This window comes from Nicotiana tomentosiformis, chromosome 12 (genome assembly GCF_000390325.3).
Source record: "Nicotiana tomentosiformis chromosome 12, ASM39032v3, whole genome shotgun sequence".
Taxonomy (NCBI): Eukaryota; Viridiplantae; Streptophyta; class Magnoliopsida; order Solanales; family Solanaceae; genus Nicotiana; species Nicotiana tomentosiformis.
In genome coordinates, this window is record NC_090823.1 from 93,448,999 (window position 1) to 93,509,946 (window position 60,948).

Genomic DNA, 60,948 nt, shown 5'->3' on the forward strand with positions numbered 1-60,948 from the left:
GAAGGGATATCCTTAACATACCTGATCATAATCTGTCTGATAACCACATTTCCTCTCGTCGCCCTTCATTCTACAATAATGATAATAATGCTATCGTTAAGCTACGAAAGATGCAACTATCGTACAACGAACAACAAGCTTATTTTTATATTAAAATGGGCAGCATCCCGCCTGTTTTCCTTACTTTACCAAGTCCATCAATCAAAATCACCCCATAAAACCTTCACCTATATACTTTCAGCACCACAACACAAATCAAGATACACAACAACAAGTGCATAAATATCACCAACGAAACTACTTTTTAACACGACCAACGACATGCTTGGATTAAATCTCTTTTTGAACCTTTTAACCCCAAATTCATTCATGTATTAACTTAACAACATAGCCATCATGATATTAATTACAATGTGAGGGTTTCTAACCTCCTATTCATCTCCTAATTCATCCTCAAAAAGCCCAACAATCTAACAACAACAACAAATACAACTTTCCATTATTATGTTGTCCTTTCTCTTCATACTCAAAGTACCAACAACAACTTCAACATGTACACAATATTTTATAATAACAACATCATAAGAGAGTCATTTTTCAACCTTATATCCATCATAATATACCACAAAATAGCCCACACACCCTAATCACTTCATACATAAAACGACAACCAAAGTAGTGTAAAACAACTTAAAATAACGTAATGATGAACGACTAGCCCACAATTCCTTCATTTTGTGGTGTTTCTCCACACCATTTATACTCCAAAACTCCATTAAATAGTAAAAAAAAATATACATCCCAAAGGCAACACAAAACAGCCCACAAAACAGTCCACTACAAGTCAAATAACTCGAACTCACGGCTTCCAATCACCATCCCGTGAGTTCTAACTATTGAGAAATGAATTTATCAACCTTCCTTGATATTTAAACACTTAAATACAGAATTTACAGGTTGTCTTAACTATGAAGTACCTTCCAAAACTCAAACCACAAAGAAAAAGAGAGGCGATATAGCGATACTTACATCGTAGGGATCGTTTTAATGTTATTGCTTCTTGATTCCGTGCCCGGGATGATAATATTATTTGAAGATCTTATAGAGAGATTAAGAGTAAAGTTAGGGGTGTTATTTGGGAGAGCTCTCTGGAAAATTGGAGAAAGAGACGAGATGGGATGCAAATATTCCAATTGTTTTAAAAGTCATAAAGGTAATACTTGGCACCCTTTGATTGGCCGTTCTTCCAACGCATATAACCTTTTATCCGGTGTCGTATGAATGAACGGTTAAGTGCGTTGGAAACTACATTCCAAGACCTTCAAATTGATATATAATATGTCCTAAAAATACCTTATATAGCACACGAAATATATTTCTCAAAAACTCTGTTACATGGCAAATCCTTAGTCGGTGTTTCCGCAACTTTAATACGATTTTTCTCAAACTTCATATTTTCTATCCAAACATCATATATAGCCATTTTATGACTTTAAAATTATTTAAATCATGATTAACAAATCTCATATTCATTACGTCACCTTGGGACGCACAGGGTGTAACAGTATTTCAGTGAGAGCTTGAGTGGGGCATCCTTGGAATTGTATACTCGTCAAGATGTGAGTAAGTGGTATGCCTGGAATGACATGGCTCGAGATTTTGTTCGACATTTTCAGTACAATATAGACATTATCCCAGACTATTCCTCCATATCTAAGATTAAAAAGAAACCCGAGGAAAGTTTTAGGGAGTTTGGGCTCAGATGGAGGGAACAAGCTGCTCAGGTCAGTCCCCCATTTGATGAAGAAAAAAAAGTTAAGATTTTCCTACAAGCTCAGGGACCCACCTACTTCAGTCATTTGATCCCGGCTTTAGGTCAACCTTTCAATGATGTGGTAAAAATGGGGGAGATGGTAGAAGAAGGAATCAAGTTAGGCAAAGTCATGAGCTATGGTGTATTGAAAGATAATATAGAAGACATTCAGAATATCTCCATAAGTTTGGGTAGAAGGAAGAGAAATAGAAAAGATGTTGCTGAGCCTCGCCAACGACAAGATACAGTGGGCGTTCTTGCTCAACGCTTTCAGCCTCAACATCGACCCCATGAATATCCTCGTACTCCAGATAATCCTCCCCAATGATACTTCTCTCCACAAAATCCCCAAAGTCATACCTCACCCTCCCAATACTCTATCCACAATGCACCGCCATATGCTCCACATCCACAACACCCGCACCGGCCGGCACCACCTCCACAAATGTCTTACCCACCTCTACAAGCATATCAACCACCTACCTGCAAGAGGTTCCAACCGAGGCCGGAGTACAAAATGAAAAGGTAGCAACAAAAGGAAAAGTCTTTCACTCCTATCGGAGAATCATATGCCAGTTTGTTCCAAAAGTTGAGGCAATTGGACATGTTAAAGCCGATTCAGATAAAAATGCCGAACCCCCTTCCAAAGAATTTTGATTATTCTCAAAGGTGCGCATATTTCTCTAATGCCCCGGGGCACAACATAGAAAAGTGTTGGAATTTGAAAAGAGCAATCCAGAAGCTTATTGATGCAGGTGACATTATCGTGCAAAATCCAGACGCAGTGGATACTACCCAAAGTCCTTTGTATGTTCATAATGAGATGAATATGGTGGGTATAATTTGTGTTGAAAAGGAATATGAGAACTCTTCTAAGCTCCTTGGAGGGCCACTTGCCGCAAAGTTTTCAGTGCTATCAATCTCGGTTCCAGAAATTGATCTTAAGAATGAGTCAGCAAAAGGGACCCAAAAGCTATTTGTTGAGGTCAATGTGATTGAAATTGATAACGGTCTTGGTAATATTGATGTGGAACTCAGTGGCTAAGATGTCGAGTTTGGTAATTGGAAAGACGTTCCTTTCTTGGCTAGCCAGGGAGGAGTCTTGGTGGTTTATTTTGTTGTCATTTCTGTTTGTCCGGATTATTTAAGGGTTGTAATCCGGATATTGTCTTGTGACTCAAACCCTTCTATCCTTTTATTTTGCCTTGTTCATTTAGTCGTAGTAACTCGTTTGGTGTTATCTAGGTTTGTTCCTGGGTTGTAACCTCAGTTTATTTTTCTTGTTTTGTTGTTCAAACCCTTTCACCGTCGGTCTAATGCAATCTCCTGTTTTCTATTATTCCAGTCAATTTTTGTTTAGCTCTCTTTTCCTTTTATAATTCTTTTCATGGTGACTCTAGTGACATGACATGCACGTGGAATTCTCAGCCTAGTCTTAAAAGTTAGTCTAATCATGAAATAATGAAATAAGGTTTGATGATAACAGGGACATTTGAGGGAAATAAGTAAAGATTTGGACATTTTGAGATCATTTAAAGCCCGAATTATGTGAAACTGGGGCAGATAGTTTGGAAAGTTAATAGGATGACAAGAATTTGTTACAAGAGAGTGCGTCCCAGACAATATGAAGCAAGCAACTTTGAGTTCGGGTATCTATTGTGAAGAAGAAATCACCCAACCAGAGTTCTGTACTTGACAAGGCACTAAAGAAAAGTGAAAGGCATATCTGTGATATCAATGCCGATGTTGCAAAAGAAATATTATGTATGATCTTCATTTTTCATCCTCAAGTTGCATGTGTTGTACTTGGCATTTTCAGAGGTTGGGAGGCCCTCTTTCAGCTACTCAAACACTTTATACCCTTCGGTACCCTTTTGAGCCCGTGTTGATTCTTTTGAGCTCCCTTTTTTGGAATCAAGTTAGAGTCATTTAAAAAAAAAACATGCCCCATTAGGTTTGTTTTAAAACTTCATTCCAAAAGAAAATTTCAAAAAGAAAAAGAAAATAACAGCAACAAAGAGTAGTCTTTTGAACTACGTTCGACTTGATTCTTGTCACCACAAGATACGTAGGCAGCCTTACGGTTTGGTCACACCAAATAAAACATTTCATAATCCCACGAAGTCAAGAATGGGGCAGTTGTTGTTTTTAGTAATTCCATCTAAAAAAAAAAGAAAAAAAGAAAAGAATCAAATTCTCTTGTTCTAGAAACTGGGGCAAAGTTTTTAATGGATTCCAAAAGTTGTAAATAAATTAACCCTTTTGTCTTAGTTTTAATTTGAGCCTTCATGCCTTTCTTTCTTTATAACCTTGTCCAAAAGCTACATTACAATCCAAAAAAGACCTCCAAGATAATCTTTGAGAGTGTCGAGCAAGACATTCCAGGAGCATATGATGTTATTTTTACCATGGTTAATGCCTTGTCATCTGCAGAATGAGAGGAAATAAGAAGAAAAGAACAAAATGAGAGAGTCATATCGGTGAAAACCTTCACATGCACCATAAGGCGATTGTGAGTTGATAGAAATAACAAAATGAGAGAGGCTTGATGGTAAAAACCCTTCGAGCACTACAAGTCGAATAAGGATCGTGAATCAGATAGGATAATCAGAGCATTGAAGCCCAGTTTCACGGCTTAGAGGTACAACAAGAGTTGAAGATCAGACTTGCGTGACAGATCAGGCCACGTAATCCAAAATGTATGTCATGGTCATTAGAGTTGGTATCCACATTTTATAAGCTTCTACTTGGTAATTTTCTTGTTAGATGTCATCTTTTTTCCATTGTCCCCTTTCTCTATTTTTCTTGCTTTGTTTAAGTCCTCTTGAGTCTGTTGTGTCAGAACAAGTGAGAAATGACTTCAACATTTGCTACCAGTTTTCCAATTGCACAAAGGGGAGTTTGGCTAGCACATCAAAGTGGCATAAGTCAGGAAAAATCAGCATGTGCACTGAGTTGGCGACAATTGATGTGCTTTGGGATTCATGTAAAATGTAAAGGTTCGGTAAATGTCAATTCATGAACACAATGCAAGAGACAGAAGGTATTAGTTCTGAACAGACCAGAGGTGTTTTCTGTGGCAAGGGTTGACAGATAAAGTAGTTAGTCAATAACAATCAAGGTCTTCCAAGTTGAAATCAAAGTTATCATGGCAAGTGTAGGAGCAATCGCCCTCAAGATCAAGGCCACAAACCAACCACCATATTTTAAACTCACAAGTTTTCTTTGTTTGAAACAGGGACGAAGACTATGTCCAAATCAAATCTTGGAAGCTTGAAACTTTCGGGTGTCGTGCCCAGATTTTGTCAGCACAAAGGCTGTTTGAGAAGGTTTTTACCTTTTAGACATCTTCCATAGTTGAAAAAAACCGTACCTCCTAGGCAGTCTCCCTAGTTGGAAGAGCCTTTAGCTTTCTTTAAGTTCAAGAGTCCCGCTTGGAAAATAGGGCCAGTCTTTAATTCTTTAAGTTGTTAATCTTAGTTTTCCTTTAGTTTAGGGGTCCCGCCTGGAAAATAGGGTCAGTTTTCTGTTCTTAGTTGTTAATCTTTAGCACTCCTTAAGTTTAGGGGTCCCGCCTCGAAAATAGGGTCAACTTTTATTCTAAGTCAAGCTCAGTTTATAGTTTTTCTCGGGCTCAATCTCACATCTAGGAGACGCACTTCCTAGTTTGAGTTATTCAGTTTCTAGGAGATGCACTTCCTAGTTCAAGTTTCATCCTTAGGAGACGCACTTCCTAGTTGGGATAATTCAAGTTTCACCCCTAGGAAACACACTTCTTAGTTTGGGTCATTCAGGTTTTATTTTTAGCAGACGCATTTGCTAGTGAATATTTTCTTGGTTTTACTCACAGTAGACGCACATCCTAGTTGAGTCTCTAGTTTTAGTCTCATCATTGCATCCTTCATCGATAGCATAAGTGATTTACATCTTTGCTAACAACTCACAAATCTTCCTAGTGCAAACTGGGGTAGAAAATTTTGTTTGTTTTGTTGTTTTAATTGCAGGCACCCACCTGGAGATCGAGGGTCAATATTTCAGAAATCGGTTTTAAGCTCAAATCGGAGAAGCATCTGGAGCCCGCCAGAAGAACATGGTCAACTTTCAATTTTCAAGTTCAAGTTAGAGAGGCGTCAGGAGCCCGCCTGAAGAACAAGGTCAACTTTCAATTTTCAAGTTCAAGTTAGAGAGGCATCAGGAGCCCACCTAAAGAACATGGTCAACTTTCAATTTTCAAGTTCAAGTTAGAGAGGCATCAGGAGCCCACCTGAAGAACAGGGTCAACTTTCAATTTTCAAGTTCAAGTTAGAGAGGCATCAGGAGCCATCTGAAGAACTGGGTTAACTTTCAATTTTCAAGTTCAAGTTAGAGAGGCATCAGGAACCCGTCTAAAGAACAAGGTCAACTTTTAATTTTCAAGTTCAAGTTAGAGAAGCATCAGGAGCCTGCCTAAAGAACATGGCTAATTTTCAGTTTACAAGTTCAAGTCAGAGAGGCATCAGGAGCACGCCTGAAGAACAGGGTAAACTTTCAGTTTTCAAGTTCAAGTCAGAGGCAGTAGGATCCCTCCTGAAGAATAGGGTTAACCTCCAGTCTTTTCAATTCAAATCAGAAGTAGCACGAGCCGCCTGAAGAACAAGGTTTGCAAGCTCAAGTCTACTCCAAGTTCAAGTTTATTTCAAGTGCAAGCAGCAGGATGCCAGCCTGAAGAACATGGTCAACTCTCTAGTTTTCTTCAAATTCAAGTCAGCAGGATGCCCACCTGAAGAATATGGTGAATTTTCAGTTTCAAGTTCAAGGATCAAGTGGAGATTCAAGACAAGAAATAGATAGGATCTTGTATTTTTATTTTATTTTTGCTGTAATTTTTGCTTTCAATTTATGATGTAATGGGAGGGACCGCAGACCGGAACCTCAACGGAATCTCACTCGACTCTCTCATCCTCTCCACACACTCCATCACTTCATTCACTTCTGAACTACACGTGGCATGATTCCTTTATAACCAAGGATATGTAGGCAGCTCAGATACCAGAGCTCGGTCACAATCTTTTATCCATCTTTATTTTATTTTTGAATAAGTGTCGGGTCAGAAATTAATTACTTCGTTTACTTGATTCTTTGCTCGAAAACACTTCGTGTTTCCGAGTAAAGAGGGGCAGCTGTAAGCACGTGATTTTTGACCCGTGCAACTTTTAAAAGTAGTATTTTAAAAATATTTACTTATTTTTATTTTTATAGGATTTCCATCAACTTTTAATTTTTATTTTAAAACATAAGTTTAAAAACACAAAAATAGTTTATTCTTATTAACTAAGATTAATTAGTTTATTTTGGTAGTATTTTTATTTTTATTTTTATTCAATGAGAAAGAATTGAATTTGGGCCAATTGGGAGCTCATTTTCGAATTTTAGTGGCCTAGCAATACAAAGGCCCATTCTTCCATTATCCTTTTAGCCCAAACCCTTTTCTCACCCATCAAACCCCTTCCTTAATCATAGCCTTTCATTTAATCTAATCCTATGGCCATACTCCTTTACCCTACCACATAAAAGCCAATTCTTTCACGAAAAAAACCTAATCCCTACACTCCCTAGATCAGCCGCAAGAAGCAAAAAGGAAAAAACTAGAGAAAGGAGACTGCTCCTTCTTCTTCTTCAAAATCACAGTAGACATCTCTTTTGGAAAAATCAGCAAAAAAATCCTCTAATCTCATCATCGTTGGCCTCTAAAATTCTCTTGGTGATATCAACGTCAATTGTTGGTCCGTATGCCCAATTACAAACCATAAAATATACCAGATTTAAAGTTGTCATAATAGCAAGAAGCTAGTAGTAATTCTCATAATGATTCTTGTTGATATTTCTTGAAATCCAACTTTCTTTCCCTTCTCCTTTAGTAAGTTTATCCGCAACGCTGAAAATCACGCTTGCTAAAAGTTTTTCCCAGCCGACAGGATAGAGTCATTGCTGGGACGTAGTATTTGGATATGCGAGGTTGTCCGTTCGAGGTCTTATTCGAGGTTCACGGTTCCGATCTCGTAACCTTGGTATTGATGTGTTTTAAATAGACGTGGCTAGTGGCTATTGATTTTTTATGTGAAGTTTCATTATAAATTGAAGAAAGTGTCATTGAGGTGCATTCTTAATCCTTCCCCTATTATTTTTGCCCCTTTTAATTCATATGTAATTTCTGTCGTGAGATTTGGATGAATGATGATGATGTCACGATCCAATTTCCCCTCTGTTGGGTATCATGATGGCACCTAGTCTTAGGGACTAGGTAAGCCTAACATTTACTGAGTAACAACAATAAAAAAGGAGTCTAACAGTCTCGATATAGAAATCTTTACAAAATTTACAATTTCCCAAAACCGGTAGTACAAGTCATAAACTCTACAGAGTTTACTATCACTTCTAAATATAATTGTTCGGAAGTAAGTAAAAACAGTGTAAATACAAAATAGGAAGGTGACTCCGAAGCCCGCAAACGCAGCGGCAGGTTTACCTTGAGTCTCCTCAGCAAGGATCCGCATAGCTACTAACAATCGATACCTGGATCTGCACAATAATGTGCAAAAAAGTAGTATGAGCACACCACGGCGGTGCCCAGTAAGTATCAAGATACCTTGACGAGGACTAGTCAAGACATCCACTGGTCTAATAAATTGAACAAGTATAAGTATAGGGATGACCGAACATGACATATATCTAAGGACCCCGCGATATGGCTAACGACATAACAATTGCAATAAGGAAGGAAAAATAGCAAATAACATCGGAACACCAGAATAAGACACAGAAGAATGAACGGAAACACAACCCAAATCCGAAAATCACAATATAGCAAAGGCAAGTAGTAACTCAGCAACTGCAATAATTTTCACATCATGTCTCAGCCAACAAACCCCAATAAATTAGTGAAATCCTTCAAGGGTAAACTTTCACCCGTAAGTTTTTAAATTGAGGTCTTTAGAATATAATCCTTTCCAATAAGAAATTTATTTTTTAAACATTCTCCCTTCAAATAAATATCTTTCAAATATAGTTCTTTCAAGATAAAAATCTTTCAAATATAAACCTTTTCAGTAATATCCTTCGAGTATAAGTCACTCTGTGACACCTAAGTATGGAAGATTAGCATCTCCGAACACAGATATAACCATAGGGGAATCTATCGGGATACCGTCCCGTAATCCCGAATTAATTATGCAGTACGAGGGGATCTCCCGGAATACGTCTGTAGTCCAAAAATAAATATGCAGTGCTGGGGGATCTCTCAAAATACGTCCGTAGTCCCAAAGTAAGTATGCAAGACAGGGGGATCTCCCGGAATACGTCCGTAGTCCCAATTTAAATATGCAGTGCTGGGGGATCTACCGGAATACGTCTGTAGTCCCAAATTAAATATGCAGTGCTGGGGGATCTCCCAGAATACGTCCGTAGTCCCAAAGTAAATATGCAAGATAAGGGGATCTCCCGGAATACGTTTGTAGTCCCAATTTAAATATGCAGCGCAAACAACAGAGATAACAACTATAACACGACAGAAGCCTCATATATCACCACAACAAGTACAAAAGCAACAATGACAGAGATGTAAGGTACGGCGAATAAATCAACTCAAGAACTTAAATCACAAGAACGGTAGAACTCGTTCACAAGAAACAACCACAGTAAAGATGCTAGACACAAGGAGAACAACTTAACAAGGGAAAACAAAACAAAATATAGCAACGATTCCACAATATTCAAGTCAACAATAAGAAGCCAACACGAGTTAAATAGTTCCAAATAATGCCAAGTCAACTAAGATATAGGTTATCTAAACTCCTTTTGAGGTTGAGCAATTACGAGGAATATTCAACAATTCAAGTAAGGATAAGCAGCGGAAGATAATCATAACTCCAATTAAGACTAAATAATTATAGGATGAGAAAATAATGATTTCAATTAAAGATAAGCAGTTATGAAAAATATAGCACGACGATAGAAGAGGTAAAATCTTTGGTTAAGTCGAATAAGGGTCAAATAGACAGTAAGAGTGAATCCTAAAGTAATTATCTTTAATCAAAGCATGTAAAGGTGAAACTAGCAAATAGGAATTCAAGCGTATCAAGAACAACAGCATACACGGTGAATATAAGGACATAAGAACCCTAAAAGGCCAACTTTTCACAAATAAGTCCGAGCACGCACCCGCCACCTCGCGTACACAGACTACAATCAGCATAGATGACTCATATCCTAAGGGATAGTTCCCCCACACAAGGTTAGGCAAGATACTTACCTTTTTGAAGTTATGCCAATATTTCATAATCGCCTTCCTGCTTGAATTGACCTCCAAACGCCTTGAATCTAGCCACAAATAATTAGATTCAGTCAATAAAATTTATTGGAATTAATTCCATAAAAAAATACTAATTTTCCAATAAAAATACGAAATTAGCTCAAAAATTATCTGTGGGGCCCACATCTCAAAACCCGGCAAAAGTTACAAAATCCGAAAGCCCATTCAACCATGAGTCTAACCATACAAAATTTTCCAAAATACGACCTCAACTCGACCTCCAAATCTTCAAATCTTATTTTCAAATGCCTAAGTTCAAACCCCCGATTTACACCTCAAAAACAAGTAATCTAGTCGGATTATTCGATGATAATTTAATATTATGGAGTAGAAATGATCACAAGTGACTTACCTGAAGTTTACCTTGAATTCTCTCACAAAATCGCCCCAAAACCCATGCTTGAAGGTCCAAAAGTGGCAAAACTCTGAACCCCCTCTGTTTTTAACATTCTGTCCAGGATTTTCGCACCCGCGGTGATTTCATCGCGCCTGCGGTCTTCGCACCCACGGTGATTTTATCGCGTCTGCGGTCTTCACACCCGCAATGATTTCTTCGCGCCTGCGATTTTCTCACCCACGATGATTTCTTCGCGCCTGCGGTCTTTGCACCCGCAGCAAAAATTTTTGCACCCGCTGTGCCTGGCTAGTCCATGCATTTTCCGCTTCCACGACTAATTCCTCGCATCTGTGAGATCGCACCTGTGGCCCTTTTTCGTGCAGGTGCGATCACACCAGCAGCCCAACTACTTCAGCTCCTCCTCATAATCCAAATTTGATCCGTTAAGCATCCGAAACTCACCCGAGGCCCTCGGGACCCCGTACGAATATACCAACACGTTTCATAACATAACACGGACCTACTCGAGGTGTCAAATCATATCAAACAACATCAAAATGACGAATTGCACCTCAAATCAAAATCTATGAACTTTGAACTTTCAAATTCTATATCTTGTGCCGAAACATATCAAATCAATCCGGAATGACTTCAAATTTTGCACACAAGTCATAAATGACATAACGAAGCTATTCAAATTTCTAGAATCATATTTTGACCCCGATATCGAAAAGTCAACCCCCCGGTCAAACTTTCCAAAATTCAACTTTCATCATTTGAAGCTTACTTCCACTACGGACCTCCAAATAATTTTCCGGACACGCTCCTAAGTCGAAAATCACCATACAGAGCTATTGACAGCATCAAAATTCCATTACGGAGTCGTTTACTCAAAAGTCAATTCTCCGGTCAACTCTTTCCATTTAAGCTTCCAAACAAGGATTGTTCTTTTAATTAAATTTCGAATCTTCAGTAAATCAAACTCGAACACACCCGTATGTCATAAATACATGTTGCGAAGGTACTAGAGACCTTAAGTCCCTGAACGGAGCGTTATTTCTTAAAATGACAAGTCGGGTCATTACATTCTCCACCTCTTAAACAAACGTTCGTCCTCGAACATTCTAAAAATTATTCTGAGGTTACCAAATTGATGATTTTTACTTTTACACATATACTCACAGTTGATTCCACGCTACCGCATTTGAGATAAGCCTGACAACATCATCTCTTTTGAGTTTATTTCTTTTATCCATATTTGTAAATTTTAAGATCAATTTCTTATACTCCAAACATTTTAAAAGGTATGATTTTCACAACAATGCACAGTATTAGTCTCAACTGGCTATAGTAACTCGTGCCTATGCACACATCAACTTTCTTGATAGTGTTGAAGTACTTCAATTTATTTTTTTTCCTGGGGTATTTTATTCTTCCCCGCTTAGGATCATTCACACACACACAACATAACTTATCTCTTCTTTCGTATGTTTCAATCCCCCAAATTTTACTAACTCCCAAATTTTTCAGAAAATTTCGGCAGAGTCCCCCCTGTAATTGGGCCTAACCACCTGCCAGAGTAACACCAAAATAACTCCTACAACACATCCACAACCCAAAAAATACCACAAGGTATATATCAATAACATAAATCTCAGCATTGCATTAGCATAATGATATCAGGACATGAAGCACATCATATGTATGCTCATCACCACATCTCTGGTCTTAAAAGTTGTTCATAATTAATTCCTGCATCATCAATTAATATCATATTAACCACCACCTCGTTTTGAATTTTCACAACACTGATAACAGAATGATAGGCATGAAGACCTCATGATTACTTACTCGGATTAATGAGTCACATTTAACGTCACCTGGGCACTCATCTCATAGGGTAAAACTCAATGTTTACAACACGAAAATAGCTGAATATGAATAGAAAATATACAAAAATTATCAAATAAGCTTAACAGGCATGACTCCCTATTAAAATTATTGCACAAGTTAAATTTCGCAAAGGGAGAATTTTAAACTCATAAATATTTCACCACAAGGACCTCGTCCTTAACTCCGAATCACAAGTATTTTGCACATTGTGCCAACTGAAATTTCAATTTCCTTTCTTTCTTCCTTTCAATAAATTTTCGTAAACATTTTTTTTCATAACACATAACGAACCCTCATACCGGTAGGGCATATAATTCATAAAATTGGAATCGATTATTCCGAGATTCATTAAACCCACTGTAATGAATAATAAAAATTACTTTTGGACTTATAGCTCTCAATGGTGCACAACAATAAAAATGACAGACACGAGCTCACATCTTCAAATCTCCCAACAGGGATAAACATATAAGTGGGTCACAAAATTACGAAGCTCACCCATAAGCGGAGCATAATAGGAGGACTCACCTCAATATTCAGAACCGAATCAAATTAAGGGAAAATATCCTTTTATAACAAAATCAGGATCGTACCTGTAACGACACCATCTGGTGTATCGGCCTCAGCCAAATCATAGTGATTATATCAACGGGTCGGGCCTCCACCTCTTAGGCGCCCACTACCTGCCCGTCCTCCACCTCTAGCTGACTGTGCACGTGGAGTATTAACTGGAATAAACCTTGTAGCTGGAGTGCTCTAATGAAATCCGTCTTTTCCAAGTCTGGGACATTCCTCTTGATGTGTCTGGCACAATCACACTGATAACAACCCCTCTGAGGTCGCGACTGCTCGTACTGAGTCTATGCCAGATAATTTGAAATAATCATTATAGGAATATCGTGAATGTTGTACGTTGTAAGAACTTACTGGAGCACTCCGAGTAAACTGATGTGCGGACTAAGCTGGCCGACTGCTCGAGCCTCCGCTATAATGGGTCCTAGATGAAGAGTAAAATCCACTGAATCCCCCAGATGTTCGAGATCTTTTAGCCTCCTTAGACTCACTTTCCTCGCCTAAAACACCCTCAATCTTCCTTGCAATCTCCACTACTTATTGAAATGGATCATCAATTTGCAACTCTCGAGCCATGCATATTTTAATATTATAATCGAGCCCCTCAATGAATCTGCGAACCCGCTCTCTTATTGTAGGAACCAAGATAGGTGCATGACGGGCTAACTCACTGAACCTGATAGCATATTCTGACATTGTCATAGTACCCTGACGCAACCGTTCAAACTCTATGTGCCACGCATCTCTGAGAGTCTGGGGACCAAACTCTTTCAAGAACATTTCCAAAAATTGAGCCCAAGTTGGTGGTGTTGCATCGGCTGGTCTACATTCTTCATATATTTTTCACCATCGATATGTTGCGCCTCATAATTAAAATGTAGTAAAGGCAACTCCGCTCACCTCTACAATACCCACGGTACGGAGAGTACAGTGACAATTTTCTAGAAATCCTTGGGTATCCTCTGTAGTTGTGCCACTGAAAGTAGGTGGACTATACCTCTTAACCTTTCAAGTCTCTTTTGTTCTTCTTCTGATGCCTCGGGCCTGACCTCAGGCTGAACCGGAATAACAGGTTGTACCGGTACTATACCCTGAACCTGAACAATGTCAACCTACTTCTCTAGAGTTACTCTAGCTACGGCACGTGCTCCTCGTCGGCCTCTGCCTCTGCCCTTAGCGACATCCGCTCCAGGGGTAACGTTATCAGCAACTACAACTCGCGTCCTCACCATCTGTGAGAGAATGGAATGATAAAAGTTCAAACTTCGAGACCAATGAACTCGCATGATGGAATGAAAGAAATGAGATTATCCTAATAGTTTTGTAGCCTCTCGAAGATAAGTACAGACGTCTCCGTACGGATCCGCAGGACTCTAATAAAATCGCTTATGACTCGTAGCACCTATGAACCTAGAGCTCTGATACCAACTTGTCACGACCCAATTTCCCCTCTGTTGGGCATCGTGATGGCACCTAGTCTTAGGGACTAGGTAAGCCTAACATCTACTGAGTAACAACAATACCAAAGGAGCCTAACAGTCTCGATATAGAAATCTTTACAAAATTTATAATTTTCCAAAATCGGTAGTACAAGTCATAAGCTCTACAGAGTTTACTATCACTTCTAAATACAATTGTTCGAAAGTACATAAAAACAGTGTAAATACAAAATAGGAAGGTGACTCTGAATCCCGCGAACGCAGCGGCAGGTTTACCTTGAGTCTCCTCAGCAAGGATCCGCACAGCTACTAACGATCGATACCTAGATCTGCACAATAATGTGCAAAAAAGTAGCATGAGCACACCACGGCGGTGCCCAGTAAGTATCAAGACACCTTGACGAGGATAAGACACAGAAGAATGAACGGAAACACAACCCAAATCCGAAAATCACAATATAGTAAAGGCAAGTAGTAACTCAGCAACTACAATAATTTTCACATCAGGTCTCAGCCAACAAACCCCAATAAATTAGTGAAATCCTTAAATTGTAAACTTTCACCCGTAAGGTTTTAAATTGAGGTCTTTAGAATATAATCCTTTTCAATAAGAAATTTATTTTTTAAATATTCTCCCTTCAAATAAATATCTTTCAAATATAGTTCTTTCAAGATAAAAACCTTTCAGATATAAACTTTTCCAGTAATATTCTTCGACTATAAGTCACCCTGTGACACCTAACCATGGAAGATTAGCAGCTCCGAACACAGATATAACCACAGGGGAATCTATCGGGATACCGTCCCGTAATCCCGAATTAATTATTCAGTACGAGGGGATCTCCGGGAATACGTCTGTAGTCCAAAAATAAATATGCAGTGCTGGGGGATCTCCCAAAATACGTCTGTAGTCCCAAAGTAAATATGCAAAACAGGGAGATCTCCCGAAATACGTTCTTAGTCCCAATTTAAATATGCAGTGCTGGGGGATCTCCCAGAATACGTCTGTAGTCCCAAAGTAAATATGCAAGACAGGGGGATCTCCCAGAATACGTTTGTAGCCCCAATTTAAATATGCAGCGCAAACAACAGAGATAACAACTATAACACGACAGAAATCTCGTACATTACCACAACAAGTACAAAAGCAACAATGACAAAGATGCAAGGTAAGGCGAGCAAATCAACTCAAGAACTTAAATCACAAGAACGGTAGAACTCGTTCACAAGGAATAACCACAGTAAAGAATACTAGGCACAAGGAGAACTACTTAACAAGGGAAAACAAAACCAAAATGTAGCAACGATTCCACAATATTCAAGTCAACAATAAGAAGCCAACACGAGTCAAATAGTTCCAAATAATGGCAAGTCAACTAAGATATAGGTTATCTAAACTCCTTTTGAGGTTGAGCAATTACGAGGAATATTCAACAATTCAAGTAAGGATAAGCAGCGGAAGATAATCATAACTCCAATTAAGACTAAATAATTATAGGATTAGAAAATAATGATTTCAATTAAAGATAAGCAGTTATGAAAAATATAGCACGACGATAGAAGAGGTAAAATCTTTGGTTAAGTTGAATAAGGGTCAAATAGACAGTAAGAGTGAATCCTAAAGCAATTATCTCTAATCAAAGCATGTAAAGGTTAAACTAGCAAATAGGAATTATGGCATATCAAGAACAACATCATATACGGTGAATATAAGGACATAAGAACCCTAAAAGGCCAACTTTCCACAAATAAGTCCGAGCACGCACTCGCCACCTCATGTACACAGACTACAATCAGCATAGATGACTCAAGTCCTAAGGGGTAGTTCCCCCACACAAGGTTTGGCAAGATACTTACCTTTTTGAAGTTATGCCAATATTTCATAATCGCCTTCCTGCTTGAATTGACCTCTAAACGCCTCGAATCTAGCCACAAATAATTCTGTTCAGTTAATAAAATTTATTGGAATTAATTCCATAAGAAAATATTAATTTTTCAACAAAAATATGAAATTAGCTCAAAAATCGTCTGTGGGGCCCACATCTCGGAACCTGGCAAAAGTTACAAAATCCGAAAGCCCATTCAACCACGAGTCTAACCATATAAATTTTACCAAAATACGACCTCAACTCGACCTCCAAATCTTCAAATCTTATTTTTAAATGCCTAAGTTCAAACCCTTGATTTACACCTCAAAAACATGTAATCTAGTCGGATTATTCGATGATAATTTAATATTATGGAGTAGAAATGATCACAAGTGACTTACCTCAAGTTTCCCTTGAATTCTCTCTCAAAATCGCCCCAAAACCCGTGCTTGAAGGTCCAAAAATGGCAAAACTCGGAACCCCCTTTGTTTTTAACATTCTGTCCAGGATTTTCACACCCGCGGTGAATTTTTCGCACCCGCAGTGATTTCATCGCGCCTGCGGTCTTCGCACCCGCGGTGATTTCTTCGTGCCTGCGGTCTTCGCACCCGCGATGATTTCTTCGCGCCTGCGGTTTTCGCACCCGCGATGATTTCTTCGCGCCTGCGGTCTTCGCACCCGCGATGATTTCTTCGCGCCTGCGGTCTTCGTACCCGCGGCAAAATTTTTTACACCCGCAGTGCCTGGCCAGCCCATGCATTTTCCGCTTTCGCGACTAATTCCTCGCATCCGCGAGCTCGCACCTGCGGCCCTTTTTCGCGCATTTGCGATCACACCAGCAGCCCAGCTGCTTCAGCTCCTCCTCCAAATCCAAATTCGATCTGTTAAGCATCCAAAACTCACCCGAGGCCCTCGGGACCCCGTCCGAACATACCAACACATTCCATAACATAACACGGACCTATTCGAGGCATCAAATCATATCAAACAACATCAAAACGATGAATCGCACCTCAAATCAAAATCTATGAACTTTGAACTTTCAAATTCTATATCTTGTGCCGAAACATATCAAATCAATCTAGAATGACTGCAAATTTTGTACACAAGTCATAAATGACATAACGAAGCTATTCAAATTTGCAGAATCAGATTTCGATCCCAATATCGAAAAGTCAACCCTCGGGTCAAATTTCTCAAAATTCAACTTTCGCCATTTCAAGCTTACTTCCACTACAGACCTCCAAATAATTTTTCGTACACGCTCCTAAGTCCAAAATTACCATACAGAGCTATTGACAGCATCAAAATTCCATTTCGGAGTTGTTTACTTAAAAGTCAATTCTCCTGTTAACTCTTTCTATTTAAACTTCCAAACAAGGATTGTTTTTTTAATTAAATTCCGAATCTTCAGTAAATCAAACTCGACCACACCCGCGGGTCATAAATACATGTTGCGAAGGTACTCGATGAACGGAGCGTTAATTCTTAAAACGACAAGTCGGCTCATTACAGATGATGTTTGTCTTCTTTATATATATATATATATATATATATATATATATATATATATATATATATATATATATATATATATATATTTGTCCATAATAAGTTTCGTTGCTGACTTTTCCATTATGGTAGCTACTTGGTTTAAATCTACTAATAATTGGTCATAAGGGTAATTTGATAAGTGTGCTATTTTAATTACGTAGTTAGAATGTGCAATGACCTTATGGTTTCATTTCATTATTTTACATCATTGTTTTTCAGATGATTACTAATTTATAGATTATGGTCTAACTTGTTTAATAATTAATACTGCATAATTGCCAAATACTTCCAACAACTTAGATATATCAGTGATCCTACTAATTCTCTTTAATTAAATTTTACACTTCATCCACAATTGACTTCCATAACTCATAGCTTCACAATAATGTCAAAATTTAGGAAGAATAATGAACATCGTAGCTTGCTTTAGACGCGATTAATAAATAATCATGTGACAATGGTACGGTTCCCGTGGCATAGTCTCGATACGTAAATCCCAATTCGGGTGTGCATTTCATGTGACCCGACCATAACTTCGATTAATAATAAAATTAATATATTATAAATCGCGGGTGCGTTTCACGTGGCACGATTTGCAATGTGTCAAAAACAAACGAGTGCGCGATATCGTGACTTGTTCAAACTAATTCCATAAATACTAAAAGCTGTTTAAAAGGTAAAAATGCACAATAGGTCTCAAATATGTATTAAATCAGATAATTAGGCCAAGTATTAATAGTTAAGCGATCGTGCTAAAATCACGAAACTCGGGAGTGCCTCACACCTTCTCACGGATTAACAGAATTCCTTACCTGGTCTTCTGTGTTCGCAGACCATAAATAGAGTCATATTTCTTCGATTTGAGATTTAAAATAAACCGGTGACTTGAGATACCATAAATTATTTCAAGTGGCGACTCTGATTAATTAAATAATTCCACTTCGATTAATGTCACTTAAATTAGAAAAACTCTCATATTCCTTCGGAAAAAAGGAGGTGTGACAATATTGCTCAATAAATAATAAATACAAGTACAACCAATTAATCTAGTCCTTCAAACATACATCTTTCGCCTATATACTTCTCAAATAATAATTTTCATGATATAATACTTTCCAATAAATACATTTCAAATATACTCCCTTCAAATAAATATTTTTCAAATATAATTCTTTCAAATATTATTCTGCAAATAAATCTCTTTCAAATATAATTCTTCAAAAAAAAAAAATTCGAATAAAAGTCACCCTCTGACACCTCATATCAAAATTATAAAATATGGGTCTCAACTCACTTTCATATTTTCACGGCACCTCATGCCAATTTCTCTATCACAGTCGCACGGACAACTCACATGTCAATATCATCATCATTTAACCACGGTACCTCGTGCCCACATTTCATATCACAACTGCACGGACAATTCACGTGCCAATATCATCATTATTTACTCACGGCACCTCGTGCTCACATTTCAATTCATAATCCACCTAGCAATAGCCACAGGCTCCCAATTTCAACATAGATCAGACTATTATTAAGTTTATCGAAACAACAACACAAATTGCACAAGATATAAAAATAAACACAAGGAAAATCACAACATCACACAAAAATTACCAACACAATAACTCCACATCATCACATATCATCCCTGACAATAGCCACCCTTATCTCTCCTATAGCCACCCTTATCACTCCTATAATAGCCACCCTTATCGTTCATATATTAGCCTCCCTTATCGCTCCGTTTAACAACCACCATTATCGCTCCGTCCAAATAATATCCCAACACACATAATCACAGTGAAATGCCACCCTTATACCCACATAATATCAGCAGTGTAATGCCACCCTTATCCGCCGCATAACAGTAACCTAAATCACACAACAATTTACAAGGATAATACCACGATAACACAAAACAACAATTCATATTATAAATTGCCCATAGGCCACAACCAATTCCAAAGATGCAACAAAATCAATTAATTTCACAGCAAATAGCCCAAGGCTCCACATGATGTATATAAACCTCGAAAATAACAACAATGAAGGAAATATTAACTCAGCATGACACAACACCTTCTTTAGTCCAAATTTTTGAAAAATATATTAGTACCTCAATTTAAACTTATTTAATAAATTATTTGCATACGGGAAAATCCATAATATAATTATTTTCAGGAAATATCAAAAACAACACGAAATTCTCATAAAATTCCAAGTCGCAATCACACCAAATTATCATATAAATACAAACTCAAAACAAAGAATGAGTCATGACAAATCAAGGATTTACTAAATTTCCATAATTTTCCAATTTAATACATATGGGTGTCTACAAATTTTTAACCGATATAGTTTGAACATATAAACCAAGTACGTACTCGTCACCTCACGTACATGGTTTTTCAATCATACAATTTCCACATAAGACTCAATGCCTTGGAGAAATTCCCCCACACAAGGTTAGGCAAGATACTTACCTTTTTTAAGTTAGGCCGATATTCTAAAATTGCCATCTTGCTTGAATTGACCTCCGTACAGCTCAAATCTATCCAAATTAATTGAATTCAGTCAATACTAATTATAGAAATTAATTCCATATGAAAATACTAATTTTCTAACAAAATCCTAAATTTAACTCAAAAATCGCTTGTGGGGCCCACGTCTTGGAATCCGACGAAACTCAGAAAATCTGATAACCCATTCAATTATGAGTCCACCCATACCAATTTTATCAAATTCCGATAACAACTCGACCTCCAAATCTAAAATTTTCGTTCTTGAAAAGTTTTGCAAAAATCTTAATTTCTTCCATTTAAATATAAAATAAATGATGAATATAACCATGGCTTTATGAAATATAATCACTTTTGGATATAGGACACTTATCCAAGTCGAAGTCGTGAAGAAATCCTCAAAATCACCTAAGAACCGTGCTCCAAAAATCCAAAAACGAAATAAAGGAAATGACAATTTTTTATCCTTAAGTTTCTGTCCATCCGTCACTAAAAGTCCGTTTTTCGTCACTAAAATTCCACACCAGAACTTGCTTGCACCAGCAGTTATTTGTTTCACTAAAAAGGCTCTAACTCTATCCTACGAACTCGGAATTCGACGATTCTTGTTCCTATGAGTCACAAATAATAATACGAACTTAGTCGTTCAATCGAAACTCAATTTGTAGCTCATTTGCTCATGTGATACCAATTTCGCTCATTAAATAATTAACTGATATTTTATGCTAAAACCCAATCGCGACTTGATAAAATTAGACCAAACTTTCCAGATCACTCCTATAATTCATTATCAAAATCTCGGAAGTCTCGAAATCGAATTTCGATCTATAGAACTAAAAATGTAACTTTAGATCATTACATGCTTATGCTGAAAATATCAAACTCTTCCAAAACTTTTTCCCGACAGCCTATAGTGTATCAATCATAACTTCTTGTACTCAACTCCAACTGCTAAACGGTTTAAATTTCTGCAAACTAGATACAAAAGACTACAACTTTTATGTTTTTTTCATTGCCCAACTCCTTATAGATTGCGAGATATAAGCTCCCAAAGTCACCCTTGTGTAGCAGAAATTTCTGGCAATGCACACTGCTGTAGCCAAAATCTGCAGTACCAGCTTCAGTCAATTAATCATTTTTTTTTTACAAATGTCCGAATGATGAATGGTTTATTATTCTGGAAATTAGAATAAAAGGGCTACAACTTTCATGTTTTTATCATTTCCATATTCCTTATAGATTTTAAGATATAAGTTTCCAAAGTCAGCTCTGCTCATCAGAAATTTCGCACATTGCTGTCAAAAACCAGCAGTTAAAAATGATCTGAAACCACTCTGAAACTCACCCGAGGCCCTCGGGACCTCAACTCAATACACCAACAAATCCTAAAATATCATACGAACTTAGTTAAAACCTCAAATCACATAAAATAACGCTAAAACCACGAATCATACCCTAATTCAAGCTTAAGGAACTTAAGAATTTTCAACTTCTACATTCGATGCCGAAACCTATCAAATCAATTTCGATTGACCTCAAATTTTGCACACAAGTCATAAATGACATAACGGATCTATAAAAATTTTCAGAACTGGTTTTCGACTCCGATATCAAAAAGTCAACTCCCCGGTCAAACTTCCCAAAAATTCAGCTTTCGCCATTTCAAGCAAAATTTCACTACGGACTTCCAAAAAAAAATTCTGACACGCTTTTAAGTTCAAAATCAACATACGGAACTATTGAAATCATCAAAACTCTATTTCGGGGTCGCTTACACGTAATTTACCATCCGATCAATTATTTCAACTTAAGCTTCCAAAACAAAAATTGTTCTATCAATTAAACCCTGAATCATCTGAAAACCAAACTTGACCACCCTCGCAAGTCATAATACACATTTCAAAGCTGCTCGAGACCTTAAGCCACCGAACGGAATGTAAATTCTTAAAACGACAAGTCGGATCGTTACAAAACCTATAGTCCTTGCCCAATTGGGAAACTTTTCTCTTATATGTTTGAGACTATTTGGAATCTATATATAGGGGATGTAGTTAGGAATTCTATAGATTGTATTGTGTTTTTCTTCTCAATAATAGTGAAAAACTCTCTCTGCTTCTGCTCCGAGGATTAGACTTTGTCGAACCTCGTTAAATCCTTGTATTGATTTTTCTTCTCTATTTGCTTTGTATGTGATTATGTGCTAATTAACCCACGATCTTCCCGCAACAAAAAAATTACACCTGGAACGGTGAGAACCCTTGAAGCAACAAGACTCGAGGCCTAGCTCGTACTAAGTCCATACTTTGATTAACTTCTTCATATATTCATATTGCTTTATTATCCTTTCTTTTCTATTACGGAGGAATGAAGGAAGGAGATAATTGGTTGGTGGGCCATTGAGATTTCAACCAAAGGTGAATTTAGAATTTAAAAATTATGGGTGTGTTATTGACTTTAACGTAAAATTGATGTTTGTCATAATGTCAAGTGATGTGAAAAAATTTAATATTTTATGACTCATTTTTTATTTTGCACAGTATTATCCAAAGAAATAATTATAATCTTGTTAATCTAAATTTGTGTTTTTCATTAATATTATCAATTTTAATCTGCATAATTATTGAATAATTTGTCTGAAACTTGGTTAGTTTTAACGTCAAAATTCAAAACAAAGAGGAAAAGTAGAATACTAATTATAATTTAACGCCATAAAAACTAAAACTTGTGCAAACTTTAGGACAACAAGAAACACGAAAATATCAAAAAGCCCTAGAGCATATGATCAATTATTTGTATGGGAATTGCTTGCCCAAAAAAGAAAACTATACTTCGTTACAAATGGAGACAAAAATTAAATAATTTGATTGAGATAAAAATATAATTAAGCAGAAATTTAATTGGAATAAAAATAATTAAGCAAGTCTTTTCGTGTAACTTATATCTTCCAGTCACGTAAATTATTTAGAGCCAAACAAATACATAGTGGTACTAAATCAAAATTAACTTGTTGTTTACCATGAAATCTTGAAAATTAATAAGTTGAATGCATTCAAGGAGAGGGAAAAAAACGAAAAAATTATAAGAAAGGGCAAAACAGAAAAGAAAGAAAGGAAAAAGGATGGGTGACTTTTGCCCTATATAGCAAACATGGAAAATTTACATAAGAATTTAACTTTTACGGGAAGGAGGATGGGTTCACGTGCCCCACTAGTTGACATTGATTTGAACTTACACTTATGATGCCCCACAATTCATCACTAATTTGAATTTACACATGCCGTGATTAGTTGGGGATCTACATGGAATATTATGGGTGCTTAACCACCCATTATCTTTGACCAAATTTAATAGATTTATATAGGCAATTATAAAAATTTATATAAGCATTGAGTAAGTACCCACAACTAAACTTCTTTTCCCTCGTCCTTTGGATTTTTTTTCGGTGAGCACCATGACAAAATCTTAGATTCACCATTGGGCGTGATGATTTCACGAGGAACTCCCACAAATATAACTTGACTATAATCCTTGATGGTGCTTTAGAAATTAATATTGACATTCTCTATTAATTTGGGATTTGGTCATCGTACACTTGGCTCTTTAAAAATATACGTATTCCAAGGGTTACTAATATAGGGCTTTTTTTGTTGAGAAAATGATACAGAGGTCCTTTTAAAGACTTAATGATCAAAATGCTCCCTTTTTCTAAAAAGACAAAACATGTCCATTTTAAAGATTTTAAGACAAGGTTGCCCTCTCGTTTCTATACCTAGGCTTCACCAAAGGACTTTCCCCTTCTTTTCTTTGTTTTTTTCACATTTGTTTTTCAAATTTTGTTGTTTCGTTTCTAATAAAATTATGCACTCTTATTTATTTTTCATATTTTATTTTCCCTTTTTAGTTATTTTCTCTTTTTATTTGTTTATTCTTTCTAGTAGTAACCCTCTCACTCTTTTTTACTTTATATTTTATCTTATTTTTTTATTTTTTGGTGTGTATTTTTTATTTTTTAAATTTTATTCTTGACTAAAATCTCTCGGTCCAAAATATTTTGTCATTTTTTCCTTTTCATCTTAATGTTTTCTGCTATTTTTCAGTAAAATTCTTCCGCCAAAACTGTTATCACTTACTTTTACTTTTTTTTTATTTTTTTATTTTTTAAATAAATAATTGAGTCTTAAAATTTATATTGGGATACTTTCTACAAAATTAGTAATCAATCATGACTACCGAGAATTAACATGTTATTCATTTTGGTTCATTTAATTTTTATTTAATATTTGTAGATAAATTTTTTATTTGTATTTTTCTAAGAAACTTTAGATTTTATTTTTTAAAGTAAAATATGTTCATTCAAAAATCTACCATTTTTTTCCTTTATAATTATTTATTTTTATATTATTATTTTCGTAAAATTTCTTCATTAAAATTTGTATCACTCTATTCCACTTTTATTTTTATTTTTGTTCCTTATAGATAGACAAGAGGGGTTGCTCTGATGGTAAGCAATCTCCACTTCCAACCAAGAGGTTGTGAGTTCGAGTCACCCCAAGAGCAAGGTGAGTAGTTCCTGGAGGGAAGGATGCCGATGGTCTATTGGAAACAGTCTCTCTACCTCATGGTAGGGGTAAGGTCTGCGTACACACTACCCTCTCCAGACCTCACTAGTGGGATTATACTAAGTTGTTGTTGTTGTTATAGATAAATAATCTAGTCCTAAAATTAGTATTGGAATACTTTAAACATAATCATTAATCAATTATAGTTATTGATAGTTAACTGTGTCACTCATTTTTATTTTTTTATTTTATATTTGTAGATATTATAATTTTTAAAGAAATAAGGCTTTTTTTAAATCAAAAAAATATCACTCTCTTTTACCTATTTTTGGTCTTTCTAGTTAAATCGGTGAATCCTAAAATTTGGTATGCTATGCTAATTATGGTATACCAATGTATAGCATACTAAGAAAATTAAGAGTATCATGATTCAACATTAGTTATGGTATATCAATTTATAGTTGTAACGATGCGACCGGTCGTTTTGAGCATTTACACTCCTTTCAACTATTTGAAGTCTTGAATAACTTCCAACGAGGTATTATGACTTGTGTGAATTATCGGTTTTGGTTTTAAGATATTTCAAAGTTAGCTTGGAAGAATGAATTTACATGTTGGAAGCTTAAGTTGAAATAGTTGACCGGATATTGACTTATGTGTAAACGACCTCAAAATTTAATTCTGATGATTCCAATAGTTCCTTATGGTGATTTTGGACTTAGGAGCGTATCCGAAAAATTATTTGGAGGTCCGTAGTAGAATTAGACTTGAAATGCCGAAAGTTGAATTTTGAGAAGTTTGACCGGGGGGTTGACTTTTTGATATCGAGGACGGAATCCGATTTTAAAAATTTGAATAGCTTCGTTATGTCATTTATTACTTGGGTGCAAAATTTGAATTCATTCTGGATTGATTTGATGTATTTCGGCACAAGATATAGAATTAGAAAGTTCAAAGTTCATTAGGCTTGAATTGAGGTGTGATTCATGGTTTTAGCGTTGTTTGATGTAATTCGAGGCTTCGACTAAGTTCGTATGATGTTATAGGACTTGATGGTATGTTTGGTTGAGGTCTCCGAGGGCTCGGGTGAGTTCCGGGGGGTTAACGGATCATTTTTGGCCTTGGTGAAATTGCTGATATCTTATGCTGTATTTTTCTGATTTTCTCTATCGCGTTCGCGAGTGAGTATTTTCTGAGTGTGAGGTTTTGTTCTTCGCATTCACGAAGGAGAGGACGCAAACGCGAACGCGAAGGTATGGTTTGTGTGTGCATCGCAAACGCGTGAGTGGTGTCACGTTCGCGAAGAGAAGTGAGCCTATTGGAGACCCCAGGTCCTTGTTCTACGCGTTCGCGAGGTGGTGGTCGCGTTCGCGAAGGTCTGAGCTGTTAAAACTTCGTGTTCGCTAAGATTTGTAAAGCATCGCTTTCGCGAAGCCACGGTCGCGTTCGCGAAGGGTAAAGTTTGTGGGCAATCGAGTTGTGCTTCGCGAACGCGAGGGACCTGTCGCGTTCGCGAAGAAGAGAGGTCTGGACAGAAAGTTTAAGTTCAGAAAATAGGATTTTCATTTTTAACGATTTGGAGCTCGGATTGAGGCGATTTTTGAGAGATTTTCAGAAAAAATAACGGGGTAAGTATTCTTAACTCAATATTGGTTAAATTACCCGAATCCATAGTTATTTTTATCATTTAATTAGAGAATTAAGTTGGAAAAGTTTGAAAACCCTATTGGATAAATTTGAGGATTTGAGGGCCGAATTGTTATCAAAATTTAGTAATTTTGGTATGGTTAGACTCGTGGTGGAATGGGGGTTCATATTTTATAACTTTTGTCGAGTTCCGAGACGTGGGCCCCACTGGTAATTTTTGGAGTTAAAATTCAGATTTTTTAGGAAAAATTGTATTTTCATATGGAATTAATTTCAATAAATTTTATTGACTAAAACGAATTATTTGTAACTAGATTCAAGGCATTCGGAGGCCGATTTGTGAGGCAAAGGCATAGCAGAGTAAAGAATTTCACGCTCTGAGGTAAGTAACAATTTTAAATCTGGTTCTGAGGGTATGACACCCCGTATTTTATGTCATGTGATTATTTTGGAGGTGACGCACATGCTAGGTGACGGGCGTATGGGCGTGCACCGAGGGCATTGTGACTTGGTCCGTCCCCTGAAAACTATAAAGCTGAATAACTTGTTGATAGTTATGTGCTCTCTTTGTGTTGTGGAAACTTGACTATAAGTCATGCTAGAAACCATATTTAGGCTATATGTTGGTATTGTTGAGACCCACAGAGGTCGTGTACATGTGAATTATCTGCTTAAATTGTTATTTTGTACTGAGTCACAGCTTACTTGATAATTTTATCTCAGTCTCTATTTTTCATTATTGATGTATCATATCATTGTTGTTTGGGTTGATTTTATGATTGTGGAGAGCCCGGAAGACTGGAGAGCTTTATGACTAAGTGAGGCCTAGGGCCTGATTGTGAGTTATTATACTATAGCACGTGAGTTATCCGTGTAGATCCTTATATTATACTATAGCATGTGAGTTGGCCGTGCAACACGTGAGTTATCCGTGCGGATCCTTATATTATACTATAGCACGTGAGTTAGTCGTGCAGCACATGAGTTGGCCGTGCGGATCCAGTTATTTATATTATGGCACGTGAGTTGTCCGTGCAGCACGTGAGTTGTCCGTGCAGATTATAGCGCTTGGACTGTAGGAGCCTCTCCGGAGTCTGTACACCCCCAGTGTGCGCGGGTACCCATTGAGTGTGAGTGTTGAGGGCTGAGAGCCGAGTGGTTGAGTTGCTGTGACAAGTTGAGTGACTGCTGCCTGAGAGGCTGTACTTGCTTTTTATTTGTTGTTGTACTTAGTTTCTATCTGTCATTGTTGTGAAATTCTCTGAAAGATATTATATCCGGATTACATGAACTTGAACTGTATAAGAGTGATATGACTTAAACTGCTGGATTTGAAAGCATGTTTATTCTTTGCTGAAATTGCTGAAACTGAACTATAACTGTGTAGCTCGTCATTATCTTCAGTTCCTTATTTATTATTGTTACTTGCTGAGTTGGTTGTACTCATACTACACCTTGCACTTTGTGTGCAGATCCGGGTGTTCCCGGACATAGCAGGTGTTGATTCTTTCGCGCAGTTGATTTTTCAGAGATTCAGAGGTAGCTGTCGTATTTCGCAGACCTTGTCTCTCCTTTCATATCTCCTTATTTACTGTATTTGGTCTCAAACTATTATAGACAGTATTTTTCAGATTTGTATTCATATTAGATGCTTATGTACTCCATGACACCGGATTTTGGGAGTGTTTATATATAAGATTGTGAGATTTTTTTCCGTTAAACTTAGATATTACATTTTCAAATTTAAAAGATATGTGTTTTATTGAGATTGTCGGCTTGCCTAGTATTGAGATAGGCGCCATCACGACAGGTCAGATTTCAGGTCGTGACAATAGTATACATAGAATATTGGGTAGGAAATCAAAAATCGGAGAGGGAGAGCAGCATGGACACGGTAATGTCACAAATATTGGGAAGAAAGTCATCTCACAATCAACGGATGCAAAGAAAATACGTAGCACAAATGTACTGCAAGGTATTGCGCCACTGGAATTGACACTAGTGGGAATGGATCAAATGTCAATTCAACAAAAATTGATCAATAGAAGTGAGAATTGTGTAAGTCAGAGCAGTGGGAAGAGCTCATGTGTAGATATAGTGGAAGAGAAGACAGTGGGGGATGTAGAAACAAGGAAAAGACAAAGTGCGATGAATTCATGGAGTAAAATAGTGGGTTCAATACCTATGGCTGAGGGGTTCAACTTGGGTAGTGAATTAGAGGCCGGGCAAAATGTGAAAATCACGGCGGATGATATCAAAGAGAAAGTAGAATATTAGAGCTCGGCAGTAATTTGCTTTGTGTTGGGTTCTAATCCACCCTTGTCGGTAATGGATGGGTATTTCTGCATAATTTGGGGGAATAACGTAATTGATAAAGTTGCACTAGTGAATAAGGGTGTGGTTTTAGTACGATTTCATAGTGAGGAAAGCAAAATTAAAGTAATCGAAGAAGAAGTCGAGATGTTCGATAAAAATCCTATGGTGGTCAAGCCATAGAAACAGGATATTGACATGAAGAAGAAGAAGAATAAGACAATAGACAAAATACCTATATAGACTAGGCAAGCGTGACTGGATATTAAGTATTGGGGAAAGAATGCTCTAATAAAAATTGCAAGATTGGTAGGGAATCCATTGAAGGCTGACAGAGCTAAAACATAGAAGGAAAGGCTTACATATGCACGAGTCCTTGTTGAGGTATCACTAAAACAAGAGTACCCAGCTAGGATTATGCTTGAGAATGATGTGGGGAAGATCATAGAACAAGTGGTTTCCTATGAATGAAAGTCGGTACTATGTACGACATGCAAAAACTTTGGGCATGAACAACAAGAATGTAGAAAATTTATGAGAAGGGAGGAGTCCAAGGAACAACCTAGCCAATGCAAAGTACAGACTGATCAACGAAAATCGGTAAAGGATGGATGGGGGAGATCAAAAGATACTACTAGAACTAAAGGAAAGGAATGGGAGAATATGAAGGCATGCAGGGTAGAAACACAGCAAAAGGAAGACATGCCAGAGGTAGGAAACTACTATGTCAAACTGCAAGGGGCACTGGGAAGGTCATGAAGGCTGCGGAACCAAGATAGATGCCATTGAAGCTAGGGAATTCCTATGCAGCTCTTGTGTAAAGAAATGTTAGCATGGCAAGTTTATCTAACCCTGAGGATGAACAAGCTGACTCAGGACCAAACCATAGGAAGGGTGGGGGCTACCTCCTTCCTAATGGATAATATAGGTTGTTGGAATGTCAGGGGACTAAACAAGCAAGCAAAGCAGAAGGAGGTGAACCTGTTTTTGCATAATGTGAAAGCTGGTTTGTTTGGGCTCCTAGAAATGAAGATTAAGAGAGCAATGGCTCAGAGAGAATATCTTAATCTATGTGGTGGGTGGCCATTCAGCACAAACTCTATGAAGCATCCAGGAGGTAGAATATGGTTACTATGGAAGCCTCAGATATATGAGGTTGATATACTCTAAGTAACGGAACAACTAATGCATTGTGGAGTAAAACATAGAGGCAATAGAGAAAATTTTTATATTACTATAGAGTATGGCTACAATGACCAGGATCTTCGAAGAGGAATTTGGGATGATATAAGGAAAATATATGCTCAGACTCAGGGGCCATGAGGAATGATGGCGGACTTCAACTATGTATTACGTAGTGAAGAAAGAATAGGAAGGCCAGTAACAGTAGCAGAAATTAAGGATATTAAGCACTGTATGGAGGCATGTGAACTACACGACCTCAGATCTACAGGCTCATTCTTCACTTGGAACAACAAACAAGAAGGGAATGACAGAGTACTCAGTAAAATAGATACAGTAGTGATCAATAGTGAGTGAATTTCCCAACGCCCTGCATCCACAGTGCACTACATGGATGAGGGACTCTATGATCAAGTCTTGCTATTACCAAATGGAAACAGGGTGGTAATACCATAAGAAAATAATTTAAGTACTTTAGCATGTGGAGCATGGCACCAGAATTCATGGAAAGAATGGAAGGAAGCTAGAAGTTAGGGATCACAGGGACAAAACAATACCAGCTGGTAGGAAAATTAAAAAAACTCAAGAGGGTCTTGCAAAATATCAATAAGAATAGGTTTAGTGAGGTGGAGAAGCAAGCATGCAAAGAAATGGGGGAACTTCTATCATGCCAAGTAAAGATCTAGGCAGATCCAACAAATCATGTGCTACATAAAGAGGAAAGCAGGCTTGCACAAGAATATAGTAATTGGAAGGAAGCTAGATACGAATAACTTAGGCAGAAAAGTAAGATGCAATGGGTGTTGCAAGGGTACCTAAATACCAAATTCTTTCATAGTTTTATGAAAGCCAAGAGACACACCAATAGGATATTCTCAATAAGGGATGCCAATGGGGAGATCATAACAGAGATGGATGGAATTGAAAAATCTTTCATTGACTTCTGTACAACATTATTGGGAGCAAGCAAGAGGAGTAGAGACCATGTATGTGGCAGTTTAGTAAGAAGGGGCATGTGGTATCTGAGGATAGCAGAAATGTACTGGAGGCTGATTTTTTAGATAATGAGGTGAAACATGCATTATGGGCAATATTAGGGGACAAAAGCCCTGGCCCAGATGGCTATGAGAGTCAATTTTTTAAAGATAGCTGGAGAATAACTGGGAAGGACTTAACTGCTGGGGTGTTAGTATTTTTAAGAACTGGAAAAATGCTACAAGTGATCAACAACACAGTGATTACCCTTATTCCAGAAGGAACACATGCAGAATCTGTAGGAGATTATAGACCTATAGCATGCTGCAATATTGTGTACAAGATCACATTAAAGATGTTGTGCCAGAGACTAATAAAGGTGTTACCAACGATCATCTTAGCAAATCAAAGTTCCTTTGTTGAAGGCAAATCCATTGCTCAAAACATACTAATTTGTCAGGACCTAGTAAGACTCTACAACATGAAGAAGACAACTAAAAGTTGCCTAATCAAAATAGATCTTAAGAAAGCATATGATTTAGTGGAATGGAGATTTGTGGAAGAAATGATACATGCCTTAAACTTTCCATGCAAGTTCATCGGGTGGATAATGAATTGTATAACAACCACTTAGTACACAATAGCCATTAATGGAGGATTGTATGGATGTATTAAGGGGGAAAGAGGGTTAAGACAGGGGGACCCAGTATCTCCCCTGCTAATTGTTATTAGTATGTAGTACTTTACAAGGATAATGAGATTGGTAGCTGAATATGATGGATTTGCTTTCCATACTAAATACAAGGGGCTCAAATTTAATCACCTTTGCTTTGAAGATGATATGCTGATGTTCTGCAAAAGAGAGTTCCCGGCAATTGTGTTGATGCTTAGAAGTTTGTAATTTTTCTCTAATGCTTCAGGGCTCACAACAAATGTTGATAAGTCGAATATATTTAGTGCCAACATGGAAAGCCAATACTTGAATGATTTGTGTGAACTGACATGCTATAAAAAGGGGTGCCTATAAAAAAAAAAGGTGCATATATCACCTAAAAAGTTATCTGCAATGGATTGTGAAGCACTGGTGGATAAGATCACTGTAAGGTGAAATGTTGGGGGTCAAGGAACCTGTCATATGCAGGAAGAGTGCAAGTGGTGAAAGTTGTTGTATTTCACATACATTCCTATTGGTCGACTATTTTTCTATTCCTAAAATAAGTGCTGAAAAGTAATAGCAGTGTGTATGTCACGGCCCAAAATTTAACTAGTCGTGATGGCACCTAACCTCGCTAAGTAAGCCAAATAACAATAATCCGATTCAATTAATATTTAGCTGACTCTAATACACTCCCCAAGGACTGCTAGTACAAATCATGAGCTTCTAAGATTAGAATTTACAAAGCTGGTGTGAAATAAAAATACATCATCTGTTTGAAAATACATGAACATATTTTTAAATCTAAAGCTACCAAGATCAAGAGGCAGTTGTGACTGGATTGCAAGTACATATTCAATGCTAGCTCCCGCCATGTACAACAACATCAGCATCCAAAATCTGCATCAAGGTGCAAAAGTGTAGTATGGGTACAACCGACCCCATGTACTTAATAAGTAACAAACCTAACCTTAGGTTGAAAGTAGTGACGAGCTTGTACCAAGGTCAGAGTCCACACCAATAACCAATAACATCTCATAACAATACAATTTAAAGTAGCACAAGTAATAACTCAATAATAAAATGCTCAGCTCGTATACAATTCCAAAAAATAAACATTTTCTTTTCAAGTATAACAGTAAAACTCAAATCTTTTGCCGAAAATCACTGAAAATTTGAGTAAGTCTGAAATCTGTGATTTTTCTTAAAACCTTTAACGACGAATAAGAAATTTCATTATCAGATGGCATGAGAAAAAATACTTCTTTATTCCTACATATCAAGTATGCATGTCTAATACAATGCAGTACAATGATTAACTCATGTACTCACACTCTCAGAGTACTCAATCTCACTGTCTCACATTTTCACTCATTACGCTCAATATTCAGCACACTCAGTCACTCGGCACTGTACAGGGCAGATTCAGCCCAAATATAAATGACAACTTGCATACAGTCACTTAGTACTGTATATGGCCAATCCAACTCTGGGAAGATCCATCCCAAATATATATACATAATAACCGACATTCAGTCCCCCAGTACTGTACATTGCCAATCCAGCCCAAGGAACTCCATCCCAAATATAAATAAATAAATAAATAAGGCAACTCCATGCCCTTGGATGTCCATCCCAAATATAAATAAATAATTAAGGCAACCCCATGCCCTCGGAAGTCCATGCCTAACATAAATAAATAAGGCAACTCCATGCCTTAGGAAATTCATCCCAAATATAATGTCATCTGAGCTCACTGTGGGGGGTGCAGACTTCGGAGGGGCTCCTTCAGCCCAAGCGCTATAATAAGTCATTTAGGCTTGTTGCGGCGTGCAGCCCGATCCCATAACAATAAAGCCTATATGGCATGTTGCGGCGTGCAGCCTAGTCCATATAATAATAAAGTATATAAAGCCAATATAGCATACTGTGGCATGCAGCCCGATCCCATAATTATCCTCACAATCAGGCCCTCGGCCTCACTCGATCATCAATCTCTCGGGTTCACAATGTCATGAAATTAGCCAAAAATGATGATATGATGTATCAATAAATAACAACAGAGACTGAGATATGATATGCAATGAATGAATATGACTGAGTATGAAATTACAGTTTAAACATATAATTCGACAATAGAAATGACCTCAGTGGGTCCCAATAATACCAACATTTACCTAAGCATGATTTCTAATATGAGTCACAGCTCAGTTTCTCTAACACATAAAAATACATGAAAAAATACAAGTTAATTGACTATACAACTCTACGAAATCGACTGAGTCTAGATTTCTATGGTGCACGCCTACACGTCTGTCACCTAGCATGTGCGTCATCTCCAAACAATTCACATAATACGTATAATCAGGGTTCATACCCCCAGCTCCAAGTTTAGAAGTGTTACTTACCTCAAAACACGTTAACTTAATCCATTGGCAAGCTTTTTCCGCGATTATCCAACTCTGAATGGCTCGAATCCAGATGAATATTTCCTTGAAAACCCCTCGGCAAAAATCGCTACAAACTGAGCTTTCTTGATTCAGCTCTTTAGTGATATTAAAACCTCCAACTACTCTTACAACTTCAATCTACATTAATACATGGGATACGTTTTTTCAACAATGAGGGAAACCACTCGGCGCTTAAGTTCTTCTTTGAGTTGAGTGACCTTGGAGGAAAGGTTTTCCCGGGCGGATCTAGCAGATTGGAGTTGATATCGCGCTCACAGACAGTTGAACTAAAGAGCCTACTATCCTCGATAGTTTTCATGTACTTCTCTTCTAGCTGGGCATGTTTTGCCTCCACGACAGCCAACTCTTAACTTTTGGAGTTCAAAGCTGCTTCCAAGTTAATCACTTTTTCAGTGGAGGCAGCCTCGCGGTCCGTTGCAGCAAGAATGGCATTCTGGACTTCTGCCCATATGGCCTTGGCCTCATCAAATCTAACCCTTAGCGGTCCAATTTCTTGGCTGAGGTTTACCACTTCTTGCTCGTTTGCTGCAAACTAGCCTCCAAAACAACGGCCTCAGCAACTCTGGTTTCCAGTTTCGAGAGACGGAGAACAGTCTGGTCCCGTTCAGCCAAAAGTTGATCTCGATCAGAAGTAAGTTCTTACTTCTCACGAATCAACCTTTGAAGGCCCTCAGAAGCAAGAAAGTTGGCCTATAAAATAAGAAGAGGTAAAATTTAGAATACAATTGTTCAAAGTAAAAGAAATAACAGAGGAAGGAAGGAACGTACCGTTGCGGCATTGTGCGTGGCATTGTTTAACAAGCACTCTCCCGGGAGTGCCTGAATCTTTTCCCAGTCCTTTTCTGAAGCCAAAGGTTTCAGATAATTAGCAAGCTCCACCGGTCAGGACAACAAGTTGCACCTGGTAGAGACCGAAAGAGTAACGTTCCTCCTCCTTTATGGATCTTCAGAAGGGCGGCATAATTTTTCCCCAAATTTCCATGAACTGGGGACTGTGGAAGAGGAACACCTTCTTCACGGTCAGATGCGGCTGATTGAGGTGATATAACAACTGTTGGTGGAAGAGTGGATGAAGATGGAAGTGATGTAGCAGTTGCTGGTGTTGGTGAATGTGGAGATGGAGCTGATGGAGTTGAAGAGTGAGAAACAGCTGTATCCAATGCAGTGTAGGTTGTTTGATACTCGCCAACCAAAGATGGCAGGGACCCGGTACTCAGCCTCGCATCACCGGTTACAGCAATTGAGGCATGAAAGCGGGAGTTGGCATACTCTACTAAATTAGAGTCTCCCCAAAGTGCTGAGACGTCGTCTTCAGTTGGTGAAACTAGCTCAACAGATTGAGCATCCTGTTGAGATGATGAGGATCGTCGCCTACTGTGTAAAGAAGCTTCTTCATCAATATCTTCTTCATCATCGTCAATCATCACGGTGTCTACGACAGGCCCAGAAGGAGGATCAGTCATCATCGCCACCGGAGACGATTCGGGGGCATCCGTCTTTGCCCTTTTATTCTTTTCCTCGGACGCGGAGGAGTGTCTTCTCTTTGTTTGTTTATCCTCCGGCCGGGGACTCCGTAAAGAAATATTTGCACCCGAAACAGGCCTGGAGATACATGTTCGAGTAAGTGCTTCGTGAAGCAGCTTCGCTGCACCAGCAGGATCAGTCAGAACGTCCTCCTCGGGGACAGCAACAGAGCCCACAGGTAAACCTAATTCCATGAACAAAGTCAGAAGGGTTCAACCAAGTTCTTCATATACAAAAATTGAAGCAAGGTAAATTAGAGTTACCATGATTTTTGGCCTTCCACTCGTACTTAAGGGCCAGTTCTTTCCATGAACGTGTTTCGGGCGTTGTATCGTCCAAAATCTTCTGAACCCACCGGTTCAAACCTTCCACCACCGGCGGGAGCCATCAAGTTGCTGCAACATGCGGAGGGTGAAGAGATGATACGGCCATAAAAGAATATCTAGTAATAGGAATATTATACAAAGAACTTACGACTGCGATTCCAAGCAACCGAAAATGATGAAGCCGTTGTCGGAATGATGTCGTTGGTGGCAACTACAACGAACCGCTCCATCCACCCACGGTCGTTGTCATCATCCGTGCTAGACAACAAAGCATGTGGCCACGCTTGCAAAGGTTTATCATGCCCCCGCAGAAGATTTTGTGGGAATAGAGATTCATCACATGAGCTAAGGTTAGCACCTCTCCAGTTTCTTGGCACAAGCGTCGGAGGCAGGCGATCGTCCTCCACACTGAAGGACTTACCTGTGCCAAACTCACCTAGTAGCGAAGGCAAAACTCCGCAATCACAAAATCAAGCTCCCTACTCAAACAAAACGCACCCAAAGTAAAGGGATACGTGAAAAAGTATGTAAAACCTTCCTTGGGAAGGGTCACTCGCTCCGATAGATCAGGAGCAATGATTTCCAACTCATTGCAGCGACAGTCCTCCTTCAATCTAGGGATACTGGAAGGACGAATGGAAGAAGGGTACCTACTAATATCCCATGTACGAGGGTTAGCAGTAGGGAATTTCTCTTCAAAATCCTTTGAAGTACTAAGCCTTATTCGGATGATGGAATCCACTGTTGGAGGAATGGAGTCCTCGGTTTTGTTCTTATTCTTTGAAGAACCACCACATTTGGAAGAAGAAGTCATTAGAAAATAAGGAGGTAAATAGTGTATTTGAAGAAAATTAGGAAAAGGATGGAAAACAAGGATGCAAAGCAATTGCGAAGCGTAAAGGAAAAGAAAGTTGCGTATAAGTAAAATTCTGGCGGCTAAATTCATGGCCATGATTACCTCGATAATCGACAAAAGTTCTGCTGAATCATGGAATGACGCGTGTTCGGGACATTAAATGCGGAGAGACGTGCGTCTAATCAACTGTCAAAGACTTTCAGAGGGAGCTATAGTAATTCCCGCCAAAAAAGTATTTCTACCAACTTCCCGGTAACACAAAGTTATGTCACCGGAAAGCAGGGGGGTTATCTATATAGGGTAAAATATGATATGACATGTGGCCAACTAAAAGGAGGACACGTGGAATCGAAGATGGGATGGTTGAGAACCGAACGCAGCCACTACGCTTGTCAGCGGAACGGATAACGTTCATAAAAGTGTATTAAAAGTTTTGCGCCCGGTAGCATTTACTAAGGAATATTCTACAGCATTAAGAGCAACGGTCTGTTACAGAGAATTTGCCATTTATACTCAACGTTACATCTCAATCAATGACCCTCATAATTGGCATTAAAGGAGGGCATGATCCCGGAACCTTTTTCCCTAGGAATAGCTATAAATAGTGAGTTCAGTTACCATTATAAAAGAGACGAATTTTCTGGGAAGAACATATACTATATTTTATACAAAGCTTTGTACAATTTTACTTTTTTACTTTTAGATCTCATCATTATTGTGTTCGAAAACCGTATTCATTGAATCGTTGTATTTGTTATTTCATCTACTTTCTAAGGTTAAGTATTGTATATTATTTCAATTATTATATTATTTCAGAATCAAATTAGTTTATTTATTTAAAAATCACATCTAAATTTAACTGTATCGTTTTACGAATAAACAAATATCATGTTATAAAATCAACCAAAAGACTAATATAATTTGCACGCTCCCAACTGCAGATCCTTTTAAGAGCTTCCTGCACCATAAGATGATAAAAAATTAATTAAGAAGCTACTTCGACCGAACCCTAGCTACTACTGTAGCTAAATTTTTCCTACTTAGTTAGTAAAAGCTATGTCACAATTTAAGTTACCTTTTACTTGGTAAGCAAATCCCACTGCAATATCTTGAAAAGTTGACGAAAAGATGCAGGGGCTTTAGCAAGATTTTTGAACATCTAAGGAGCACAACAAAAGAAATTTCTTAGGAACTACATATGTTTGTTATTGATAATTTCTGTAGCTCTGGACTACTGAATTGGTAAAAAGATGATCTACTTTTTGTCCCCTTTTTTCCACACCCCAGATGATATTTTTGTATAAAAGTTCAATCTTGGATTATAAATGTAAAATTTACAGATGATTGGTATGAAAGGAGAAGATGGGGAAGATCTTTTCTCTTTTACCAAGAAGATTATTTTCTATAAAAATTGGCTTGATAATAAAAGTGTAAACTCTATAGATGAATGGTATGAAAAGAAAAAGATGAAAGAAGGTTTTCTCTTATACACAGAATAGAAATTTTATATAAAAATTCAATATTGGTCTCTGATGGAGTGACTACTTCTTACAGTTGAATGATATGAAATGAAAGTAGAGGGAAATTAAAGTAAGGGGTGGGTGACTTTCACAAAATTGAGAAGAGGTGGAGGAGAAACTTAATCGAGGAGAGAAGAGATCTGGGTATGCCGCAGAAGAAATTTGAGGTCATTTTAGGTTTTAGTTGCAGAGAATGTCATAAAGTTCTACTATAGCAGTGGGGTATTTTCCCCCTTTTTTCTGTTTCTTTGATAGAGATAAATATCATTGAAAAATAGAAGAGTTAATATGCTCTTAGTCTCCTCTATATAACATTTTTTAAATTATCGACTTCCTTTCTCTTCACCTTTGATCCTATGACATTTTAATCAATTACCCTCTTCTCCAATGTTTAATTTATCCCTCTTATCCACATAAAACATCATATTTTTTTGAGAAGGAATTTTTACATTCCTATACATTATTTGAAATTTTATTACTCTCCTTACTCAAGTTTTAATTTAATTACATGGTCATATATAATTTATCAATTATATACAAATAAGTTTTAAATTAGTATCTATTTATATTAGAATTTGAATAAGGAATAGCAGTTATTTCCTTATTCATTTATACTTGTCCACTCTCTCTCTCTCTCTTCGTGTCTCTCTCTCTCTCTCTCTCCTTTTTCTAGTATACCCATCGTCTAGCTTTCTTTCCAGTAGTGTGATCTTAATAAAAGAATATGATTTCTCGCAGTAGAACTTTCACACTTAATTGGTTATTATAAAATTTAGAGTTCGCAGGACAAAGATTGCAATTCAAAAGTGTGAATTACAAACATTGAAAAGAATTACTAAATTCAAGACGAAGATATTGTAGTAATTCATCAATGGATTTCTTGTTGCATAGAGTTTCCACCATTGACAGCCATTAAAAAGTTTTGAAGTTTTGAAATTGAATTTGGGTTTTCAAAAATCATTATTTGTTTGGATTGGGTATTGTTGCAAACAATTGGGAATATTGTTTGGAGTTTATATCTCAATTTTTAGGGTATTTTGGTGAAGATTAGACTTGATTTTGGCTGAATTTCAGATTGAAACTCGAAAAAGAAGAAGAAGAAGAAGAAGAAGACATGACATACAATATACTTAAGAAATTATAGTAAAGTTATAGTAAAATTGTAGGTAAATTGTATTCTGTTGTAGTTATATATATTTTTTTATTTGAATATTGTATGAAAGTTGAAAAATAGTTGTATTATGTATTAATCGTTGTATAAAATTTGTATTTAAGTTATCAATACTATCTTTTTACATAAAGTTGTTGATATGTATCAAAATTGTATTAAGAAAGTAAGTTTTGATTGGAATTTTAGAGAGGAAGAAGCACACACTACACACAAAATATATACAAATCAGATACAAAATATACAAAAGATATTTTGTATAATAATTGTATTTAAGTTGTATGATACTGTAGTTGTATTTAATTGGGTAGAAATAATATTTGAAAGTTGTAGATAAATTGTAGATTAGTTGTAAATAAGTATATAATGTATAGCTAGTTGTAATTCAATATTATAAAATCAAATGCAATGTGACTAATTCAATATTACATTCCAAGTCGCAATTGACTATAATTTCATTGAGGGTAAAATTTGATTATGTAATTTGACCAAATAACTTGTGACTATAATTGTCAAAAAAGTCGATAAGTTTAAAATGTCTCTGTGCCAATTCTCAGTACTTGTACTGGGTATTGCCATTTGTCTAAGTAATAAGGAGCCCTATTTTCAAGTTAGTTACGTGATAGACTTGCAGGCTTTCGGTGTTTATGATGTAGTTTTGATTTCCTCCGCATTACGAAAAGTAATGCATGTTTAAGGAAATCAATTGTATTAAGCTGATAGCATAATCAGATAAATATTATTCGTTCAAAGACATTTGCTAAAGAAAAATTTCGTGATACTTAATTGTGTGAATATTAGAGTTAAATACCAAGAGGTGTTGATATGTCAAATATCACTAGTTTCTCAAATTATACATGGGGAGGCAACTAGATTTTATCATCATACAACTATTTTTCAACTTTCATACAATATTTAAATAAATAAAAAATATAACTACAACAGAATACAATTTACCTACAATTTTACTACAATTTCGTAAGTATATTGTATGTCATGTCGTCTTCTTCTTCTTCTTCTTCTTCTTCTTCTTCTTCTTCTTCTTCTTCTTCTTCGAGTTTCAATCTGAAATTCAGCCAGAATCAAGTCTAATCTTCACCAAGCACCCTCAAAATTAAGATATAAATTCCAAACAATATTCCAAATTGTTTGCAACAACACCCAATCCAAACAAATAATGATTTTTGAAAATCCAAATTCGAATTCAAAGCTTTATGAGAGATTAGTGTTCGAATCTTCAATTCCTACGACCTGGAGGTTACTTCAGTAGGTTGATTGGCAGAAGACAATTTTTAGGCTTACCTTATTGAGAGAGAAAAACGGCGAGAGAGAAAGATGAAGAAAGAAAGAAAAATTGATGAGAGATGCAGCAGTGAGGAAAGAGGAGAGGAGAGAAAAAAGAAAAATGATCTAACTAAATCCCCTAATTCAAGGCACTAATAATGGATTGTATATAATTTATAAATAATCTTTGTTTAGGGTGAGTAATATACAAAACGAGGATAATTTTGGTAAATAAGTTTCAATTATTGTATAGGAAGGAAAAAATCTCTTTTGAGAAAACTACCCTCTATAGTCCCTCAAAATTTTAATATCTCATATTTTTGCCCATTAACAAAAAATGGCCTTCCGGCCCAAACATATTACATCTAATAGGCAGAAATATTTATTTTGTATATTTTTTGTATAGTGACAACCTATTTTGTATATTTTTTGTATAGTGACAATCTATTTTGTATATATTTTGTAATATACCAATATTCAAATCTATTTTCACCGAAAGAAATACATAAATATCCATGTAAATATATGTCAATGGTGGGCCTGAAATTATGATTCTCATCAAAATCAACTAATGACATATATGTGAAAATTTATTTGGTAAAAATCAAAGGATTTCCCGAGCAAAGAAAGTTAGCCCAGAAAAAAATGAGACAATAACAGAGAGCTTGAGATTTTTATTCAAAGGGTGGTTGCCCCTCTCTCTTTAGCCAATGATTTTCCTTTTTCACTTTTAAAATAAAATCAACAGCCCTTGAATTCCTGGAAATACGTACTACTATACAGTCATTTCTTCAGCATCAATCAACAACAACATCTAGATCTCTCTTTCTCTGTATCTGTTTCTGTGATTTTAGTTCCTCTTTTTTGGTACATAACAATTGAGACAATGATGATATTTTATCCGGATTCTGGGCTAACTGGATCGGGCATAGAGACTATCCGACCCGTATCTTGGCCTGGCAAAGCACGAGACAACCGGAGATTCAAAGGTTTTTACTTGCAGCCATGGCGTGGTCACCTCTCTTTCAGCGATCTGTCTTTGCAGATCTGGCCTCTTAGTTAAGTACTTTTGGGCTAGGCACTAGAATTACTTTTGGGCTATAAAATGAATATTGTAATTTTAGGCTACCGGGTGTTAAAAATTTAGGCCGAGTGGCTATAAATGAATTTTGCTCTATTTTTTTACTACTGAATTTGTTATGTTAATCTCTCATTACTATGGGCTCCTGCTTGCCCAAATAAAAAAAAAAAGGAAAACAATTTCACTCTCATGATTGAAGTCACAATTTACTATACATGGCGTTGGCATTAGGGGTGTTCAAACCGAACCGAAAAACCGCACCAAATCGAAAATCAAACCAAACCGATAAAAAATCCCGACTAGGTTTGGTTTGGTATTGAGTAAAAAAACCCGAACCAAACCGATATATATATATATATATATATATATATATATTTTTTTTTCTTTAAAAAATATTGAAATATTTGGGATCCTTTCATGTGTTAACCTTGAAAGCGTACATTAACGAAAATTATTATTTGACGACTCAGAAAATAACTATCACGCGTTACTAAAAAAATTCTCCCATTAGAATATTGTAATATATCATATGTTTGTCAATTTTTTCAGTATTTACTAAACATATATTCACTTATCAAAACTTTATCTATAACTTTAACAAAGTAAGATTAGAATAATATTCATGTAACAAAAAAATCTGAAAACTCAAAAAACCCAACAAAATCGAACCAATCCAAACCGATATAGTTGGTTAGTTTGGTTTTGATAAAAACCGAACCAACCCGGTACATGTACATGTACACCCCTACATGACGTACATATACTAGTCCAACAGGCCAAAAATAATTACAACACAACAGTAGTTGTTTTGGTTAGAATAGCACGGGCTAGCCAGTTTTCGGACTGGTAATTGAAAGATAGCCATCATTTGCAAAGTCGTTGAAAAATAAGCAATATTTTGCTACAACACGGAAAGTTCCCGTATAATATACTGGAGATTGGAGCACCTGTGTATGAACTCCAGCACACAGAAAGTTCTAGCATAACAACTGGAGATTGAAGCACTTGTGTATCAACTTCCAGCATATTATATTGGAACTCTAGCACATTATAAAATTCCAGAATGTTATGCTGGAAGTTCACACATAAAAAATTAGAACTCTAGCATATTATGCTGGAATATTATTTTCGGATTTTAATAATGCTTTTGTTCAGATTTATCTTTGCATGAAAAGTGGTTAAATTTCAACTACTTTTGAAATTGTGGCTATTTTTGAATATTTCACCCGTTGTTGGGATCAAATGGTTTTATGACCCATTACAAATTTATTTTTAGTTTTACAATCTCATCTCTTTTTTTTTTACACATGAGAGATCTATTTGTTTTTACATGTGAGAGATCTTAAAAAGACATTTTCTTAATTTAAACATTGTAAAAAGCCATAAAGGTCTATTTCCTCGTTGTTTTCCCATGTGTTCTAATATTTTATTCTTCTTATTGCATATTACAACTTCATTTAAAAGAAACAAAATCATACTCATATCAAGCAACAGTTCACCATTACATCTATGTATTTACACGGGTCTCCATAATCATGGAACCATCTATACAAAATATCAAAAACATATAGGGAGGAATATAAAATAATCTTTAGGTACCTCTAAAGTGTTGCAGCTTCAGACGCCCCCGAAGAATTTATATACACTTCCAAGTAGTCTCTTCAGATGGCATATTCCAAAGAAAAATATTTTCTCTACATTTCACGAAGTTTCTTCTCAAGGCATTTCACAAATCAACCATGCCATACAATCGACAGTCATAAGATTGCACATTCAGCACAGAAAATATTCATCTACTTGGCACATGATTCTTCTGCTTCCAAAGACGTACATGATGAAGAAAGACGAGGACTTCTAGTTTCCTAAGATGCATGTGGTGAAGGAAGACGGGGACTTTTAATTTCCAAAGACTCACGTGGTGAAGGAAGACGGGGACTTCTAATTTCCAAAGAACTACGTGGTGAAGGAAGATGAGGACTTTTATTTTCGAAAGACGTACGTGGTGAAGGAAGATGAGGACTTTTATTTTCGAAAGACGTACATGATGAAGGAAGATGAAGACTTCTATTTTCCAAAGACGCATGTGGTGAAGGAATACGAGGACTTTTATTTTCCAAAGACGCATGTGGTGAAAGAAGACGAGGGCTTTTAATTTCCAAAGACGTACGTGATGAAGGAAGACACGGAGGACTTTTATTTTCCAAAGACGCATGTGGTGAAAGAAGACAAGGGCTTTTAATTTCCAAAGACGTACGTGATGAAGGAAAACGAGGACTTTTAATTTCCAAAGACGTACGTGATGAAGGAAGATGAGGACTTCTAATTTCCAAAGACGTACATGATGATGGAAGATGAGGACTTTTAATTTCCAAAGACGCACGTGGTGAAAGAAGATGAGGACTTCTAATGTCCAAAGATGTCAAAGGAAGATGAGGAGGACTGTTACTATCAAAAGATGTACATGATCGAGGAAAATGAGGACTTTTCCCTGCAAGCAACAAAGCGTCAAGCGTGTCAAAAAACATCCAGATATATAAGAGTGTCCTACAACAGTCATTAAGCTATTTGAACCTGGATTAATGTCTTCTACATCATGAACCTTATGGATACTCATGTTCTCTTCGTCACTTTCAGGAACAGCTTTACCCGGTGTAGGTGAAGTTGATTTGAACTGACAATAAGCTGATGTGAGTTGTTGATGCATCTCTATCATCCTCCCACATTCCTCATCCTTCCTATCCATGTCAATGAGGATCTGTACAAACGCACACAAGAAATAAGATGCATACATGGAGGAACATATAAAATGGATTGTACAATTAGTCATACCTGAGCAGGAGTGTACTTGAATAATGGTTCAAACCTTTGCCTGCAGTACTCATTGAAGAGGAGTGTACAGATTATCAATGGAATAGTGAAGCTTGATGCTGTTGAAGATTTTTTAAATCCAAAGACTGCCAAAGCTATAATTTGCATCAGCACCATTGAGAAAATTGTGGTGTTGTGCACAATAGGCCAATAGGTTCCACCAGTTTGATATTTTGTCACATATACATTGAGGATCTGAAAGTTTCCGTACGTTGTCAAACCACAGGCTATAAAGCGGAAAAAAGATGCAAGCGCATGGATATCATCAGTGAAAAGGAAGGTACACAAGCTGATCAGCAAAAACATTGAGAATAAATCCCTTTACTCATCTCAACAAGTACTGCAGTGTTTTTATAAGCAGAAAAGGAAACTTCTTGAGTTCTAATAGAGAAGCAGTGAGAAGTGAAGTGCATAAGCTTCTTCAAATAAAGCTTATAATTTAGAGGGAATACATAATTTAGAAGGAATACAAAAATAACATATTTTATATATATATATATATATATATATATATATATATGTGTGTGTGTGTGTGTGTGTGTGTGTGTGCGTGTGAGAGAGAGAATAACTATTCTAACATTAAAATTGCAAGTAACACTGTCAATGTCCTACAACAATGACAATACCAATCTCAATGGTTCAAGTATCAAAAAATTGCAATTTCAACAAGCTCACAGAAAGATAGCTTCAATAACACATGTTGATTTTTAGTTTTGAACTAATCAACTATAGAAAAGAATTATAATGTAGCATCTAATTTCATATTTAATTGCTTTAAGGTTAGCTTTGTTTTAAGTCATTTTCTATCTTTCAAGTAATCGTTTTTAGATCAAAGTTGGAGAATAAAAAAGTGAAGGAGAGAACACAAGAAAAAGAGAAACAGAATCATCAAAGAACCGTCGGCAGAAGAAAAAGTAGAAGAGAAGCAGAAAAAGCGCAAAAGCAGAAATCGCAACAAGAAGGGTCACTTTGAAGGGGGGAAAAGAAGCAAATCAAAAGATGCACAGAAGAAATAAATGGGCAAGTGTTTTTGAATTGCGCAGGTTGGTAAGACATGTTGTTTGGTGCAAATTAACCATGTAACCTTTAAGGAGGTTGACTGTGAAATGTTCATTAACTCAACTTGTATTAACCTACCAATATTTGGCCCAAACTGCTTATTTGATACCTCTAGAATTCATAAAAGAACACACATTGAAAACTACATAAGAAGAAGACAATAAAGGAATCACGAAGAATGCGGAAAGAGGAGTCCTGGTTTTCTAAAAGCAAAAGGTCCTACTTTATCTTGTAGCTACCGTTTACTAGTTTTTCCAAAAAATTTTATCTTGGAAAGTCAGATTCAAAAGAAATGAACATCTCTCAGAACATACATACTGATAAAGAAAAATGTTAGTGCCAACAAGAATGTCCATTCTAAAGACTCAGTGACCAAAATAACGATGAGCTAATAGAGATAAAAACAAGAGGATGTAAAAGAAGATTTAAACAAAATGGGAAGTATTTACCTGATTACGATATACAAAGTAAGCAATGGAAAAATAAACCACCAAGAATGGGAGTATTAAAGGTGCCAATATGGCATATGCAAAGCCAAAAAGCCCAAATAGGAGGATCCTCGGAACTTCTGTATGGTATGGAAAAGTCAGTGTTCCATGAGATGATGGTTCCCTGTTTCTGAGAATAAACCTGGAGAACAATCTGCAGATGATACCAAATGGTTGTATGAGTTCAACAGAGAGACTTGCCCAGCCTGATGTCAAAACATAAGTCACAAAAAAGGTGGCCTGCAAGAAGAAAAATCATATTATGCAATCAATCAACTCTTGTGGTCACGTGATTAAATGAATTATACCGATACCAGTATCATTGATGAAAGACTAGGGTAAACAAACTAGTCCATTTACATTGCTAAGGGAAACGTAGATACTGAGGAAATTATAAAAAAGAAGGGGAAAAAGTAGGTGTACGAGAGGTTCTCTAATCCCCAACTAGACAGGTTAGAAGCAGATTTGGCACTAGAAGACATCATTATGCTGCTGTTGTTTTGTTTGGCTTGCAATCAAATTCAACCTCAGATTTTAAATATTTACCTTCTCTGCCCTTTACAAATCAAATGATGTTGAATACCAAATCAAACAATGTTGAAAAGCAGCAGTTTTGTTTGACTTCTCTTATTTTCAGTGTCAGAAAATGGAAGATATTTCCCTTTTCTGCCTTTATCAAATCGAACAATGTGGGAAAGCTAATATATACTTCCTTAAGAGGATTAGTACCTTCCCTTTCCACTCCTGAATAACCTTGAATTGAATTTTGCACAACTTGCATGTAATATTTCCATACCACAAGTTTAATGCTAAAACCAAGATAGAAACTACACAAAGAAGACCAGCTCTGGCAATCATCAACCAACAGAAAAGCTAAAAGAAGTTATTATCGTTAATCACATAAGAAAGCCTCAAAATAAAACAATATGAATACCTAAATTCAAGATATAATGATATATATATATATATATATATATATATATATATATATATATATATATATAGAGAGAGAGAGAGAGAGAGAGAGAGAGAGAGAGAGAGAAGGTGTATATTTATCAATATTTAAACAAGATAGTTATACCAAGAGGGAAAGCAGGTAAACACACGGAGAGGGGGTGCAGTTACCGTTGATGGCACAGCCGTTGAAAGTAGATTGTTTACATCCTTAAAGATTTTGTTTAATCTCTCAATAACAGAACCGGAGACAATGTTACCAAAGAAAACATTCCAGATGAAGAAGTATATAACTTTTATGCATGCACTCCTCTTCCTGCCACTACGAGAGATAGAGCCCTCCATTTTAGAAAATAGCATCATCAATGGAGGAACAATGTAGGAAAATAAAATTAATACAACACTTGGTAGATATCCAGTGACTAGCTGAGTCACTCCTTCCCTGCAAGAAAGAGGGGGAAAAGGATTACTACATTGCTCGTGTATGTTTTCCTCTTATAAATTGAAAAGCTCTAATTAAAGCAAACAGGAAATATCATAATACAAAGGAAGAAGGTAAAAGTTCCAGCATCATCCTCTCAAACAAATTAGGTCTTGAAATCGTGCAGCCAGACTTTATTGATATAATGTCCATAAGCTATCTACATGCACACAACCTCCCTCCCTCCCTCCCTCCCTCTCTCTCTCTCTCTCTCTCTCTCTCTCTCTCTCTCTCCCTCTCCCTCTCTCTCTCCCCCTCTCTCTCTCTCCCTTCCTCTCTCTCTCTCTCTCTCTCTCTCTCTCTCTCTCACACACACACACGCGCGCGCGCGCACACATGGAATACCACTTGTACTCCATGTACAAGTCAAGATACTAGGTCAAAAGAAACGACGACAGAACACTGCATTACCTCTTTAAAATTCCTTTAAGAAATGGAAATGTCTTTTGCAGCTTGTCGAGATGAACAAGACTTTGTGTTAGTGAAACGGGCACAAGGAAAAATGCCACAAAAAGTATAGAGGCCACTAGGAGCGCAACTCTACGAATCCAAAGGAGTCTGTAAGGAACACAGATGTTTGACCAGTACATATCATCTGGTTCTGGAGCAAGATCCGTAACCCATGACATGGGATTCTTAGATTGAAGACCTTGAGAAGCAACTAAAGCAGCATACCGATTCCTGAAAAAAACTAAAGCAGCTGCAGACTCCTGCAAGAAAATTTTATATACTTCAGTTCACGTCTTGTATTGGCTAACAATAGTTTCAAAGATGCAACTACCCCAATTTCTTGGAAAAAAGGGTTGAGCACAAGAAAGCAAATCACCAATAAAAGCCAGCAGGAATACGTACACATACTCAGTTACATATGCAACTAAATGTCGTCTCTGTCATTGAAGTGAAATATTAGTGTGTTAAGAGGATGGATATTGAGCCTAGCTAAGGCCCAAAAGTTAGCCCGCAAGGTGAAGATTGCCGAAAACTGTATAAGGAGACAGCCCATACCCTCAACCAATGTGGGAGTCTAACACCCCCTCGCACACCCAAGACTTGACATCTGGAGTGAGGACAACATAACATGAGGGCTTAACATTAGGTAAACCAAGTATAGGATGACTCTAGTCTAATAGACTAATACCATGTTAAGAAAATGGATAATGGGCCTAACTCAACCTCAAAGGTAGCTCATATAGTGAGGATTGCCTAAGATCATATAAGAAGACAACACCATATACCCTCAACCAATGTGGTGATTCTCACAGAGGATGGAATTTCATGAACTTTTTAAGCATTTAAACTTTGGAGCAATAGCCTGCGACAAGTTAGTTCTTACTAATTATTATTCACCAACTCATGGAGCTTATATTCATCATGCTGCATGCCAAATTTTTAAAAGTCAATTGTACACAACATAAAATTTCAGATAAAATTACTTTCACAAAGTACCAAAGAGGTAATGATGGATACACAGTATTGAAGAGAAACTTTGTCCATAGGTATGCAGCGGCAAAATCATAATAAAAAGTTACCATCCTTTGGCCAGGTTTCAGTGCAACCTACTCACAGGCAACATAATTCATAACGAGCATATAGAATATGCTTATTATTTGCAAAAACAGATGACAACGGAAATCTTGACTGCTGGATCATGCAGTATGAACACACTTGACAAAGTTAAGCAAAAGTTCTAGAAAGTTGAGTGCTTTATGAGAATGGGAAACAGAAAGGAACCTAGATTACATTTTCTCCGTCATTAGCATTAAAAACATAGAATTTTCGTCACATTTCTAGCTTGATTGCAGCAGAATCATGCGAAATAATCTAAAGGCATTGAGAGTTATCTGAGACAGAGAGAAAAAATGAGCGGGAGAAAAAGACAAAGATACAACTATGGTTATACAAGCACAACTAAAACGTCCACAAACTTGCATCTTGCATGGCAGAAAATGTACAGAAGTGAAATTCTCAACCCACTACCTAAAATCTTTTTTTTGTTCCTTAAATACTTTATATGTTGCGTAGATAATATGATCCAGCTTATTCCAAGCAAGTAGCAGTATTCAGTCATCCTAACATAGGAGATCCAAAGCTACAAACGAAAAAAAAAAAGAGGAGAAGAAAAAGGATCCAGAGTAGTTTTGCACTCGGTTAGAGATAGTGGCAGTTAGAAGATAGTATTTTGTTTACTCACTAAACCCAGTGTTATCAAAGGCGAAAAGCGCAAAAAAGCTCTAAGGTCTGTTGGGGCTTTAAGCGCAAATAAAGCGTGGGCTTTAATGAAAAAAGGCGCAACCGGAGAAAAAGTAAAAATATGTATATGTAGTCTAAGACTAATAATTATAAGCATGAATAACAAATATACGGGTAAAGAAATTGGAAAACATTTACTATAAAGTGAAATATCAATTGTTTAATGATGCCTTTTCAAGATTACACTCATTGGCAAGTAAAAGTATGCCTAAGAGCCTTGATGCGATACTAAAGCGCCCACAAAGCGAGACGAAGCGCTCAACCTGTTTTGAGCCTCGCTTTAGGGCTTAAGCGCGCTTTAAGCGCACCTTTGACAACACTGGCTAAACCTCCAAGGAAGGAATACATTGAGAACTTCTAGAATGAGCACTTCTACCTAAAAGCCAAAAGACAGCAATCAACACTCTCTTTGTATCAAATTTGTCCGTCATGGCCACTCCATATGTTTATTTGCAAGGTCCGTTACTAATATTATCATCCTACCATTTTCTTTACTTCCTTCTCAATTATGCTACCAAGAACCAACAGTCAGCCCCAAAATTCAAATTAAGCAAAATAAAAGATGTGGCCACAGTTTTTCTCTTTACATTCATTGATATATACACACACACACATACACACACGACACCAACCATAAATATTTTGTGAAAGTAAACCACAGAGTACAATATGGTAGGCAGAGAGTATAAAAGCAGTGAACTTATGTCAACAGACTGAAGAGAAGCTGAGCAACAAAATGTGCTAAAAACTTCATGAAGACATAATCTTCTATGCAATAAAGGATATGCGCATGGAAGATAGCCTAACATATGAATTATGGAATATAATGTGGACAGATGTGACCTTTTTTCTCAAATCTGAATCGTCAGAATCATCTCTTCCTTTATCACTAACACGCTCAGCAGGAAGCATCTTGAAAGAGTGATTTGTTCCTCCACAAAGGCCACATCTCATTAAATTTGATCCAGGACAAAGTTCTTCCGGGGCTGTTTTAAGCATCTTGAACACCTCCTCTGCATCAGTCTGTTGTCATATAATCTATGGCACATTAACCACCAAAGAAAGAGAAAAGCAAAGGAGCAAAGAAAAAGCCCAACCAAGAAGATAAATATCAAAACACTAGCGTAAGCAGAAGCGTAGATCAAGAAAAAACCAACTGTTATCTTTAGCTCATGTAGATATTTTTTTTAACTTCTTATAGGATATATCAAAATGGTTTATAAAAACACAAAGAAGAAGAACAGAGAGGGAGGTGAGGTGGGCGTGCTGCTCGAGTATTACTTTTCACTTAGGTCCATTGAATCCCGCTTGTTTAAAACTAGGCGTTTTTTCAAATTTTCTAAAAACTTAGCAAAAATTTCAGTTTCAAAAGTGTTGAGAAAAATGCTACTAACTTTTTTTTCCTTTAAGCAAAAACTGCCAAACAAACACACCTTAAAAAATTTATAAAAAAAAAAAAAGAATTGGCCAAAAACATTCACCTTGTTTTCAAAACAAATGGGACCAATTCGCACTAACCAAAGAACCTTAAGATTGACCACAATGGTAGAGTAACACAAGATTCAAGAGGTAAGCTTGGATATTAGGACTTGAGGTCACCATCCGAAATGCTTTCTTAGTTAGACCACAATAAAAAGTGCCTTATTCTTACCAGCAGTTTCTGAACAGGGCCAGAGCGATAAACAATTTGATGAGATAAATAACTTGATGCGTAGTAATTCGTGAAGAATTTTTCCACTGTATGACTGTATGATTCTTTCTGAGACTTTGGGATAGCACGGACCAGAACTGTGAAGTAACTTGGATGGCAAAGTGATGAAGTGAAGTACGCCAGCCGCTTCCTTGAGATACTTTTGTACTCCTAAAAGCAAGCAGCAAAATTTTTAAGAAAAAAACTGCCATAGCATAGTACGAAGTATCTAGTACAAAATAAACACATCCATAGCGTAGTACGAAGTATCTAGTACAAAATAAACACAAGTTCAAAAGAAAAGCAGATAATTGGGAAATAGCAATAAATTCTTACAAAGTAAAGAAGAAGACAAGCAGAGCAGGATATAATATACAGTGCAAGGCAGTGCACCCAGAACCTGAAGAGAAAAGAAACTCATGAATCAGGAGATAATGTCATCGTCATTAACACATTTTCTGCGAACATCGGAATTGGTAAACGTGCAAGTCGCTCTCTTCTATAATAGTTCCTCTCTACTGGGTAATACTAATTTCAGATGCAAAATGCAGAGAAGGCTAAACTTAGCATTTGCTTTTTGTTTTTTTTTGGGTAAAGCTTGGCATTGCAGAATTTTGGACACTAAACAAAGACAAAAGCTTTCTATTGTCATTTCTTCATATGAAACAAAACCACCACTTGTACTATGCATCTGTACATGTCCATTTATAAGGGAATAGATTAATTATCACATTAAAATAATTAGCAGCATACTTATACATGTTTCATACCATCTTGACCCTGCCTCAACATTCACAATAGTGAATACCTCCAATGACTCAGCTGGAATTTGCTGACGTCGAATATCTTGACCAAAATAATTAAGAGGCAGCACCAGGAAAAGGCCCAGAATAGCTGCAATGGAGAATATTCGGAAACTGTCCACAATAAGAGCAGGAAAAGGTAAGTACACTTATAAGACTAATGGTACATTGACCTGAAAAAGGAGGAACAAAGACAGGCATGCAGTATACTGTCAACTAACAAATTTACCATCTGACACATGCTATACATCCTTACTGGGAAAAGCACACCATTTGAGCATATCTATTAAAGCTAGTATAATGAAATCAAGTTGTCCACCTTTATAATGAGAGCAATGTCTATTTTAAGGTCAGGCCATGCAAACAAGCAATAATATTTTCCCCAATAAGTAAACACCTTTTCAGTGGATTCCTCAGCTTGATGAAATATTCCACAAAAAACAATAAATTTCAGTAGGAACGTGAACGAACTTGAGGGAAAAAAATGTTGCCAACTCTGAATTTCAGGCATTAAATTGACTTTTTTCAGCAAAAACAGAAGAGGAAGTAATTAATACAATGAGGAAAGTTCAGCTTTCACCTGAAAACAATCATTCGCACCAACACTAGTGCATCCAAGCCCCCGGCAGCAACTATCTCTTCATCAGATGCTTCCCATGCCTTCAAGATCCAACTAGGAGAAGGAACAAATCGGTTAAAGCAAAAGGTACCGAGGTGTCTTGTTCGTACATGAGGAGCAAATCTCTGGCTGAAGTAGACATTCACAAAAGTTGGTTGTTTCCTCAATAAGGAATACAAAAAGAACAGCACCACACAGACTGCAATATTGACTCCAGCAGAAGTCAAAAGAGCATATAGCTTCATCCCCGTCTTCCAAATAAGCCAGCAAAATCACTGGAAAACATCCAGTAGCCAAAGAAAAGTTGTGTTTGCAGTCCACGAACTGCAAAAACAAGTGTATATTGGAAATGTTTATTTTTTCACAAATATGATAGGACTAGAGATAATCACTTCCCATAAGTTTAAGCATTAGTCATGTGACGCGAAGAAAATACATCCTCCAAAACCAGCAAAAAGATGTCCCTCTTCGATCACCAAACTGTCTGGTAATAACCAAATGAGAAATTGTACACCACACTAAAGTTTATAACTCTAATGTATCCTAAACTTGTTTAATGAACTATGCTAAAAGTTACATTAAATATAATCGCAACAGCTACACTAGCATAACTGCATAAGGTATCATTTACGAGCCACAGCTTCAAAAGGAAGGCCTCGCATGCATGCGCACATCAATCTTGTAGTGAACGCCCAATTGGGAAATACTAAACATAAGGGCATGAGATTCTAACTCATGATTCCAATTGTGACGTCTTGACCGCTTGGGTGCGGTCAAATGGTCAATTAAGTGGGGTGAGACGCGAGGTCTCTAATTTTTCCATCTGCCCAAGCCTCGGCGGGCAGAGTTACCCGTATTGTGTTGGTATGAGTTAGCAGGTACTCGGTGAAATAGTCTAGGTGTGCGTAATCTGGCCCAGACACCCGTCAACTCATCCAAAAAAATTGTGATCTGTTGACAATTGAACTGTTCCTCGGGAACCCCCATTATATTTTGTTCACAACAGTCAATTTGGGTGGAAGTCAAATTGTATAAAATAATGGCAATTGCCAGGAAAATCAATTAAGAGGTAATAAACTTAAGTAACAGCAATGTACACAACCAAAATTCAGTATACAAACTATGGACAAAACTAACAAAAACGTTGATGGAGAAACTTTAGACAAGAATACGATTGAATTAAGAAAAGAAGAAAAACGAATTGCAGAAATCATAAAACTAATGATAGGAGAATCACCTGAAAGTGAAGGAATAATCTCAGATTTCAGCAAACGAATCGCTTAAAGCAAGAAAAGAGTAATTGCTTTTCACTTGCCAGAGAGAAAGAAGTGTACAGAAAGATAAACTATTGCTTTTGAAGTTTCCAATTGCTTTTACTTTGTGGGACAGAAAAAGGTGAGCTGCTTAAATTTTGAGGAAGAAAGTAGTGGAGTAGAATCGGAGGCGCGTCGCTTATGTTCCATTCTACTGTTTTCAGGAGGCGCGTCGGTTGAGAGTGACTAGCTTTGACTATTTAGTCTTTACTCTTTTTAGGGTAGAGCTTTTTTTTATATAATTTGTTTTGTATAATAGTATGATTTACGTGATGAGAATGTAGATTTTGCGGGCCCGACGGAAGTGCCACGTGGAGTGAAAGAACTATGACGGTTCAGAGTCCAGAGGGTTGGAATACCGACCTAACTGTCATTGTCCCACTTTGATTGGTGTATACAACTTTTAAGCAAAGGAAATTCTATTGGAATTTTGTTCACATTAGAAGTTCTTGATTTTAGTTCTATCCTACACTTTCTCTATTTTAATTTTTGTGGTGGTAATAGATTGAAAGTGTACGATTTTTTTTAGAAAATAAATTATTAACTATCTTGTTATTATAAAAAATCTCAGTAAAAATATTAAAAATTTAAAATTGAGTTATTTTAAATAAGAATGTATAATATTCTTTTTGAAATAGAATAAATAAAAATTATGACACATCAATAAAATGTTGCTTCGCAATTTTTAACTAATGTGTTAATTTGCATAAGATGTAAGTTATGTACAATTCTTTTTTAAGATTGCAATACTCTTGCTGAGATTTGCGGCGTCATCACCTAAGATTACATGCAAGGAATACCAATGAAATCTTAGCACAAAAATAACTTTGTCGAACTTCATAATCAAAGAAGAACTAATTGCTAGTTTGAATTATATTCCTATCCATCCATTGGTGAGGGCCCAATAAAATTTGACAAATTTAAAATATGTTTATTGTTAAATCATGTTATTATCATGTCGACGAGAAGACGAGAATAAATGCACGTAACTATCCATCCTCAAATGCGAAGGTTGTAGGCAGTGAACCACACACCCTTCGCTGGAAAAAATTATATTGTATTGCTAGATTAATTTTTCTGTTTTATTATACGTTGACTCCCTAAACTTTTCAGTATATTTAGTTTTTTATATTTTAATATCCTTGATAAAAATTCTGGCTCCGTCACTGATCATAAAAATTCACGTTGTGAAGCTAATGGTGGCCTTCCATTGAAGGTTCACTTTCTTAGGTCGTAGTGTCTAGTGTGTTCGTCAATACTTCAATTTAAAAGAGGGAAAATATATAAATTGTCTTTAAAGTTATCCGAAAAAAATTCATTTATACAGTTATTTTTTCTCAAACAATATATTTGTATTAAAAATTCATTAAATATATATAAATATTAAATTTAAAACTCAATCATTAATTAGTATTTAAAGTTATCATTCTAAAATCTAAAACTTATAAAATTAAAATTCTGACTTTACCTCTGCGTATCATATTCATGTAGTTTAGAATATTACTTAAGCGTCTCTGTGCATGGGAATTCCTTCACATGCAATGGGAACCCTATCACCGTTCATTAGCATATTTGTGTACTCCGTTCGTCCTTGATTGTGCACGAAATTTTAGAGTTTGTTTTTTGGAGATTGTTATACAAATAGCCGGTCATATTCAATATTTATATTTTTTTATTCGATATACATAGTTATACATATATTATATATGAATTATGCATATATATTATACATCTACCATCTATTTTTAGTTTAAGAAATCAAGTAAACGACTATGAGTAAAATATTTTTTTTTTTTGGAAAACATTTGTGATTTCAAAATTGTCATGACATTTAAGTGTTATAAAATTATGTCATTAACGTAAAATAATAAATTTAAAATTAAATTATTTTTAAATATAAAAATATACTAATATTTATTTTGGGATTAGACGAAAAAGGCATATGCCGCAAAATAAATGGAATCGAACAACTAAGCATTGTTTTTATTCTCATTCTTTTATATATCAAGGTTAGGGTGGCAAGTGGGCGGGTCCAGACCCGGGACCCCGGGCCAAACGGGCTAAACCGGCCAGTACCGTTTGGCCCGATTTTAGTGGGCCAGGGCCGGTCTCGTGGGCCGGTCCTATGCTTTGGGCCCGCCAGGCCCGGGACCATTTAGCCTGTCAGGGACCGGCCCGGAACCAGACCGGTCCCTTAGCGGGCCAAACGGTCCCAACGACTATAAATTTTTTTTTTAAAAAAAAAATATAGCCGTTGGCTATTTATAAAATCGTCATTTAACCCCCCAACTTTGTTTTAACCCCAACTTTGTGTGTGTATATATATATATATATATATATATATATATATATAAAAGTTATACTCGATATAAGATGTATATATAGTATAGTATAGTATAGTGTATATATATATATATATATAAGCTATATTCGTAATTAAATATTGAATATTAAAATTTAGAATGTTAAATAAAATTTAGGTCACAATTCTATAATAAAATTTATAAAGCATTGCCTTAGATATGTTTTTTAACATCCTTTTGTCTCTAATATCTATTTAATTTTTTTTTTAAATCCGTTAGGCCCACTTAGCCCATTTAGCCCGCGGGCCGGGACCGTTTAGCTCGGGACCAAACGGTCCCGGTCCCTACAAAAAGACCACTTAGCCCGGGACCGTTTAGCCCGTTTAATTTGGGACCGGGACCGTTTGGACGGGCTCATTTGGCCCGTTTAGGCCCGGGACCGGCCCACTTGCCACCTTTATATCAAGGGCATGTTTTTATCCTATTATAATAAATGAATATTGAGAAAAAGAATTTGTTACTAATTAATTATAGTGTCATGTTATGTTTATCGTGTCAACCACGTGTTTGCTCCAACTAACTTATGACTAAAGCATAGTCAATTGATCGATTGAATGATTGTTATTAGCTGTAAAATAGATAACATGTCTTTAGTTTCAAACAATTATTATATCAAAAAGATCTTGATATATTATGGCATATCTATTTACATCGATTACTATTTCTTTTCTGAAATTGAAACTAAACCTCAAGTGTGTAAATTTAATGGTATTGAATTTGTACGAAACAACATACATGGTTTTAAACATATTGATCTAAACTTCCATCTCTGAATTAAGCCTAATAAGATCAATTAATAAAATAACTACGAGGTGTTCTAACTAATTAAAAAAAAGCTTTTACTAAACAGATTTACATATTCATATCTACTTCTAATCCACAAATCTTACAAAATCAGGTTGTAGTAACTCAAACCAAATATTTTCAAATTTTATTTATGTTCAATTCATTGTCGTGCATCAAATTACACAGCTAATGTCCGTTAAATTTAGAATGCATATTACAATATTTTTATTTTTAGCTAGTAAGCCAAACTCTACCTTAATACGATAAATGTTTCAAGATAAAGGCAAAGTAACAGAAGCATCTTTTGTTCTCTTAAGTAACTACTCCTAATTATATATTCTCAAATATATTGTCACTTTGTTAGTCGGGAAACAAACTTCCAGACCAGATAACTACTATCACCAATTATAGCTTTGTAATTGCTTTTTTCTTCTTCTTTTGTTTGCTTAAAAGTTAAAACAATTGAGCTTTTTTGTGACACATAAGTAGCTAATAAAAGTGATTTAAGTCTATATATATATATTTGGACGGTGTGAAATGCATTTACATGTTGGTATAATTTGACAGATTACTCAATTACATATGTTTAATCATCACCGTATAAAACTTAAAGGATGAAATTCATAAATAGCCTATTTTATCATTGCTAATTGAAAATAAATCACAATCTCAACATTAATTCAAATTTAGCCACTTTTCTATGCGGAAATAATATTTGGACAAAAACGCCCAACTTCAAAATCGACAGAGATCCGCTTCTTATCTTTCAGCTTTTCGAACTCCAGAATATTAATATGGAGATCAATTTTTCTAACTTAAAACTTCAGTACTTTGCCCTGGAGTTCAATTTATGTAACCTAAAATATGAGTTTTTCTGTTACTCGTTATTTGAGCTTTGTCAACGATTTTTGAAAATATGAAGTGGGCTTCTTACCAAATGAACATGAAAAGGCATGAGATCTTGACTATTGAGCAAAAAAGGAAATCATAATCATTTTGACTGATGCGTGTGAGTGCTTTTCCTGATAGGAATTTTCGTCCTTGTTTGATTTGATGTTACGTCCCTGCGTTAACAATTTGTTAAGGGGTGTTTGATCAATTAATTAATGCAGGAAGTGGTATACACTCGAGAGAAAATGTCGTAGTTCCAGCAACAATACCAACTCCAGCACAATGTATTAGAATGTTATACATGTAGAAGTTTAACATATGGTAGAAGATTACGCCTACATCGTGCAATATTCAATACTTTATCTCATTACGATTCAGTGGCGGACCCAAGAATCACAAACAAAAATTAAACTAAACTCAAATTTAATTAGGCTCGTGATACTTTCCTTGTAAATAAATTAAAACTTAGATTAATTGGCCAAGAACAACTTAAGTCACTAAGAATAATATGTAAACACAAATTGATGGAAATTTGAGAAAAAAAGTTAATGGAATAGAATTATAACGGCTCAACATAAACTAATTAACTAAGAAGGCATCCAATTTATTTACTGAAAGTCACAAATTGTTAAAAAAAGTAATAATTATAGATTAGTAATAAAAATCTAATCACAAACTAATTAAGGCAAAGAAGTAAAACGGTGTAGTCTCTTTCTCTAATTGTGTATATATAAAAAAGCTTTCCTAGTCTAAAAATAGAGAGAGAAAAAAGAAGACTTGTGTGTATGTGGGTTCAAAATAAATTTTATAACAAAATATCTTCGGAGAAAGAGAAGATATATATATATAGTATTATTTTTTTACGAAGCGGATTCATATGAACCTCGTTGACTCCATGTGGGTCCGCCCCTGTTACGACTTATGATGTACTTACCAAATGATTGGTTTAATGCTAAAGAATAACATTAATCTTATTTTTCTTGGTTGAACCTATAACTTGGCTTATGTAAACACGTAGTTTTATTGGGGTGATCTAAAAACGCAGAAGTCTAATTCATTTTTTTTTGGTAAATAAGATTTTATTACCAAAGGCATTGTACAGTCAATACAAAGAAAAAAGCTACAGATAGGCAACTGCAGGATATACTTCTCACAACTAACATCTACTTTCCAAAGTTACTAACAAGACAGACTATATTATACAGGATAAAAATTTAGATTTTCAAGCTCCTTAGCAAGTTTTGTCTTCTGTGATCCCCTATAGAAGATTTCCTGTATAATTCTTCTGATGATGCTCTTAGGATCAACTTGTTTATTCTGGAAGACTCTCTGATTTCTTTCAATCCAAAGGTGATAAACACATGCAGCCAAAGTCATTCTAAAGATCTCTGCACTTGAACTTCTTCTTTTTGCATTACCTTCAGCCCATCTCAACTCATCTGGCCAAATCATAGCTGTTCTATCAATTCTTTGCCATTGCAAGAGCTTGTTCCACACCAGTGCACATACATCACATTGGAAAAAAGAGGTGGGATATACTTTCTAATTGAGAAGCACACATAGGACATGTTTGATTATCAACAACCCCCCAATGCATCAACCTATCTTTGGTGGGCAATCTACCAAGAGCTTCCAGTCTTAAGATGAATACCCATTTTAGAGATCCAAGATTATTGCAGACTATTTTCCTCCACTGCACTTTAGGAAAATCACCTCTCATCAGCATATATCTTCTTAATGGGGAAGGTTTCCATACATTGTAAATCTTCTTCTATAATCCCAAATTGCTGAAGGTGACTGCACTCCCAAGAGGCTTGCTTAGCTGTAGTTTCCCAAATTTTGCCTCCCTTGATGTAATAAGTGTGAACCCACTTAACCCATAGTTTTTTTATTCTTAGAACTCATGTTCCATAGCAATTTACTAATAGCTGTCTTGTTCCATATAACTATATCATGGATATTAAGACCACCAGCACTAGTAGGATAACATACTTTCTCCCAAGCAAGCACTGTTTTTTTTTTTTGTCATCTCCACACCTCCGGTCCATAAGAATCGCCTACATGTCGCTTCAATAAGCTTTATCACCATAGTAGGCAAATATTTGTGACCAATAAATCTGGATTGAGAAAAGTACATTCTTGATCAACTGAACTCTGCCTAAAAAGATAGAAACTTTGTTGTCCAGCTTGTAATCCTTCCCAACATTTTTTCAATTAGTGGTTGACATTGGCAAAATGAAAGTCTTTTTGTGCTAAGCGGTACTCCCAAGTATTTGAATGGCATCTCCCTAGTGGCGAAGCCAGGAAATTCAACAAGGATGTTCAAACCTTTGCTAGTGGGCTATGTAAGGGTGTTCAAAGTCTATTTTTAATCAATAACAAGTAATATTTTACCTTATACGGAGTATAATTTTCCGGCGAAGGGTGGTCAGTTGACCACCCTTGGTTGCAAGTAGCTTCGCCCCTGCTGATC

The 60,948-nt window shown here is 36.4% G+C and overlaps 2 protein-coding genes and 1 long non-coding RNA gene across 5 annotated transcripts; 1 reads left to right on the forward strand and 2 right to left on the reverse strand.

The window, feature by feature from the left end:
* The first annotated feature begins 1,646 nt into the window (after positions 1 to 1,646).
* On the forward strand, positions 1,647 to 2,141 carry LOC138903049 (uncharacterized). The gene has a single exon (XM_070190962.1). It carries the CDS (start codon positions 1,647 to 1,649, stop codon positions 2,139 to 2,141), a length of 495 nt encoding a protein of 164 aa, XP_070047063.1.
* A 41,225-nt stretch (positions 2,142 to 43,366) lies between these two features.
* On the reverse strand, positions 43,367 to 54,622 carry LOC104115003 (CSC1-like protein RXW8). Of its 3 annotated transcripts, none has more exons than XM_070192245.1 (12): positions 54,360 to 54,622; positions 53,084 to 53,446; positions 52,471 to 52,617; positions 52,037 to 52,100; positions 51,662 to 51,871; positions 50,854 to 51,033; positions 48,172 to 48,470; positions 47,451 to 47,721; positions 46,287 to 46,565; positions 44,740 to 44,973; positions 44,482 to 44,665; positions 43,367 to 44,398 (listed from the first exon to the last, which is right to left on the reverse strand). In XM_070192245.1, the coding sequence occupies exons 2-12, from the start codon at positions 53,365 to 53,367 to the stop codon at positions 43,773 to 43,775; spliced, it is 2,778 nt and encodes a 925-aa protein (XP_070048346.1). In that variant the 5' UTR covers positions 53,368 to 53,446; positions 54,360 to 54,622; the 3' UTR covers positions 43,367 to 43,772. The 3 variants fall into 3 exon arrangements, with proteins under 3 accessions (XP_070048346.1, XP_070048347.1, XP_070048348.1); XM_070192246.1 differs by having other exon boundaries at positions 53,084 to 53,176; positions 54,360 to 54,621; XM_070192247.1 differs by lacking the exons at positions 52,037 to 52,100; positions 53,084 to 53,446; positions 54,360 to 54,622 and having other exon boundaries at positions 52,471 to 52,600.
* Positions 48,649 to 50,847, reverse strand: LOC108948299 (uncharacterized). Its single transcript, XR_011413129.1, has 2 exons — positions 49,738 to 50,847; positions 48,649 to 49,668 (listed from the first exon to the last, which is right to left on the reverse strand). It is a non-coding gene; the product is annotated as an uncharacterized lncRNA (long non-coding RNA).
* Positions 54,623 to 60,948: the final 6,326 nt, after the last annotated feature.

What these genes read in the sequence shown, in the direction of transcription:
- LOC104115003 (XM_070192245.1), bottom strand. Translation starts at nt 53,367, where the DNA reads ATGAAGCTATATGCTCTTTTGACTTCTGCTGGAGTCAATATTGCAGTC. An exon ending in CTTGTCTTCTTCTTTACTTT is followed by an intron (nt 51,872 to 52,036) that starts GTAAGAATTTAT and finishes GCTTGCTTTTAG; the next exon opens with GAGTACAAAAGTATCTCAAG. An exon ending in CAACGGCTGTGCCATCAACG is followed by an intron (nt 46,566 to 47,450) that starts GTAACTGCACCC and finishes TTCTTCTTGCAG; the next exon opens with GCCACCTTTTTTGTGACTTA.
- LOC138903049 (XM_070190962.1), top strand. Translation starts at nt 1,647, where the DNA reads ATGGCTCGAGATTTTGTTCGACATTTTCAGTACAATATAGACATTATC.